The sequence below is a fragment of the Macaca fascicularis genome, chromosome 4 (genome assembly GCF_037993035.2).
Source record: "Macaca fascicularis isolate 582-1 chromosome 4, T2T-MFA8v1.1".
NCBI classification, from domain to species: domain Eukaryota; kingdom Metazoa; phylum Chordata; class Mammalia; order Primates; family Cercopithecidae; genus Macaca; species Macaca fascicularis.
The window spans coordinates 121,777,970-121,842,016 of record NC_088378.1 but is presented as its reverse complement, the minus strand read 5'-3'; the positions used below and the strand labels follow the sequence as shown (position 1 = coordinate 121,842,016).

The window sequence follows — 64,047 nt, the reverse complement described above, 5'->3', positions numbered from 1 at the left end:
CACTCCTGTAGTCCTAGCTACTCAGGAGGCTGAGGCAGGAGAAATACTGGAGCCCAGGAGTTCAAGGCTCTAGTGCACTATGATCGTGTCTGTAAGTAGTCGCTCCGGCCTGGGTAACATAGCAAGACCCTCACCTCTGAAAAATAGAGAAGGGGAGAGAGAGAGGATCATGCGTTATGCAAAACAGCTAAGATTTAAGACACGTACGTAGAAATAGCACAATGAATTTAAACAACACAGCAAGAAGGAGGGATAGCATTTCAAGAGATATACCTAATGTAAACGACAAGTTAACGGGTGCAGCACACTAACATGGCACATGTATACATATGTAACAAACCTGTACGTTGCGCACATGTACCCTAGAACTTAAAGTATAATAATAAAAAAAGAAAATAAACAAATAAATAAAAGAAAAAAAAGAAAATTGTTTAAAGTTTTCAGAAAGGAAAAATAAATCACATATAAGAGATGTCTAGTTTTCAAAATACTCCTGGGTATTTTAAACAACTTTGTCAAGTAATTACAGCCATTTTTTATATTTTGAACAACTGCAGTCATGACAGGCATATTATAACGGCTTCTTTATACACAATATATTTTACTTTTCATATTAGTTTAACAGTTCTTTTTATCAGGTTTAATAATTTCACTTCCATTCTTAATGTATTCTGAAATATCAAGAGATTAGTCAAATTTAAATTTATTAGCCACTATGAGTGAAGAACACGTTAAAACTCTATTAAACGTATATTTTTTTTTAATCTGGAAAAATAACTGACACACATGTTCATGGGTGAGATGATTTGGCAATGAAAGAAGAAAATTTTTCTCAAACAATCTATAAATTCATACAAAGACAATCATAATCCATAGGATTTTTAGAGGGTGGACAGATGAACATATCGTAAGTTTTAAATGGGAAAATAAGAACTTTTTTAATAGGGACATTTAAGAAAGATAATAATAGAGCCCCTCGCCCTATCAGATATTAAGACAAATATGAAGCTTAAACATTGAAATCACAGAGAAAAAGGCATAGAATGATTTAAATAGATCAATAGGATAAAAGAGAAAATTTAGGAATAGACCCTGTACATTCAGACACTACGTTCCATAGATGATTGGATAGAGAAAATGTGGTACATAAATACAATGGAGAACTATTCAGTCATAAAAAAGAATGAGATTCAGTCATTTGCAAAAACATGAATGGAACTAGAGATTATTATGTTAAGTGATATAACCCAGGCACAGAAAGACAAACATCACATGTTCTCACATTTGTGGGATCTAAAAATCATAATCGAACCCATGGACATAGAGAATAGAAGGATGGTTATCAGAAGCTGCATAGGGTAGTGAGGCGTTGCGGGGGAGGTGGGGGTGGTTAATGGGTACAAAAATATTTAGAAAGAATGAATAAGTCCTACTATTTGATAGCACAATAGAGTGACTATAGTCAATAATAACTGTACATTTTAAAATAATTTAAAAGACTGTAATTGGATTGTTTGTTACTCAAAGGATAAATGCTTGAGGAGATGGATACCCCATTCTCTATGATGTGATTATTTCACATTGCATGCCTGTATCAAAACATCTTGTGTACCCCATAAATATAGACACCTACTATGTATACACAAAACATAAAAATCAAATAAATAAATAAATGAAAATAGAAAATAGTTTATATGGTAAGTAATATTTGATAAATTGGCTTACTGACAGGGGAAAAATAGAAAAATAGATCCTCAGCTAACCTAAATTATTTTTTAAAATATTATAATACATGAAATACATTCGGAAAGAATTCAGGAACAAATAAAACTGCAGGTCCAGGAATTTCTGCAAGTACATACTCATGTAAAGGGGTTTATGGAAGAAAAGTAAAGACATTTTTCACAAATGGATGAAAACTACTAAAGGAGGTGAAAACCTGAGAGATGAATATTAATATATAGTTAACAGCAAATGGATAACTTATGACCATATTTTTTAAAAAGTCAAATTATTTGTTCAAAACAATATGGTTTGTGCATTAAACAGATGTTATTAGATATTGCTTGTTGAAAATATTACCATGGTTCAGATTATACTGGAGAAATCCTTTGTTGTTTCTTTGTGGCATCCTTTCATCTTGTAAGTTATCTTTTCCAATAGACTGTGTCCATATTTATATTAGTGGTACCATCAATAATTGCACTACCTTCAGTGTTTTAGAATTTTCTGAAGGCAATTGAAAAGCAGGAGATTGACTTGCCAATGATCACATACTGTAGGAGCTTCTTCTTCATATATTTGCAATTTTTATACAGTATCTATGCTGAGCTGTAACATTCCATATAAGTAGTTGGCAAACGCGCTTGACAGAAAAACAATTTTTTAAAGAAAATGACAAAGATTCATAATAAATAGAAATAGATAATACTAATAAAAGGATCCCTCAGACATTCAGCTCTTTATCGTTCAGTTGAGAGCAACTTCTTGCCAGAAATTTTTCTGTCGAGAGAGTTTACACGTACCGTATGCCATAATGATTTGTCACTTTACAAATACGTTTCATGGCCCTGAACCACAGTGGAGAAGTTCTTACTCAGATTTTAAAGCCCCACCAATTAGAAGAATTGCTTACTCTATATATTGCAGGTCAGGAAACCTCTGTTTTCTTGCATCTGTAGATAATTGACCCCCTACACAGCGACCTTAGGAAAAATCTTCATTCATGCAAAAAAATGCAAGTTCACTTAGTGATAGGGTATTGGCCAAGTTAGAGGAGCCACGTTCTCTCAGATCCTCCTTCTTAAAACTGAGAAACTTGAGCATACACAACAAACAAGTACAGGAAGACTCTAGAAGTGAAACTAAGAAAGCAAACTGCATAAGGACCTTGGACTTGAGTATCATCATAAAAATGACTTCTCTGAGTTTCCTTTTTGCTTCCCATGTATACTAGACAGAGCACTGCAGAAGTCTCAACCCCAGAACTAGTAACAGGATCTGGCAAAAATTAAAACAAACTAAAACAGAATAAGGAAAGCCTGCTCAACTCAGCCAAGGGATTAAGAAGGGTGAAATAATAAAGAAGGAAAAAGAAATTGGCAATAACTGTCTGACTCCAGACAGAAAATGTAAAAACTGTCCACAAAATGCTTGGAATGGCTTCAGTAGAACTCAGCACAGAGGCCATAACACCTTACAAACTTCTGAAAAATTAGAGCTAATGAAAAAATTTAATAGGCAGAGAGGAACAATGTATACCTATGGATGAATAACAATTTTAGTGACAGTAGATTTCTCATTTGAAACCACAAAGTTCAGAAGAGAGTGGCACACTTTACAAGTACTTGAAAAATAATGATTAACCCTGAATCCTATATCCAGTGAAGGTATACTTGAGGAATAAAGGGAACATAAAGGCATTCTCACATAAAGAAGGGTCAGATAATTGATTTGTAAGCCTACCCTTAAAGAATGGCTAAAGGATGTTTTCTAAAGAAAAATAAAAAGAAATGATAAGAGAAGTTTTAAAAATTCAGCAAAGAAAGAACGTCAGAATGGATAAAAATAAGGGTTAAATGCAAGAGACTTGTCTCTTCATGATTTTCTTAAAATATTTGTTGGTTGAAGCAAAAATTGTTACACCACACATGGAGATGTTTAGTATATGTAAAGTTAGCACTTAGCATAAATATATTATTAAAGTGGGAGGGAAAAGTACCTAAATAAAAGTGAGGTTTCTACCCTTCACTCTAAGTGACAAAATATCAATACAAGTAGACTGTGATAATTTAAGTAGATATATATATATATATTTTTTATATGTAGAGCAACCACTAGAAGAAGCTATACAAAGTGGTATACTCAAAAACAGTATAAATTTAAGATGGAAATATTAAAAATGTTCAAATAACTCACAGGAAGGCAAGCAAAGAGAAACAGAGGAATAACAAACAGAGAAACAAATAAAAATAAATAATACAAGGCCAACTTAAGCCCACATATACTAATAATTTTTAAAAGCACAAAGAAAGAAAATGGTGGAGAGAGTATCAAGAGGGATCATGACATAGTTCCGTAAACAATTGAATTCAAAGCTTGACCAAAATGAGAATTCTGCTATGACAACATCATTTAATACATTATATTTAGATATGTACGTGGATACAGTTTCAGTGATAGTCATCACAAGACCATCGGGCAAGGGAAATTTCAATGGTATTTGAGTCTTCCTGGATACCTCTGGGAGGCATGATGATGTGGTGGGAATGGTATTAGACTCAGTCCAAAGGAATGGTTAAAATGAGATAAGAACCCCATCGAAGCTCTCACATAGTTTCAGACACAAAGAGAGGTATCAGGGCTCCATACCAGGTCTGTTCTCTAAATTGAAACATGTCTCACTTAGAAGCTCATTCTCTATCATGGTTCTAACATTCTAATTATTATTTGACAGCTCTATGCAATGCTTAGTTTAACAAGTATTTAAAAATTCTGTTCATAAAATGGTTGGAATGGATGAGAAAGAAAAGAATTTCAAAACCTACGTTTCATGCGTATACTTTCCACATTAGAGTCTTCTAATAACTTCCTCTATACTATTTTATGACATCTAAATTTTAGAAGGAGCTATTTTTGTGTAGGATCTCTCTATTACTTTCGAGCTATTTAATAATGAAGTCATGTAAAATTTTGGAAGCTTAGTGTTTACATACATAAAATTGTAATAATAAATCCCACCACAAAAGGCTATATGTAGTTGAAGTGATACTGTATAACTGACACAGTGTAGTAATAAATTCAGCATAATTCTAAACACCTGAATATAGTTACTATTTGAAAAAATGATTTGACATTTACAACCTCAAGTCAGAAACCTAAATGCAGTTGAGATTTGCAGAAGCAAAATAATTATCATGCCTCTTCAGAGGTAATTTAGCTTTATTTTAAGAACATACATGTTTGATATGTCTTTTACTAAATAATATTCTCAAGTTTTTGTAATATGATTCATTTATCTGCCTAAAGAAGCTCCAATATTCACAAAATTTTACCAACAAATGTGAAGTTTTTCGTACACTAGAGATATCTACATAAATAATTCCTCGAAAGTGTTATAGGGTGTTGTACAGATTAAGTAAAAGACCGGACATGGTATTTATGGTCCTTTTGTGCCCAAATGTTCCCTTCCAAAAGGGTTGCTAAATGCAGTGTATATTGCTGTGAATGCCATAAATACCACCTCAAGGTCTTGTTTTGGAAGTACTTTTCTGGAAGGATTTGCATTTAAGTGGTAGTGAATTCTGAACTTTACATTCTGTGAAGCCGGATAAAAACATTTCTATTCCATTTTTACATGAGGCCATTGGTTTCACAATAGGAAATTTTCTATACTGCTTCATGATTTTTCTTCCCATAAAAACATGCAGTAACTACATGCTAATATACGTATAAGGAACATACCACATCCCTACTATGATACAATGGTTTGCCGTATATAATCCCAGAGCTATTCTGGTATCACCATTCCTTTAGCAGTGAGGGAATAGCAGTGCCCTTCCTTGTTAAGGAAAACATAGTGTTTACCATGATGTCCCAACTATTTAGGCTTTGAGCGCATTTCGAAAGTCCACTATTACCTTGCATGGCAATTATCAGTCTGGACACTTTGAAAGATTTTATTTTTGTCTCCATACACATCTATACAGAATATAGTATATATTGTAGTATTCTTATAATGAAGAGTCAAGAACGTGCTATCTTTGTTTGAGGCATCATTTAGGCTTTCTTTTCAAGTTACCCAGTAATCTAAATCTATTTTTTGCCACCCTGCCCTCCACTGCTACCTGACAACCTAATCAGATTTTTATTCGGAATGTTGACCTTTTCTACCTTTGCTTCACAGATCATCTTGACTTTCATTCATACATGTAAACACACACACACACACACACACACACACACACACACACACCCCCAAAGAGAGAGAGAGAGAGAGAGAGACAGAGAGAGAGAGATTCAGAGAGAGAGAGAAACACATACCTGTTTTGGGCTCCTGAGTCTCTGCCCCCGACAGTGACCTTGAAATATATCATGAGTTTTCATACTATGAGTAAGTGTGCTACTCTGTCCATAGACCCTGTTGATAAGCTATGGGCATGAGGGTGATGTTGAAGACCATTCTGAAAAATTACACCGTTGTTTGCCACACGTTTCCTTGGAGATAGCCTATGAAGCTATTTAAGTCACTTAGCCAATATTCTTCTTATAAGTAAGCATGGTTTCTACTCCCTCTTCCAAGTGATGTGACACATGGTGGATACCCAGGGAACTTTCTTTTGTATCAACTTTCAGGAGAAAACAGCGGATTTTTGGGAAAATAAAACACACTGAAACTAAAAACAAATACCAGGTATTGGGCTTTGCTTGTAGCTACACTATTGGCCATATTTCTTTAGTGTTCAAATTTACTAATGTTTATGTCCTCATTTGAAACAGGCAAAGATTTGCGCTTCTTGATCACTGAATATGTTAATATTTTACAACACTAAAGACTCATTGTTTAATATTTTGTTTTCACTTTAATTCCTCTACTTACTTAAAACGTGTGTCTAAAAAAGTTATCTGCATTTTTTCAAATTGTGTAATTTAATAAAATGAAATCAAAGGATTAGATATTTCAAATAACTCACAGCGGTATAAAGTGTTTCCAGTCATGATGTTAGAAATGTAAAAAATCAAAATGTTTGAGTGAAAGGAGGAATGAGAGCAACAGAGAAGTGGATGGGGGAGGGAAATACTAGATCATGTCATATGTATGTAGATTCTATAATTTTGACTTTTAGAAAACCGCATCTCTCATCACAAGAGTATAAAAACTTTAATCGTTTTTCTAACCACCTGCCTAGTATTTCGTATCATGGATCATTCCTAATTTACTTAGCTTTTTATTTCTGCACCTAGGTGTATTTTTATAGCATTTGGTTTTCCTTAATAATAAATAATGCTTAAGTAAAAATATTTTTATAGAGACATATTTTTGCATGTGAGCATTTCAGTATAATACATTCCTTCACGAGAAACTGACCAAAAAAAAGCATGTTTTTTTTAATTCACTTGGTATCTTTAAATAGGGGTCTTTCTACAAACTTAGTTCCTACTAATAATGTATAGAAATGGTTGCCTCTTCCACTTCTCTGATGGGTAGATTTTAGCATATAATTAATTTATTCTTAGCTGGACAGAAAGATAATCCTACCTATATTTGAAATACATTTTTGTATTATGAAAGAGATAACTTTTCTGTTTAATGGTATGTGTATTTCTGTATCTATTTAGTGGTTTTTCTCTCCTCTTTTTTTCTAATGTAACATTTTTCATTATTACTGATCTATAGATTCATTTTTTATATTTATGTAAACATACATAAGCCACACAAATCAACTATGTATTGACCTTTTAAACTAAAAGATTTGAAAATTAATCTTAACCTTTCACTTGCTCATTTTTAAAAAAGTTTTCCAGTGAAATTACTGTCTTCAAATAAACACTTTCAAGATTTCATGTCATGATTTTGTTCAAATTTCCTGCCCTAGTATTTTAATACTGTTTTCCAAACGTTATCTTTCTCATATGTAAATATCTTTATCAAAACATACATCTTTTAATTTAATTTTAATTTTGGTGATCTCTATCGAATAATTATTTTCTGAATGAATTTAGGATAAACTCTATAAAAGCTCCTCTTGCTATTTCCATTATGATTGTACGGTATTACTAAATAATGCAGTGAAATCAGATATTTCTGCTAAATTGAATGTTTTGTTTAATTAAAGGTAGTTTTATACTATAGATTTCTTGAAAATCCCTTTGTTGTATTAATAAATTACTCCATACTTGTTATGTTATTTGGGTTGGGGAAGAGATTGTTCATTTATTACCATAACACGTGTTCACTGCTGAGTTCACAAAAGGAAGAGTCCAGAGAGTGCCATCAACTATGTCTGAAGGGCAGAGCTCAGGGACTGGAGTTTGAAGAGAATGAATACTAATGCCGGCTAATAGTCATCGAGCACACTTTAAGCACCAGATACCTTTCTAAGGATTTTACATATGAACTCATTCAATCCTTAAAACAAACTTATGAAGTAGGTTCTGTCTCTTACTATAACTTATGGATGAGGACAAAGAAAAATAATCTTTTCCAAAGTCACAGAGCAAGCACATGTTGTGCCCTGAATTCAAACCAGCTGGGTGACATCTCTGCTCATGCTCTTAATCTTTGTATTATACACCTAGACCTTTTTTTTTTTTTTTTTTTTTTTTTTTTTTTTTTTTTTTTTTTTTACTGCTGTGAAAGTACAGACTGCCACTGGATATTGTTTCTGCTTCAAAATTATTTGTTATATTTATTCTATATTCAGTAACGTTTGGAAAGAGGTATAAGACTTTCTGTTTTTTAGAAAGCTGTTGCATAGTAAATAAGAATTCTTTCCACTGTCATCTAAAAATAGCTTTTTAAAATGATTTTCCAAACAATATGTGTGATTCTGAAAGCTTCTGAGATAATAGAAGAATGGTGTACATGAGGTCATCCCCCACCCCCAATCTTCTTCATTACGGGGTACTTTTCACATAGTCAATGTGCTCTGAGATATTTTGGGGGGAAATACTTTTCATATTTAACAAATATAATTTATTGCGAAATAAGCCAGCATATTATTTAAACTTGGGTAATGTAGACAAAGTCAAAGTTTTGTTACTTGCATATTTGATTTTCCTAAGACATAGACTTACCCTTCCTCCTCCTTCCCCAACCCTTGAGAAATATTTGAATATGCTTACTCTTATGCAAAGTGGGAAGATATGTAGTTGGAATGCAAATTTTGAGAAGTATCATGTTAACTTCTAGAGAGAGCATATTGTAGTGTAAGAACACGGTAACACTGCCTATAGTAGACTGCAGGATTAGTTGGTTATCTAGCATGCAAAATTCAGAACTCAGGGCTCTAATTTGATCACTCTAAAATCTAATGCTACCTTGGTGAGGTAAGAGAAATCATAATACCTGATAATGAAAAAATAAGTAAAGATTTTCTACAGCACATGCATTTAATTTTCTTAGGTAAATTATTATTACTTTGATTTTTGTAATGTATTAAGTATTTCAGCTATAAAGTACCATCCTACTTACAGTGTCACAGGATAAGTTACTGTTCTCCTGATGCTAATATGTCCATGATTATGCTAATGACAATTACTCAAAAGATAGATACAATCAGGTGGGTAGATCTAACGAATGTAGTTTAAATAAAAAGTGAGAAAGGGTCTGAAGGATTTACATGGGAGAAATGCCCATGGATCTAGATGGAAAGACATGGGTCATGTCAAGAGGGCATCATTCTCAAATTGTCCTCTTTTCTTGGAGCCACACAGAATTTTTGTATCTGTGACAAGAACCTCTGTATGATGCAGAATGGGTTTAAGGCATGGTTTTTTTACTTTTGGAAAGTGGGTGATGTCTTTTTTTTCTCCAAACACTTTATTAAAATGAGTAAAGAAATATACAAGTAGGTAGAGCTACTTTTTATTAAAATGAGTAAAGAAATATACAAGTAGGTAGAGCTACTTTTTATTAAAATGAGCAAAGAAATATACAAGTAGGGTATAACTTTGGTATAATGTTAAAATTTGACCAAATATTTCTAGCCTTCCCTTTTCTCATGTCAAGCCCTTCAATATTCCCTAATGCTTCAGTGCATTTTACGTTTGTTGGCCTTAACTGTGCTGTTCCATTGTGTTGAAATAATCATAACCTTTGCAATCCTGTTTACTCAGAAGATGTGTCATTCCACCCTTAAGGCTTTCCTGAATCTCCAAACAAAAGCTATTTATGCTCATCTGGCAATAATAATATGTGACCCGTATGTCTTTTGGGACTTATTTATTTCTCATATTATGCTATTTTTATATTTCTTTTATACTGCCTTTGAAATGAAATGAAACTGTATTCTTTCTGTATATATAAACATGCATCTTGCATGCAATCAGTACTGAATACATATTTTGTTAAATTAATGGCACATGAAGCTTTTTTTATTGTTTCTTGCTTCACAAATGTATATATAAATGTGACAATAAAACAATGAGACATTTAAACTACTTCCAATTAAGTGATATTTACCTTGCAAGATGAGACTGAACTCTGTTTGCTTTGTGGATTCCTTTAATTATTGATTTAAAGTAGAAGTAAAATTTTAAAAGTGAAGAATTATTACTGGATGTTAGTTGTGCAGGGAAGATAATCAGAGTGGCTGAAAATATGGGGAAAGCAGCGGTGGGAGTTCAACCACGTAAGACCTACTTTAGCCCAGGTTACTGTTGAGGGACTCAGTTATACCGTAAGTTGAATTATGCCAACTTAAGAACTATAAATTGCATGATTTAAATTTAAGGCAGGCGTTGGGCTTGGCCTTTTACTCCAGTAATAAGAAAATTGAAAACAGTGTTACTTCAGGATGTATCAGGACAGGAGTTAAGATCTCTAGCATGATTAAAATCAAATAAAATTTAGCAGAAGCTACTGAACTATAGCAAAAGACATGATCCAACAGACATCTCCTCCTCATCGTCACAGCACAGAACTGATGAAAATAACAAAGACCTATTTTATCTCAGTGTCACACAGACAAGTGGCTTTACAGAACATGCGAGGTGTCGAGTGGTTGCATCCAAGAAAACGGACTTCTAAGCTACAGTCGGTGTATTCATCATAGTAGATACAGGGGTTAGCTGAAAGAAAATAGTATGGTTTTACAACACAACCTTTTAAAAATCACATTTGCTGAGGAAAGAGACCATCTTATTAAAGACACAAAGAAATTTTTATTAACAATAGCTAACTCAATTTGATTAGCATAAGCTAACTTATGCTAATCCGAATGCAAAACAGGTGATAAGATCATGTTTGAAAGAAAAAGGTAAAATTTTTGTCTTTGTATAAAACAGGTTTTTTATCACAATTTTTTAAATCCAATATAAACAGATTGGAGAGGAATTATTTTTTAAATTACATTGTCATTTTGAAAGTATTAACTATGCCATTTCAATATAAAATAGTCACACTATTTTGTCTAATTATCTACTGCTGCATTGTTTATTGGTTAAAGGTTTGCTTTGGATTATTAAAAGTGATGTATAGCCAATGGAAAATGGAATTAAAAACCACATATAGGATGGCACCCACCCACCCAGAGGTTATCTCGATTAACATTCTAGTGATTTTTCTCACCTTGCTCTATCCCATGGATGTGCACGCACCTATATTCTGGTACATACAGAGGCAGAAATGCACACAAAATTCTCCAATCACAATGAAGATACCCAACATTTTAAATTTGTGGCAATAGCATCAAAAAGTTTACTAAAATAGTTTTTAACCTGAATTCTCTATCACAAATAACAAATGGATCTATTTGTCTCTCTATAAAGGCAAGAATAACAAGAATTTAATTCCCTCTCTCTTTTAAGATTTTCTGACCTTATCATGCAGTCCTGAATTTGAATCTTGATAATTTGGTGGTCAATTTAAATTTTTCCATTATATTTCTTCTCTTTCAATTATAAAGTTCGATCATTGCATGAAATTTGTAACAATCTTATAAATTTTAAATTTACATTTATGTCTTACTGTTTATTATTTTAGTCAATATCTTTCTACGCTGTATACATTTTCCCTTCCTAAATTATTAAACTGATTCACCTTTCAGGAACTTGGAGAATAACTACAGTAGATTTATCAAGGTGCAACAAGGAAATGAAATGTGGATGTTATATTACTCCTGAGCAATTGTATATTTGATAGTGTATCTCTGCTTCTTTTTCCTATAATCAGCAATTTGCCAAAGTCATTACTCCTTTTTGAAAAAAATCAATTACCTATCATTATCCTACTTTATTCTCTTATGTAGTATTCTGGTGAAATATGATTATCAATGGATTTGTTTTCTTTAGAGGTAACATATTTTTTCTTTGAATCTATAAAGTGTTGTAATCCATTGTTTTCTTTTATCTGTTGTTATTAATTTATATACTTTCCTAATATTATAAGTAAGAATTATTATTTTTATACATTTCATTCAAATTGCATTAAATGATTTACATCTGCATATTTAGGTCTTACATTTTTAGCACTGTTTGTGCCCAATATATTCAATTCTTAAGTTCATATATTTCTTTAATAGCTCTCACTTCCTCAAACACTTACAGGTAAAGAAAGGGCTTATGATATACATCGTCTATGTAATAGAATCAATCTTCTTGAGTAACATTTATCTTTCCTACTCTTCTTTTACTTCTATTAAATTATTATACCACTACAGACATTGTTTTTCTCACCTAGATTCTAAAAATCTACTAAATTGCCATCCTTTCTCCCCCTAAGGCATAGAAAATTGGTTGATTTTTATTTTTATTTTTATTTTTATTTTGATGAGGAGGAAACTCTCTCCAACTACATTTTTTTTCCAGAAACGGGGTATAAAAAGTGAAGTGGATACAGAGAAAGAGAGAGGGAGACAGACAGAGAAGTAAATAAATTAAGAGCAAAAGAGAAGAGAAATGAGAGAAAGGTAAAAGGAGGAAGAAGAATCCATTTTCTTTCTTACTGTAAAAGCAAATAGAGTAACCTGATTAGGTGAAGAAAAATAAGTGACCTTTCAAGTTGGAGGTCACAGGATATTTTTCTTAGGTTTATTTTTTCCTCCACAGACTTATTACTAATATAATTTATCTTAATCAATATTATTCCTAGGAATTAAGAAATTATGGTTGCAGGTAGGCTTTAAAAAGTGAAATTTGGCTATCTAAGTAAATAAACAGAAATGGCACCCATTTGGCTACAACTTCACCTTAGGTAAGATTTTTCAAGAAATTGAAAAAAAAAGAGGCTGTAAGGAATGTAAGAAATAATATGAGCATCAGCTAACTTTTTAGGTGGTTCACAGGAACAAAAGAAGAATAAGGATCACTCAGTAAAAATTTCATGCTATAATAGGTGGTCAGGCAACCTGAGTAGTCATGGAGTGGCAAGCAATTGGAGAACATCGGTAAACTGAAAGCAACGAGCCTAAATTATGGGCTGCAATAAGAGGGCCCAAGAACTTTTTAGAGAGCGGAGAAAAATCTACACTTACCTCAATATTTTATCTAGGTTGACCTTAAGTATTTTAATCTATAGGGTGGGAACTCGAGTTGTCAGACCTAGACTTTGTAATTTCCTTTGCCATAGGTTAAATCAACAGTCTTCAGTCACTCTGGCAATTGGGGAGGGGTAAGCAGAAATAATTTGTGTATTTTCTTTGGCATGAATGAGATGAAAGCTGTACAAAAGTGCAATGTTTTTCAATGCTTAATTTAAAGGATGTATCATTCCCAGACCAAGGGGTTAACTGTAAACAAACATAATGTAGAAAACTTACTGCAAAGTTTGTCTTCACAGTTATTTGGGCAGGCTTCACATGGGACACCCTTCTTATAAGGTTCATGCTTTGTTTCAGGATCATTTCCCCTTGAATAAAAAAAAGTGATTTCATAAAACTCATCTTTGAAAAATGCATATAAAATCTTACAGTGTACAGCCAACTTTAAAAACAAATTGTGCAAATATTCTTGTAAAGAAGAGTGATAATTTTTAAAATGGGTATAAGATTTCCTGTCTTATAGCTATAATTTTTTTTTTTTTTTTGCACATAGAACCAATAAATGTGAGTGACATGAAAATATTTTTCAGGCAATGTGCACATCTCGTTGGACAGTCAAGTCCTAACAGTACTTGGGAACTTTGGGTACCCTCGAGTACAAACAAGAGCACTCATAAGCAAGAGGGCTTTAGAGCCAATTACAACAGAACACTATTCTTCATTAATACCTATGAGGACTTGGTAAACCATCATTTAAAAGGGCATGATTCTTACCAATGTTAAGAAGAAAGTCTCAAGTGAGGCAAGTTAGAGAGGTTCTAACTCCATCTTGCACTATGTTATAAGAAATTTTTTACATGTTAATGTCTTTTGTTGAAACAGATGGTATATATAAAAGATGAAAGTACATCAGCATGGATAAAACTGAAGTGTTGGGGTGTGGGAAAGAAAGTAGATAAGAAGTTCTAGTTCTGGACTAACTTGAAACTTTTGAAAAGACAGGCAGGGCTCAATGACTTATCTCTGTAATCCCAGCACTTTGGGAGGGCAAGGTGGAAGGATTACTTGAGCCCAAAAGTTTGAGATAAGCCGGGGCAAAAAAAAAAAAAAAAAAAAAGCAGCTTCATATCTACCACCAAAAAAAAAAAAATTAGTCAGGCCTGGTGGCGCATGCCTGTAGTTTCAGGTACTTGGAAGACTGAGGTGGGAGGATAGCTGGAGCCCAGAAGGTCAATGCTGCACTGAGCTATGTTGACACCTCTGTACTCCAACCTGGGTGACAGAACAAGGCCCTGTCTCAAAAGGAAAAACAAAAAAGAAAAGACAATTCTTACCTGTGTATGTCTAAAAACATACATAGTGTCTAAAAACATAGATAATATCTGTTTCTAAAGTAATGCAACTTAAAAAAGTAAATGTTCTGGTTTTAAAAAACCTTTTTTAATCTGGTATTCGTTTATCTGAGCTGCTAAAATTTCACTTTGAAAAGAAGATTATTACTAAATTCAGTAAGAGATTTAGTCAGAGACTTGGACTAATCTTCAACCAAGAAAATTCCCCTATCATAGCTCTCCATGTTTTATACTTTTCTTTTTCGGAGCAGTTGAAGTTCACTGCAGACCACCAACCCTTGAAAATACGTATTGCAAACCATGTGTTGTAGGAGCAAAGAGATTTTATTGTCTTCAGCACAATTTATATATAACTCAGATAGAGTTATTATATGATGATATTACACTCTGAATCAATAGTGATAGTGGAGGCATCACTGCAAATGTGAAGTACGGCAGTGTATTTTCAAATCAGTCATGTTCAGTGATTCATATTGAACATCTAGTATTGTGCTACATACATGGGAGACAGTGGTTGAGCACAATGCATTGAGCTAACATTATGGAGGAAAGACTTATGTGTTAATCTAAGAAATACATGTAGCTGAAGGAAATGCATAATGGCGACACGTTTTATCAGCAGAAGTGATATTGAACTGGCATTTGTAGTCAAATATCAGGCAGTTCTATTCAACTCTGAACAATCTTCTCTTTTCTGATAACCATCACTGGAGCCACACAGATGGGCCCTGCAGTCATCTTTGTCTTACTTGATCTTGTGTCATAATCACAGTTGATAGGAGAAGAAGGTGCAGCAGACCCTTACTGAAACAATCGGATTAAGTTTTCTAGGAATTGCGACTAGTATCTGTGATAGAATCTATAACATGTGAATTTCATTTTTAAAGAGAAGACATACATCAACTTTTTGACTAGATAGCTAAGTACAGAGAAAGATACTTGGCTCTTTCCATTTGTTTCCTTGTTAAGACACCACTGCATGCCTGTCCTTTTGGTCTAACAATACTCTTGTTTTTTAGAAAAACAATGCCCTCATTTCTTTGCTTAACCAAATTTGTTTCTCTTATATAATAATTACCTGAAGAATCAATGACACATAGGAAGACTGCTAGTAAATTGCTCTGAAAATATATTGGAGTTTTTTTTTAAATAAGAGAAAATACAGTCAAAGGAATAAAATAATATGTAACTAAATATGTGTTTTCACATAAATAGGAAGTAGCCAAGACTCAAACTACAGATTGTATAACCATTCATCTTTGAAGGACACCTCGGTTATTTCTAGCTCTTGTCTATTATGAATACAGTTGCTATAAACATTTGTGCACACACAAAAAACAAAGTTCGAAAAACTAGATTAGGTTACTTTAGGGGGTTATATATTTTAAAAACTAATAATACATACTCATGACAATAGTGACAAACGTAGAAATATCGAGGTGATCCTCTGTGGCGGCATGGTGCAATGGCACAGCCAATCAGGTAAGATGTGGCCCAAACAATCTGCAATGATAAAGAGTTGTTTTACTGCAGATTAGATATTTTACTAAATGACTATAATATCAATATAGTCATCCATGATTAAAAGTTAACATGTTGCTTTTAGGTTTACTTTGGGTATGGCTTAACAAGAAGTCATAGAAACAAAAGGACTCCTACATGTCTAGATACCATACATGCATGTACACACACATACCTGCACACAATGCAAACCAGGTGGAGAAAATCAACTGACAGGGGAGGGTGACTTGATGGTTGGCATTGTCTCTATTTATTGTCAGTTTTTCTTTCTGAAAATAAGTGGGGCTTCTAGATGTAATTTCTAATTTTAAAGAATCCCAATGTTCATTTTCTCTGAGATAGGAGAGATGGGTAGAGAGAAGGTAAAGGTACAAAAGGTAGTGTTGATCATTTTGTTATGAACAGGCTGATGTTCAAAGGAGACTTGAGTGTTGCCTTTCTGGACATGGGCTGTACATGGCTGTGCATAGGACTAATTTCTCTGATCGTATCCAGTGTACTCACGGCTGTTCAAAACTCTGTGTCGACTCTCCATGACTCATTCTTATTGGAACGAAACATGAGAGGCTGTCTTCAATGCTGGCTCATTCTCCCCTTCTCATCAAACTTATGTGGATGAGATAACTTATCAGTTTACATAATGAAGGCTGCTTGGTGATTATATAAAAATCAAAGCTTGGAAGAAACTTTTCTTATCGGTCAGTGAACAGGCATACTGTAGAGTACTGAGTTTGTTTTTGAGGAATAGTGAGCCAGGTTTGAATTCCATCATTTACTTCTTGGGTAGGTTGTACTTAGAAGTTTGTTTTATGCCTCTGAGTTTCATTTTCTCAGCTGTAAAATGGGATACAACAATGTTGTCCTCTACACCATCAGTGAAAGGTAGGATTAAACATTCAAATATTTAATAATATTTAAGTGGTTCGAAAGGAGATGTTTTCAGTAAGTGCGATTGTTCCCACTTGCCACTGCCCCACATGAGCCTGGGTAGCTTTCTTACAGTCCTAGAGACTTTCCTCACATTTCTGTTCATGTTCTTGATTACAGAACATGTCTGCTATGACTCTTTTAGATAAAATATTGTTTTCTCTTTACGAAGAGAGTGATGCATGAGTGCCAATCTCTCCACACCATATGGCTTTTAATTTTCTGCTGCTAACCTAGGCTTTTACTAAAACTATTGCTCTACCTGGGCATAAAAATTTTTATAATGTAGATTCTTTGTTTGCAGGTTCTTGCTAACATTTTCTACCAATGAGTATTTTCCATAAGACACCCTGTTGAATTCAGACTCTAATGGAGCACATAACCTGAAACATGATTTTAATAAAAATGCAGCTGAACATCTATTTTGCTATGTTCCCTCTGTATGTTAATTGGTAATAAGATTATTGAACTTAATTTATTCATTTATTCCTTTAATTCATAGCAAAGAAAAATTGAAAATGAAACTTTTTTCATTAGGTCTTCAGACACAAATGACTTTAGGAAAAGAGCTTTTATTTTACAAAATTTTTCATGAACATACTAATGTATTTATACAAGGTTACAGAAAATGTCGGAAAATGTCTGGAAAAGACTTGTGGTATATTCCCCCACTGGGCCTGCTGTCATGGGCTTACTCACCTTCACATTAACATTCTTGTTGTTCAGTTGATTCTGCTTGGAACCCTATATTCTGCTCCTTGCCCTTCCCTGCCCTCAGCTGCTTCTGATTTTTAGAACATTAGGTGAAATGAAGTTCCCATCTCTCCAGTGCATATGAAAGATTAAGAGCTGTGTAAAGACCACTGGACTAGGATTCAGATCTGGGTTCTAGTCCTCACTCCTCCATTTGCTAGCCATGAAAAAAATCCATAACTGGTGGAATGTAAAATGTTTCTATATTCTACTGTATTAAATTTTAAGCAAATGAAAGCAAATTTCTTTGATTTCATTGTCTTCATTCCTTGGCAACAGGAAATGAGAGAAATCATTTTGATAAAACGTGTTCTATTTTGAAAGTGACAATGATTCACTTTGAAGGAGACAAATCAAGATTATCTGAAGGTGATGGAATTCAGTTAATATACCACAACGATGAGATAATGCTTTTGTGATAAAATTAGTGTGCTAGTTGACTTATATAGGAAATAGAAGGTTTGAATCAAGGCCACAAATTTGTAAGATTTTTAGCTTTCTAGATGTTCATTGTATTTTTATCCTCTAATCCTTTGATAAGGTAAATTATATGATTAAGTAGTTTAATGTTAAGATACTCCCAGATTCCTGCCACATACCCTTTGTGTCTAAGTGTATCAATCTTAAAAGAAAATGCTATTTACTAGTGTTTTATTTAGGATTTCTGCATTAATTTCTGTGATTATGCTTCTTTTTAAATATGCTGTATCTTCATTGACTTTTAACATCAAATTTAAGTAGGCTTTATTTCAAGTGGATTTTATTTTATGAAACTTACCAATGGGCACATGTGAGAATATAGTGAAAGGAAGCAATCTTTAAGCCAGAAGGAGAATCCTCTCAAGAAACTAACCATGCTGGCACTCTGATCTTGGACTTTCAGGCTTTGTGAATTCAAGAAAATAAATTTCTGTTGTTTAAGTCATTCAGCAATGTGATGTTTTGTTATGGTAGGCTGAGAACACTAAAACAGATTTTGGTATCAAGAACTGAGATGCTGGTTCAACAAATACCTAAAAATGTGGAAGCAGCCTTGGAATTGGGTAATGGGTAGAGACTGGAAGTTTTAAGTGCATGCTATAAAAAGTGTAGATTCCTTGGAAGGGACTGGTGATAGAAATAAGAGCATTAAAGTATATTTTGTTGTGGTCTCAGATATAAATAAGGGACATGTTCTTGGAAATTGGAAGAAAGGTAATCTTTATTATAAAGTAGCAAACAAAATGGCTGCTGCCTTGTCTTCCAGTGTTTGTGGAAGGCAAAAGTTGTGAACAACAAACATGGAAATTTAGCTGAGGAGATTTCAGAGCAAAGGGTTGAAGGAGTGGTTTGGTTTCTCCTCACCACTTACAGTAAACTACAAGAGGAGAGAAAGAAATTGAAGAAATATTTATGCAAGGACAAACCAGAACTTGAAGATTTACACGATCATTAGCCCATCTATATTACAGAAAATGAGAAAGTATTTTCCAAAGAGAACCCTAATGTCACTGAACAACCATTAGATAAAGATACCATGGATATGATTTATGGATTCAATCATACATCTCAGCAGAAATAGACGTGTGATTATACAGTGGAGGTACTGCCAGTTTGAACTAAAGTGGACAGAGAAAACAGACCCAAGTGATGGAAGGCTGTCAGACTTCTTAGACTCTTCAGAAAGACATGATGGAGATATTTCATTGTAAACATGCATTATCCTTCAAGAAAAGGGAAGAATGACTCCCCAAATGTTTCACAGATCATGATGGCTGCCATTCCCATTACAGGTCCATGGTGCAAGGCTGCTTCCTGCATAGCTTCAAAGAGTATTGTCCCTTCAGGTGATCTCTGAAAGCAGCCATGTTAGCAGGGCCTCTTCAGAGAGTCATTTGATGAGGCTGCCTCACTGAGCTAAAGGGAAAAGGCTGCCCACAGAGCCATGGGTGATGCTGCCTCCAAGTTGGCCAAGAGTGCGGAGCATCAAACCAAAGAGAATTATTCTCAAGCCTTACTATCACATGAAATTTCTTTTGCAAGGTTTTGGATTTGCCTAGGACCCATTACTGCTTCCTTTTCTATTTCTTTTTTGAAATGAGAATATCTATCTTATGCCTGTGTGTCTATTGTACTATGGAAGCATATAACTTTTCTTGTTTCATGGGTTCACTGCTGGCGAGAAATGTTACCTCTGGATGAATCACACCTTGAATCTCATGCATTTAGATAATATTCAGATAATATTTAGATGAGACTTTGGGCCTTAGATTTTAGAGTTGATGCTGGAATAAATTAAAAATTTGAGGGCTCTTGGGATAGAATGAATCTATTTTGCATGTGAGGAGAAAATAAATTTGTTGGGGAGGGGCAATGGTACAATGTTATGAGCTGAGTTGGTCCCCCAAAATTCATATTCTGTACCCCTAACTTCCATCCAGTGTAGCTGTATTTGAAAATAGAGATTCTAAGGAAATAATTAAGATTAAATAAAGTCATATGACTTGGGCCCTGTTCCAGTAGGATGTGTCCTTATACGAACAGATGCTAGACAGCTTGCTCTTATGGTCTCTCTTGTCTCTGTCTCTATCCTTGATTCTCTCTGGCTCCACTTTTGCACTGGGAAAAAGCCGTGTTAGGACATTATGACAAGGTGTCAGGCAGAAAGCTTTCACTAGAAACTGACTATGCTCTATTAAGATCATAGATTCTAGGATCCAGAATATGGGAAAATAAATTTCTGTTGTTTAATCCACCTAGCTGTGGTATTTTGTTATGGCATCCTAAGCAGACTGATAGAGCAAAGATGTGAAGAAATTGCAAATTTTGTAAATTGCTGGTGGGAATATAAAATGGTGCAGCTGCAACAGAAAATATAATAGTACTCCAGTTTTTCAAATAATAAACATAATATTCACATATGATCCAGTAATTCCTCTCCTTGGCATATGCCCAAAACAATTGAAAGCAAGCACTCAAACAGATATTTTCACACCAACGTTTAAAGCAGTACTATTCACAATAGCCAAAAAAATGGAAACAACTCAAATGCCCATCAGAACAGACAAGCAAAAGGTGATATACACATACAGTGAAATACTATTTAGCCTTTAAAAAAAGAATACAATTCTGACACACGCTACAACATGGATGAGCATAGATTTAATATATTATGCTAAGTGAAATAAAGCAGACACAAAAGGACAAATATCATATAATTCCAAAGTTATGAGGTACTTTGAGTAGTGAAATTGTTCACAGAGACAGAAAGTAGAGTGGTGGTTGCCAGAGGTTTGGGGGAGGAATGGAAGGTACTGTTTAATGAGTACAGAGTTTCGGTTTGGGAAAATGACAAGATTCTGATGATGGGGTTGCACAACCATCTGAGTGGACTTATTGCCACTGAACATTCATGCCACATTAATGCTGAACATGAAACCGTTTAAAATGGTTAAAATGATAATTTTTAAAATGTATTTTTTACCACAATAAAACTAAAGTTAGAAATCAGGGGTTTCCCTGTATTTTAAGATACCATTATTTTCACTTTTACAAATACTACCAATATCAAATTAGATTGACATCTCATGATTTTGTGAGTTTCTGGAAAATCTAGTGAGTAAAGAAGGAAACTGAGAAGTTAGGCATCTTCTCTAAGCCATATTTTGAACAGAACAATTCCTTCTATTCCAAATTATAAGAGGAACTCAGTAAATTCAGTAAAGATTGCCATAAGAAGGTAGAATTATTTTCGGTTGTTTCTCACCTACGTTTCCACACACATGCTTATCTCTTAAACAATGTGCATGTTTGCCAGCACACAGGTTACCTGAGTGTACCGGTCAGTACTTATGTCATCATCCGTTGATGGCCATAGTCCATATCTGAAATATTTAGACTCACTGTACCAGACTCCAATTACACTGGACCATGATACAGGATAAGATGTCATATTCCTATTTTCTCCGCAAAAGGTATCTGAAATGAGAAAACGGCCTGGGTCATACTCTGAACAAATGGGAAATAGTATACAAGGAGACTTTCCTCATTTTTATTTTGTGAATGGTTCACTAATCATCTTGACAACATCTTCTGAGAGGAAGTAAAATCTGTTGTATCCCTGCTGAAAGCCTTCTTTCTCATTGATGAATGAGCATGTGGTACTCAAGTTTAGTGAAAAGTTGATAGTAGGTGATGAACACATTTTGAAATCAAATCAATCAACATTTCAGTCTCTGCTGCTTCCAGGCTGCTTTAGATAGGTGAAACCAAATCAGAGAAACCTAAGAGTTTTAACAGGGTCTATGGCTTAAAAGAAGCTACACACAGGTGTTCACAATACAAAGATGTTGAATAATCATTTGTATATTTAGCCATTCATGTATGTTGTGGGCTTTTGGTTGAACATGGTATTCAGGAGTATCTGCCTTTTCTTAAGGCAGTCAGGAACCACTTTGCTATTTCACTGCTCAAAAGCATTGGACTAAGATTCCAAATATTCTGTAGATATAAATGTGAGTTAGCATTTTTAAAACATCTTAATTTTAAAAAGATTCTCATGTTAAAATATAATGTGTATTCCTGAGTGAAGGTGATATAGTTTGGATGTCCCCTCCAAATCTCATGTTGAGATGTAATCCCAGTGTTGAAGGTGGGGCCTGGCTGGAGATGTTTACCTCATGGTAGCGGATTCCTCAAATAACTCAGTGCTGTCTTCATAATGGCGAGTGGGTTCTCAAGAGATCTGGTTGTTTAAAAGTGCGTGGCACCCCCCAACTCTCTCTCTCTCGCTCCCTCTCTCACCATGTAAGACACTTGCTCGCCGTTCACCTTCTGCCATGATTGTAAGCTTCCTAAGGTCTCACCAAAAGCCAGGTAGATGTGGGTGCCATGCTTCCTGTACAGCCCACAGAGTTATGAGCTAATTAAATCTCTTTTTAATAAATTACCCAGGCTCAGGTATTTCTTTATAGCAACACAAAAATAGTGTAACACAGAAGTAATAATTTTTTTTAAATTTATTTCCTGGAAACTAGCAGTAAGTTACCTAATCTATATGCTTTAAGATGGGCTCGGGAGGGCGGAGCAAGATGGCCGAAGAGGAACAGCTCCAGTCTTCAGCTCCCAGTGTGAGCGACACAGAAGATGGGTGATTTCTGCATTTTCAACTGAGGTACCAGGTTCATCTCACTGGGGAGTGCCAGACAATCAGTGCTGGTCAGCTGAAGCAGACCGACCAGCCAGAGCTGAAGCAGGGCAAGGCATCACCTCACCTGGGAAGTGCAAAGGGGAAGGAAATCCCTTTTCCTAGCCAAGGGAAACTGAGACACATAATACGTGGAAAATAGGGTAACTCCCACCCTAATACTGCGCTTTACCAAGGGTCTTAGCAAACGGCACACCAGGAGATTTTATCCCACACCTGGCCGGGAGGGTCCCATGCCCAGGGAGCCTCCTTCATTGCTAGCACAGCAGTCTGAGATCTAACTGCATGGAAGCAGTGAGACTGGGGGAGGGGCGCCCGCCATTGCTGAGGCTTAAGTAGGTAAATGAAGCCGAAGCCGCTGGGAAGCTCGAACTGGGTGGAGCCCACAGCAGCTCAAGGAGGCCTGCCTGTCTCTGTAGACTCCACCTCTGGGGACAGGGCACAGCTGAAAAAAAGAAGCAGAAACCTGTGCAGATGTAAATGATCCTGTCTGACAGCTTTGAAGAGAGCAGTGGATCTCACAACACGGTGGTTGAGATCTGAGAAAGGACAGACTGCCTGCTCAAGTGGGTCCCTGACCCCTGAGTAGCCTAATTGGGAGACATCCCCCACAAGGTGCAGACCGACACCCCACACCTCGCACGACGGGGTACACCCCTGAGATGAAGCTTCCAGGGCAAGAATCAGACAGGAACACTCGCTGTTCAGCAACATTCTATCTTCTGCAGCCTCCGCTGCTGACACCTAGGCAAACAGGGTCTGGAGTGGACCTCAAGCAATCTCCAACAGACCTACAGCTGAGGGTCCTGACTGTTAGGAGGAAAACTAACAAACAGAAAGGACACCCACACCAAAACCCCATCAGCACGTCACCAACATCAAAGACCAAAGGCAGATAAAACCACAAATATGGGGAAAAAGCAGGGCAGAAAAGCTGGAAATTCAAAAAATAAGAGCGCATCTTCCCCTCCAAAGGAATGCAGTTCATCACCAGCAACGGATCAAAGCTGGGTGGAGAATGACTTTGTCAAGTTGAGAGAAGAAGGCTTCAGTCGACAAACTTCTCAGAGCTAAAGGAGGAACTACATAACCAGCGCAAAGAAACTAAAAATCTTGAAAAAAGAATGGAAGAATGGATAACTAGAATAATCAATGCAGGGAAGGCCATAAACGAACTGACAGAGATAAAAACCAGGACATGAGAAATACATGACAAACGCACAAGCTTCAGTAACTGACTTGATCAACTGGAAGAAAGTGTATCAACGATTGAAGATCAAATGAATGAAATGAACTGAGAAAAGAAGTCTAGAGAAAAAAGGAAAAAGAAATGAACAAAGCCTTCAAGAAGTATGGAATTATGTGAAAATACCAAATCTACGTCTGATTGGGGTGCCTGAAAGTGAGGGGGAAAATGGAACCAAGTTGGAAAACACTCTTCAGGATATCATCCAGGAGAACTTCCCCAACCTAGTAAGGCAGGCCAACATTCAAATTCAGGAACTACGGAGAGCACCACAAAGATACCCCTCGAGAAGAGCAACTCCAAGACACATAATTGTCAGATTCACCAAAGTTGAAATGAAGGAAAAAATGTTAAGGACAGCCAGAGAGAAAGGTCGGGTTACCCACAAAGGGAAGCCCATCAAACTAACAGCAGATCTCTCAGTAGAAACTCTCCAAGCCAGAAGAGAGTGGAGGCCAATATTCAACATTCTTAAAGAAAAGAATTTTCAACCCAGAATTTCATATTCAGCCAAACTAAGTTTCATAAGTGAAGGAGAAATAAAATCCTTTACAGACAAGCAAATGCTTAGAGATTTTGTCACCACCAGGCCAACCCTACAAGAGATCCTGAAGGAAGCACTAAACATGGAAAGGAGCAATCAGTACCAGCCATTGCAAAAACATGCCAAAATGTAAAGACCATCGATGCTAGGAAGAAACTGCATCAACTAACGAGCAAAATAACCAGCTAACTTCATAATGACAGGATCAAATTCACACATAACAATATTAACCTTAAACATAAATGGGCTAAATGGTCCAATTAAAAGACACAGACTGGAAAATTGGATAAAGAGTCAAGACCCATCAGTTTGCTGCACTCAGGAGACACATCTCACATGCAGAGACACACATAGGCTCCAAATAAAGGGATGGAGGAACATCTACCAAGCAAATGGAAAACAAAAAAAAGCAGGGGTTGCAATACTAGTCTCTGATAAAACAGACTTTAAACCAAAAAAGATCAAAAGAGACAAAGAAGGCCATTACATAATGGTAAAGGGATCAATTCAACAGGAAGAGCTAACTACCCTAACTATATATGCACCCAATACAGGAGCACCCAGATTCATAAAGCAAGTCCTTAGAGACTTACAAAGAGACTTAGATTCCCATACAATAATAATGGGAGACTTCAACACCCCACTGTCAACATTAGACAGATCAATGAGACAGAAAGTTAACAAGGATATCCAGGAATTGAACTCATCTCTGCACCAAGTCGACCTAATAGACATCAACAGAACTCTCCACCCCAAATCAACAGAGTATACATTCGTCTCAGCACCACATCACACTTATTCCAAAACTGACCACATAGTTGGAAGTAAAGCACTCCTCAGCAAATGTAAAAGAACAGAAATCATAACAAATTGTCTCTCAGACCACAGTGCAATCAAACTAGAACTCAGGATTAAGAAACTCAGCCAAAACCACTCAACTACATGGAAACTGAACAACCTGTTCCTGAATGACTACTGGGTACATAATGAAATGAAGGCAGAAATAAAGATGTTCTTTGAAACCAATGAGAACAAAGATACAACATACCAGAATCTCTGGAACACATTTGAAGCAGTGTGTAGAGGGAAATTGATAGCACTAAATGCCCACAAGAGAAAGCTGGAAAGATTTAAAATTGACACTCCAGCATCACAATTAAAAGAACTAGAGAAGCAAGAGCAAACACATTCAAAAGCTAGCAGAAGGGAAGAAATAACAAGAAATAACTAAGATCAGAGCAGAACTGAAGGAGATAGAGACACAAAAAACCCTCCAAAAAATCAATGAATCCAGGAGCTGGTTTTTTGAAAGATCAACAAAATTGACAGACCGCTAGCAAGACTAACAAAGAAGAAAAGAGAGAAGAAACAAATAGACGCAATAAAAAATGATAAAGGGGATATCACCTCCGACCCCACAGAAATACAAACTACCATCAGAGAATACTATAAACACCTCTACGCAAATGAACTAGAAAACCTAGAAGAAATTGATAATTTCCTGGACACTTACACTCTCCCAAGACTAAACCAGGAAGAAGTTGAATCCCTGAATAGACCAATAGCAGGCTCTGAAATTGAGGCAATAATTAATAGCCTACCAACCAAAAAAAGTCCAGGACCAGATGGATTCACAGCCAAATTCGACCACAGGTACAAGGAGGAGCTGGTACCATTCCTTCTGAAACTATTCCAATCAATAGAAAAAGAGGGAATCCTCCCTAACTCATTTTATGAGGCCAACATCATCCTGATACCAAAGCCTGGCAGAGACACAACAAAAAAAGGGAATTTTAGACCAATATCCCTGATGAACATCGATGCAAAAATCCTCAATAAAATACTGGCAAACCAAATCCAGCAGCACATCAAAAAGCTTATCCACCATGATCAAGTGGGCTTCATCCCTGGGATGCAAGGCTGGTTCAACATACACAAATCAATAAATGTAACCCATCACATAAACAGAAGCAAAGACAAAAACCACATGATTATCTCAATAGATGCAGAAAAGGCCTTTGACAACATTCAACAGCCCTTCATACTAAAAACTCTCAATAAATTTGGTATTGATGGAACATATCTCAAAATAATAAGAGCTATTTATGACAGACCCACAGCCAATATCATACTGAATGGGCAAAAACTGGAAGCATTCCCTTTGAAAACTGGCACAAGACAGGGATGCCCTCTCTCACCACTCCTATTCCACATAGTGTTGGAAGTTCTGGCTAGGGCAATAGGCAAGAGAAAGAAATAAAGGGTATTCAGTTAGGAAAAGAAGAAGTAAAATTGTCCCTCTTTGAGATGACATGATTGTATATTTAGAAAACCCCATTGTCTCAGACCAAAATCTCCTTAAGCTGATAAACAACTTCAGCAAAGTCTCAGGATACAAAATTAAGGTGCAAAAATCACAAGCAATCTTATACAGCAGTAACAGACAAACAGAGAGTCAAATCATGAATGAACTTCCATTCACAATTGCTTCAAAGAGAATAAAATACCTAGGAATCCAACTTACAAGGGATGTAAAGGACCTCTTCAAGGAGAACTACAAACCACTGCTCAGTGAAATCAAAGAGGACACAAACAAATGGAAGAACATAACATGCTCATAGATAGGAAGAATCAATATCGTGAAAATGGCCATACTGCCCAAGGTAATTTATAGATTCAATGCCATACCCATCAAGCTACCAATGAGTTTCTTCACAGAATTGGAAAAAAACTGCTTTAAAGTTTGTATGGAACCAAAACAGAGCTCACATTGCCAAGACAATCCTAAGCGAAAAGAACAAAGCTGGAGGCATCACACTACCTGACTTCAAACTATACTACAAGGCTACAGTAACCAAAACAGCATGGTACTGGTACCAAAACAGAGATATAGACCAATGGAACAGAACAGAGTCCTCAGAAATAATACCACACATCTACAGCCATCTGATCTTTGACAAACCTGAGAGAAACAAGAAATGGGGAAAGGATTCCCTATTTAATAAATGGTGCTGGGAAAATTGGCTAGCCATAAGTAGAAAGCTGAAACTGGATCCTTTCCTTACTCCTTATACGAAAATTGATTCAAGATGGATTAGAGACTTAAATGTTAGACTTAAAACCATAAAAACTCTAGAAGAAAACTTAGGTAATACCATTCAGGACATAGGCATGGGCAAAGACTTCATGTCTAAAACACCAAAAGCAACGGCAACAGAAGCCAAAATTGACAAATGGGATCTAATTAAACTAAAGAGCTTCTGCACAGCAAAAGAAACTACCATCAGAGTGAACAGGCAACCTACAGAATGGGAGAAAATTTTTGCAATCTACTCATCTGACAAAGGGCTAATATCCAGAACCTACAAAGAACTCAAACAAATTTACAAGAAAAAATCAAACAACCCCATCACAAAGTGGGCAAAGGATATGAACAGATATTCCTCAAAAGAAGACATTCATATAGCCAACAGACACATGAAAAAATACTCATCATCACTGGCCATCAGAGAAATGCAAATCAAAACAACAATGAGATATCATCTCATACCAGTTAGAATGGCAATCATTCAAAAATCAGGAAACAACAGGTGCTGGAGAGGCCATGGAGAAATAGGAACACTTTTACACTGTTGGTGGGATTGTAAACTAGTTCAACCATTGTGGAAAACAGTATGGCGATTCCTCAAGGACCTAGAACTAGAAATACCATATGACCCAGCCATCCTATTACTGGGTATATACCCAAAGGATTATAAATCATGCTGCTATGAAGACACATGCACACGTATGTTTATTGCAGCACTATTCACAATAGCAAAGACTTGGAATCAACCCAAATGTCCATCAGTGACAGACTGGATTAAGGAAATGTGGCACATATACACCATGGAATACTATGCAGCCATAAAAAAGGACGAGTTTGTGTCCTTTGTAGGGACATAGATGCAGCTGGAAACCATCATTCTCAGCAAACTATTGCAAGAACAGAAAACCAAACACCGCATGTTCTCACTCATAGGTGGGAATTGAACAATGAGATCACTTGGACTTGGGTAGGGGACCATCACACACCGGGACCTATTATGGGGAGGAGGGAGGGGAGAGGGATGGCATTGGGAGTTGTACCTGATGTAAATGGCAAGTTGATGGGTGCTGACAAGTTGATGGGTGCAGCACACCAACATGGCACAAGGATACATATGTTATAAGCCTGCACGTTGTGTGCATGTACCCTAGAACTTAAAGTATTAAAAAAAAAAAAAAAAAAAAGATGGGCTCATTTTTGAGCACCTAAAATTATCTTATGGGCAGCTGTGCAGGGCTGCATATAACTTATTTCTCAACTGCATTACCGTTCCAAAGCTAAGAAGATCCCCTGGTGTTATTGTTCAGTAGCTAAAGTAACTACACAGAATGGAGACCTAGGTCTGTAGCTGCTCACTCCACTCTTCTGCAGTACTGAGAGTTTTGATTCATTTCTCCTGATGGTCAGAGCTTGGAATCTGAAAACTTCAGAACTTGGAATCTGAAAACTTAAAGATATAAACCTTAAAAATTAATGAGTTAAAAACAGTGTAATAGTCCACAACTCACTGCCATGTATGACCCAGTGCAAACAAGGAAATCTAGATGACTTAATTTACTTTCATCAGGGTACATAACAATGCCTGTTTTACTATTGTTTTTTTTTTTTCTTTTTAGTCCAAAGGCGGGTCATAGAGACACACACTTACTTGGAAGTCTCCTCTCAAGGGGGTTGCTCTCTGTCATATCACAATAGCGTGAAAAAATTTTGGCATTTTGTGCAGCCTCTTCACTCCAACTCTGTAGTGGAAAGAAAAAAAAAAAAAAAAAGCACATGGTCCAATTAATATTTTCATAAGATTCTAATTTATTGTTTCTAATAATCCATGAGATATAATATCTTCCATTGTGTCAACTAGAAATACAAATAAGGAGATTACTATTAAACGTTCTAGTAGAAAGAGAAAGACAACAATTTCAATGTATTATGTTGGCCCTTGAATTCACAAATTCAAAATTTGGTAATTACATTCAGAGATAGATTCTCTCACAGATGTAGTAGAGAATTTAAGTAAATGCTTCCAGGGAAACAGACCAGAGTTCCCTAGTAATTTATTTGTAGTTTAAACTCAGACATGTTATTTTATCTCTTGGAATCTCAGTTTATCCGTCTGGAAACTGTTAGCTGTAATTTATGCCCAAAGGTTTGTTCAAATGTGATAATCCAAGGAATACAACTAAGATGTGATAAATCTTATGTATTGAATAAATGATGGCTGTGATTAGAAGCAAGGACACAGTCACATTTATATCTAAAATTATGAATGACAAAAATGGAAGCTAACTCCACATGGTAGAATCTGTCACCAATTTTGTGTGTATCTTCTCTCACTTTAACCTCAGAGCAAGTCTACAAAAGAGATAATATTATATCCATTTGTAAATAAGATAACTAAGGCACAGAGATGTTAAGTAACTTTTAGGGGGTCACACTACAAATAATTGACAAAATAAGAATTTGAATCCACTTAGGATGGCTTTAGAGTATGTGTTCTTGAATCTCAGTGTGCATCAACTATGCCGAGTTGAAGCATTTGGTCAGGTATGAGTAAGTAACAGCTATTCTCCCAATGCAGAAAAGGAGAAATTCTGCATCTGTAAGCATGACACTCCGCGGTAAACGATCTCCCTAATATTCTTCTATCATTGTGGTGTATATGAAACTGCCCAATTTTTACAAAGAACTGAGCCTATGAACATTTGTCTTATCTGAGTTCCTTTGTCAGGAAACCCATCATCAGGCCCCTCAGGTGGTAGCAGGGAACTGAGGCTTTCCTGATCACCACACCTGGGCAAGGAGACACAGCTACTACCTGTCGACCAGCTCCTCTTTCTTGTCCCTCCTGTTTTCCGTCCCTCCTATATAAACCTGTAACTTTGGTTGGTTAGGGAGAGGGAAGGATTTGACAGGCTGACATCACCCACAACAAAGTCTTTCTTCTCAGGCAATGGACAATACTCATCTAGTGACTGGCTTTCTGTGCTGCAAGCAACTATACCTTGGCTGAACGCCTGGTGTTCAGCAGCATATACATCCATTTAAAAGAATATCCTTATATGTGCATATAACACATTGCCAACAGAAGGTGTAGAGTTTGTTTTTACTATAAGTTTTTATGTAAATCATTCAGCTACTCTTTAGACTGTTTGGAGGACATTCATTTTCAGTATCGTCCTGAGCATGTAAAGTTTAATTATTATATGTATTTGCTGCCATCTTGTGGTCAACTTTTTGAATTACCTTTGGGGTTGAATGAGACGAATTAAATAACTCATTAGCTTAGCACTGGGTAAAACCATGGTTTTGCAGGTTTTGATCGTTTCAAGAAAAAAAATTATTTTAGTTATGGCTATGTCTAACTTTTGAGCAGAAATGACACAACACATCTACCAGTGTATAGGCTGTCTGGGCTGGGGGAATACCATGGCATTCACTAGCAAAGAAAACTTATGGGAACTGGAACTTATCTGGTTAAAATATAGCAGGACGTTTGCACTTTGAAAAAGCTGTATAGGACATTACCTCTGATTAATGTTGGTGAGATACTCCTTTTCTGAGACGTATTCACAATTAAAATTGAAGTTTGTACTATGATCATACCAAAGCTCGGAATTTCAGCTTTAACGAGTGACTCTGCTTTGGTTCTAATACTGTGTTCAGAAACTATTTTTTTTAACAAAATCTCTGCCTGGTAATTGCGGTTAACTCTTCAGTCCTATTGTTCCTTAAATTTGCTGTTGCTACTTCTAATCCTATATATGTCCTATGCATTGTTTGTGGAGCAGCTGAACCCTCCTATTTCTTTTGAAATATTTCTCCGTTTTACTGGTACACTTACTTTTATCATCTTGTTGACATTTCATACCTTTGTGCCTTAGCGCTTGAATATATGCATTCTTATATTGTTTCCAGTTTTTCTTCTGTATTTGCCTTTCATCTCCAATCTCAAATCAGAGGCTATATTTTTCACATTTCTTTAACCTTGTTTGTACCTCCTAGGTAAACTTATTTGCTCATCTGGCAACCAAGAAATTTGGACTCTACTTCTCCAGCTCCTTGGATCTGGCCCACTTGCATTTTAAGCTGGGCCCCAGTTCTTAAGATTTTGAATAAGCTCCTCAATTTTCCTTAGGTTCAGTGTCATAATATGTAAAATGAAGAAAATTGTATTGGAAGAATGCAATGAGCTAATGTAACAAGGTATTTGAAAAATGCCTGTAAATAATAAACACAACATGTATGTTTGCTACAACACCATGTAGGAATGCCTCTGAAAGTTATTGATTTTTATCTTTAGTTCAAATACCTCTTTGGATTTTAAAGCGATTAAGAGATAAATCTCAAAATCATTTATCTATTTCCTTGTTTCATCCTCTTCATCATTTGTAAGAGAAAGGTGTTCCTTAGAATCACCCTCCACAGCCTGCACTGTTTCTAACCCTTGTTGCTATAGGCTGGTCCAGGGTTCAAGGAAGCAGGCTGAGGGTGCTCATGAAACTGAGTGATACTGCTGGATAACAAATGTGAGAGTAATCACCTAAACACCTGAGACTTCCCTAAATTTTTCTTGTAGCAGAGAATAGCAGGTTTATAATGAAAGAATTTCTCTTCCTCTTTATGGGATGCAATGTTGGTGAGATACCAACATTGGTATGCAATGTTGCAATGAAAGTGGGGGATAAATTTATGGGTGCAATGAAACTGGGGGATAAATTTGCCAATATTTATTTACCTGGCCACATCAACTAACTAGATATCTGGACATTTTAACTCTAGGAAGAGTGTCTTAGCCTCTGGACTACTGCCCAATGAAGACAGCTATGAAATGCATGGATAACTTGTTGATCAATATTTGTCGTATATACTGGCAGCATCAGCATCAGCTGGGAGCTTGTGGCGGTCTCCAGGTCAGACCTCCTGAATCAGGATATCAGACACCAAGAAAGTGTGCTTTACTAAGTTCTTCAGGTAATTCTTGAGTACATGAAAGGCTGAGAAGCACTGTCTTAGAGTATTGAGGAATGAAGCTAGGCTGGCTGAGCTCTGTCCTTGACTAACCATACAATCATCAGAAAGTTACTTACCTTCTCTGGGTCTCTCTTTCTTCTGCTACGTAAAATATTTGTTGTGAAGATAAAACTTTTAGCACTTTGAAAGTGCGTAGAACTTAATAAAAACTCAGTAAACACCACTACGATTATTGCCATCATGGTTGTTGCTATTGTTCGATCTTACCATCTTCAGCATGTTGCTGGCTGGTGGAACTACTCCTCTTCTGAGAGTGTTGTGTATATTAACGATCTCTTGTTGTACATTTGGCAAGTCAGTGACGAGCTTATTAAATAGTTTTTTAGCTGATTTCCTCTGTTACCAGAAAAATATTAATTAGTGTTACTTCTTTTAAGTGGAATTTGTCATATATATTTTGCAGACCTATAGGCAATGCAAATTAAGTTTATATTAAACAGTGATTTATAGCATTTTCAAATTTATAGTGTCTCATTATATTGGATTCCGTTTCTCTAGTACTAGTTTTGAGGATTTCTGAACATCAGGATGACATTACATTAGTCTTCGGAATAATGCACTGGTTATCCTGTGATTAGGATTTTTCTAGGTTCATACTTTGGACCATGATGAAGCACTTTTTATTGGGCAATAAGATCCACAAAGGAAGATATCTTCAAAGCACGCCTGTTACTTACTTCTCTGGCTTATTCTCCACACACCTCCCACCCTGCAACAATTGTACTCTCTGCTTCCCAAATAAACTACTTCCACTTGAACCCTTGTCTAGTGGTGTGTGTCTGGGAGAACCCAAACTAAGAAATTCATTACTGAGGACAAAGCCACAAGTGCTATCAACACAAATTCTGTGTCTTCTTTCTGTTCGTATGAGAAAACATCAATACTCTCAAGTGTATGTGTGAGAGAGTATAACATAGAATTCAAATTCAGCCTACAATCTTGAATTCGTGACTGTTCTTTTCATTTATTTATTTTTTATTCTGAAACTCACTAAGAAGAAAAATACATGACCAAAGTATTTAGTTTAGCATTAATCGCTATAAAGAGCATTATTGTGTGTGTGTGTGTGTGTGTGTGTGTGAGATATCACATGTACTTCATACCTTTTTTTAAAAATGTAGCAGAACTAATGTACTATAATGTGAGGGGTGTCTGTTGCTTCCTTAATACCACAAGACCATCAGCACAATTTATGAATGCATAAGATCTAGCACCATAACTTACACAAATACAGAAGTATTCACTGTCATTTATATCAACAGTTCAGGGTATGGGGAGAAAACTTAAATATGGAATTCAGAAGACTCCTCTAGAGACTGTCTCTATGGACATACTCACATGGTGTTATTTTTTTCTCACATTGCAAGTCACTCTGATTTGGACTAGAGGAAAGGCTGAGGACCTACATGATTCCACATACCATTTCCAGATTACAACTCTCCTTGCTCCTCTGAAAACCTTTGCCGTATGGAAACTCATGACATTTTCCTCTCACACCTCATTCTTGAACATTTATTTAACATCTTATCATGGTTTTTTTCCTACTTCCTCTCTTTCCTGGAAATTGTGTTTCCTGAAACGAATTCATCTTTTCCACTCAGATTTCTGAAGTCAACTCAAAGGACTTTAATATCCACATGGATGAATCCAACCCTTTGATGTCTCAGGCCCTTAAAATCTTCCTCCTCTAGACTTCTCCTTCAATCATCTTTATCCTCACTTTAATGGTCACCAACTGTATCTCACTACATCCCAAAACATCATACCTCTCAAATCACCTGGTCAAGCATTTCCCTGCCTGATCAGAATTTCCTGTTCTTCCAAGTTGCCATGATCAGACATTCTGACTGTTCTTCAATATAATTGAGCCTGCTAACTCATTCTTCGTTTTCTCTACTAGCCCTCTCTTGTCTTTCCTTTCATCTCTATCTGTGTTCTCTAATTTCACAACTTTCATTTTGCAATATTTAATCTTTTGTCTGCACACCATCATCTAGAAATGCCTAACTAAAACACCCCAACTTTGGATGAGACTGACAATTCTCCTGCCTGTTCTATCAGCTGAGCATTGCCAGAAAAAATGTCTCAAAAAACAACACAACACATATCTGCATGACCCCAAATCAGTAAGATTGACCTCAAATAGTTCCTTAATTCTGCTAATCAATTCTAATGAATTGTTTGGTTAACTCACTCTGTCACTCTCCACTTTACTGTAGAACTTTTGCACTCTCCTCTATTCACAACTACCTTCTCTCAACAGATTGTGAAACATCCTTCTTCCCTCAGTAAAGAGAAGCAATCAGAGGGCAGCTGCTTCAACTGTCTTACCCAGTCTGTCAATCTACCTGTATCTGTCCCCTTTCTTTCCTCTTCTTCTGTGGTACAAGTGAATGGGTCATTCTTTCTAATCTTTCTAAGGCTCAACTCTCCAACAGTGTTATTTAGTCCATTCTCTTCTACCTTTTCCCCAAATCTTACATTATTTTTCATTTTGTTTGCTGTCAGCCACTTTTTTTTTTTTTTTTTTTTTGCCCTTCCCAGTCCTGTTTACTTATGATTATGCAGCTTATATCTTTTTTTGAGAAGAAGTCCTGCTCTGTTGCTTGGAGTGGAGTGCAGTAGCATGATCTTGGTTCACTGCAGCCTCTACCTCCCAGGCTCAAGTGATTCTCCTGCCTCAACCTCCCAAGTAGCTAGGATTATAGGCATGCACCACCATGCCTGGCTGCATGCTGCTTATATCTTAAAACAAATAAACAAGCAAACATCTCTTCGTTTACCTCACTTTCCCATTCAACTATTGTTCTCTGTCTCTGCTCTCTTTCCCTATCTATATTCTGGAAAATATTGCCAACTCTGGCTGTGTACAATTGCCCAAGTAATAGAGCCTTGCATTTACCTTCCCCCGTTTTTTCAATAATATGTTCTCTATCCTAGGCGATCCACCTCCCCTGCTGCTTAGGCATTAGGCAATGTCTGGAGAAATTTGAAGTTGTCATGATGGGCATGATAGGGGGAGATAAGATTGCCATCTTAGAATAGAGAGCAAGGATGCTGCTGCTAAATTCCTGCAAGGCCCAGGACAACTCTCCCTGAAACAAATAATTATCTCATACAAAATGGCAATGAGGTTTAAGTTGAGAAATGCCTCCATTAAAAATATTCCTATTAAGGTCTCTGACAAGCTCAATTTGCATATGCAATATTGTTTTAATGACTTTATTCTACTTCGTTTATTGGCAGCTGACTCCTCTCACTAAGCTTTCAGTGTAGAAATAGTCTTTCTTTTGGTGTGAGGAACAAAACACTCTCTTTATTTTTCTCTTTCCTTTCAGACTTCTCTGTTTCTTTCACCTGGACTGATTGTGGCTACTGTCTAGCTTTCCACTGGCCTTCCTGAATCCACTAATGCTTTACTACATCTACATTCTCTGTCCCACTCCTTGATCCATCATTCTTCCATAATCCAGTCTCCAGTCGTCATTCAGAGCAAAAATTTTAAAACATAGACACAATGGAGTCACTTTACTGTTAAAAGTCTTCACCAGTTTACCATTCATAGAAAGAGAAACTCAAATCTTTAACAAGGCCTTTGAATATTCTGTTTATTCTCAGCCTCTATCTAGGATATGTGCCCTTATCTCTGCTGTAGTCACATTAATTTTTTTTTTTTTTTTTTTTTAGTTATCTGAATGTGCCAGTTTCCTTCCTGCCATAGAATATTTGCCCATGCCTGTATCTTTGATGGTACATCTTGTTAGTTTGCAAGGCCAACTTATTCTTCAGATCCCAGGTATACCATGTGCTCAGAGAAGTCTCTCATTAACTCAGAGAAGATTCAGCCTGCCTGTTATCTGATCATAACTCTCTATAGTTTTCCTTAAGAAAACTATTTGTGTAACATCTACCAGATTGTCGTGGAAAACTACCTATATAAAAAGTAAAAACAATTTCTGTTAAATTAGATGCTTAATATCCCAGCAAACACTGCCACTTGTGGAAGTTTAAAATACAATTCAGGTCTGGTGGTTAGTCCATTTGATTTCTACCTGGAATCTGAAAAAAATAAAGCATAATACTATTTTTGTTGGCAAATTGGAGCACATTATTTACTTTAACTGAGACTCATGTTTAAAGTTTATGTAATAAATTTGTGTTGGGGGCTTAATTTATCTTCTTGTTTAAATGTAAAATTCTTAAGCCTTTATTTTATGACCAAACTGTCTACAAAATTGTATGAAAATATTCTAATAGATCTCTGTTATAAAGCATAAACATATTGTTTTATCAATGCCTTCTACTTTTTCTTTTGTATTCTTGGTCAAAAGCGGATTGGGTATGGTTTCCCATTGGGTGGAGTTCTACTTATCTACTCTTTGCTCTGGACTTTTAACTAGCGATGCTAATTTCATCTTTCACATGACAATCTGGGTTAGGCTGTTTCCCAGAATTTGGCCTAAGTGGTCTAGACAGCCTAGTACTAGGTCTTGATGGCAAACATAGGTTTCTGACTGTTTGCCCTTTTCCCATGCCTCTGGAATGGTGGCTACACTTCAGATTAGCTTTTTCCTTATTATGAAGCATGAAGATCACTCTTCCACACTGGGGAAGTAAAATGGTCAGAGAATCAGAGGGAAGGAAGAAGTCTTATTCAGGACTCTAATTCAGGACACTAATTCCAACTTACTGGAGGATTACTGGGCATTAAACAGGAGCTCCACCTAGTCTCTCTTTGGGGAAGAGGAGTGAGTAATAGGATTCAAATACCAAACCAACACCCTAATAGCCTACTGCATATGGATTTTCTTTCCACAATAAAACTAAGTGCCTTTTATTTCTTACTTCTCTACCTGGCCTATGAAAATATTTTCTATACCAAGGTTTTCTATACCATGGTTTTTTCTATACCACTCATTTTCTATACCAAGGTTATTTACTTCAGTTTGTCATAAAATTTTGGGTAAATTAAAATATATATTATTTTCTTTATATCATTGAAGTTATTTAAAGGTGAATATTATTGGCTGATCATAGAATATTATGTCATTGTGTGTTCTACTTCTGTTTTGTGACTGTTGAAGTTGTTGTTTTTAATTATTAGTGAGATTAAGGTAGCCTATGGAATTCAAACTGCTAATCAGCTCCTCATGTCGCTCTTTGTGCTATTGGCACCTTTCCATTTTATATTTAATTTTGATGCTTTAAATTATTATTATAGTAAAAAATTATATAGCTCATCTGCATTCTCAGCTTTTTTCCTGTATTATCCAGAGGGGCCACAATGAAATAGATATGGACCCATGGAGCTAACTGATTAAGTATAATTTCAGGCCCTGCCATGTCTTATTCCTCAGATATTGGCCATATGACTCAACTTTCCTATTCTTTGGTTCTCTTTTATAAAATGGTATTAAGATGAGTACTTGCCTCACAGGGCTATTGTGAAAACAAAGTGAGTAATGGGTGTAGCAGTCTCACAACAGTGCCTCTGACGTGAATTCTATTAAAGTGTTAGCTCTTATCTTTATTTAGAAAGTAATTATGAAACCCAACCCTCACATACTTTCATGGACAACACAGGCAGTAAGCAAGCAGCAGCAACCAAAAACAAGAGGTGTTTAATTTCCATCCCTGAAAAGAAAAATAACATAATTTTAGATTATTCTCAATTCATGGGATAACATCTTGTAATAAACTTTATTTAAACCACTTTTACATGTGTTTGCAATATTTTCCCTAAAAGAAACCTTTAGGATCCAACCAAGACTTAATGTATTAGTCATTAGGACCCAGATAGGAAGGCAGGACTGTTGTTTGAAGGATAGTAGACTCTCAAAAATATAAATTGTTTTAAACCCTGGACCTTTGAATATGTTATATTGTGTGGCATAAGGGAATTAAGGTGGCAGATGGAATTCAAACTGCTAAATAGCTAACATTAAAGTAGGGAGATTTTCCTGGAATATCTGGGTGGACCCAATGTAATCACAAGCGTATTTAATGTTGAAGAGGAAGTCAAAAGAGTTAGTGTCAGTGATGAGCATGAGACAGACTTGACCAGTCATGCTGAATTTGAAGACAGAGGAAGATACTGCAAGCTAAAGAATATGGATAGCCTCTGGAAGCAGGAAAAGGTAAGGAAACAGATTCTCCCCATAAAGTTTCCCTATTGACATCCTGATTTTAGCCCAGGAAGACCTATCTGAATTTCTGACCTCCAGAACAGTAGGATAATAAACCTATATTTATTTTAGAACATTCAATTTATGATAACTTGTTATAGTAGCAAGCGGAAAGTAATATAAGAAACGGAAAGATTATATTTAAACTCTCCATAGCTACAAAGAAGAGGAGTAATTTGGTACTACTAATTTATGTAAGTGACTTAGAGATATTCCATAATATCTGATCACCTTGCTAAGCATGGTTGTCATTGAGTCAAACAAATCAGAGCTAATGTACCCTCTCCTTTCTTTTTAGTTAATATAAATAGTTAACTCTAGGATATTAATAAGTATAGATTATTGAATTTGGTTGGCACCTTCTTTTCACCATCTGCGAAGTTTATTTCTGAATTAATCCTGCTGTGTGAGAAGTAAAAAAGGCTAACAGTTTGGTTCTCATTTTACAAAAGCAAGCACTTTTAAAGAACAAGTTACCAGATTTGTGCAGAATAATACAGGGCAGACAATTACTCGTGCTTTTCCCCCCAATGATGTAGTTTACCACTGCTCTCACGCTTCCCATGCTGACTGCCAGACATGCTCAATATGAGAGAGAACTCTCTAAATCAATTCTTTCAGAGAATACACACATGTAAACAATCTCACCTTTATTATTCTTTTTTATCTATTTCCTTGCCTTTCTCTCTCCCTCCAAATGTTCACATAGCCTCACATTTCAAGATTTATCGTAATGTGGTGACACAGATGATGAAATATCCCTTTTTCTTACTAATCCTAAAAAAATCTAGTAAAGCAGACAATATTAACCCTGAGGTAACTGAAAAAAAAGTAAAATAAAAGGGAGATTCTGAGGGGAGGGGCTTCAGGAGAGATAGCTGACTAAGCATCTGGCACTTGCCTTCTCCACAAAGAAGAACCAAAATAAGGAGTAGATAATTAAACTCCAAATAGACCATCTAGTATTCAACAGATAAGTGACATGAAGCACCTAAAGCAAGGAAGGAGAGAAAAACAAGGCAGTCTGCTCAGTTGAGATTGGCTGGGAGCCTGGAAAGACTCCTTAATGTATGGAAAGGGTAAGAGAGTGACCCTCACTAATGCATATTTTCATCATGGACTTCTGCATCCTAGCCATTGGGATGCCTCTAGACCCTCACAGACCACCAGCCCCCATCCCCCTGAGGCTACCAAAGAGTTGCCTGGAGACTGCCCAAAGGCACAGTTCTAGAGGAGAGTTCATGGTGGGTCCCACGGGTTTCACACACCCTTGAGTGCTAGGCAGCTACAGAAGGGTCCTTTATTGAGACCCTATTCCCAACCAGGCTGCATTCTGCACAGGGTCCCAATAGCCCTTGCATATCCACATCTCTGGAGCCACATTGACATTTCCCACCTGAAGCGTCTGCTGCACCTAGCTGCTGCTGCCAGAGACGATATATTTAACAAGTGCTGAAAGAAAAAAAAAAAAAAAAAAAAGAAACTTCCACCTATGGATACTATAACCAAGAAAGTTATCCTTCATAAATGAAAGATTTTAAAAACGTATATTCCAGACAAGCAAAAGCTAAGGGAATTTGCTACCATTAGACTGGCCCTACTGGTAATGCTTAAAGGAGTCCTACACATGGAAGTGAAAAGATATCTACCATCATGAAAACACACAAAAGTATTAAACCCACTGGTAGAGCAAACACAAATAAGGAAGAGAGAAAACTCAAATGTTATGACTATGTAAAACCAGCTGACCACAATGATAAACAATAAGAGAAAAAGGAAACAAAAAATATACAAAACAACCAGAAATTAACTAACAAAATGACATATCAATGATAACATTGAACATAAATGGATTAAATTTTACACTTAAAAAATATAGAGTGGCTAAGTGGATTAAAATATAACCCAACTATATTCTATCTTTAAGAAACTCATCTCACCTATAAAGACAGATATAGAATGAAAGTAAAGGGATATCAAAAGATATTCCATGCAAATGGAAACCAAAACCAAGCAGAAATAGCTACAGTTATGTAAGATAAAACAGACTTTAAGTTCAAAATAGCAAAAGCAGACAAAGAATGTCATTACATAATGAAAAAAGGAATCAATTCAGCAAGAGAAAGTAACAATTCTAAATGTATACACCCAACAATGGAGCACCCAGATATATAAAGCAAATATTATTATATCTAAAGGGAGAGATAAACTCCAATACGATAATAGTGGGGAGTCCAACACCCTACTCTCAGCATTAGACAGCTCATATAGATAGAAATTAACAAATAAACATTGGATTTAAATTGTATATTAAACCAAAGGAACCTAACAGACATTTATATAACATTTTATACAACAGCTACAAAGTGCACATTCCTCTCATCAGCACATGAAACATTCTCTAGCATGGACCATATGTTAGAAAACAAAACAAGTCTCAATGAATTTTTAAACATTGAAATGATGTCAAGTATCTTCTCTTACTACAATGAAATAAAACTAGAAATCAATAACAAGAGGAACTTTGGAAACTGTAAAAAATGTGGAAATTAAACAGCAGACTCCTGAATGACCATTGGGTCAAGGAAGGAATTAAGGAGTAAATCAAACATTTTTTTAAACAAATAAAAATGGAAATACAGCATACCAAAACCTATGGGGATACAGCAAAAGCAGTGCTAAAAGGCAAATTTATAGTGACAAACAACTACCTCAAACAAAAGAAAGATTTTAAATAAACAATCTAACAATGCATCTCAAGAATGAAAAAAAAAATAAGGGCAAATCAAACCCAAACCTGGTAGAAGAAATCACAACGTTCAGAGCAGAACTGGACAAAATAGAGACTTTAAAAAACAATACAAAGGATTAAAAAAGTTGAACTTTTGAAAATATAAACAAGACTGATAAACCAGTAGGCCAAGTAACCAAGATAAAAAAGAGGAGACCCAAATAAATAAAATCAGAAAAAAAGAAGATATTACAAATGTCACTAGAGAAATACAGAAGACCACAAGACAATCATGGATAACTGTATCCTAACAACTGAAAATTGTAGAGAAAATAAATGAACTCCTGGAGACATACAGCCTACCAAGATTGAACCAGAAAGAAATAGAAACCAGAGCTGACCAATAATGAGTAATGACATTGAATTGTAATAAAAACTCTACCAATAAGAAAAGTCCAGGATCAGATGATTTCACTGCTGAATTCTACCGAGTTTTCAAAGATGAACTAACATCTATTCTTCTCAAACTATTCCAAAATATTACAAGAAAAGTAAAGTTGCCCTAATTCATTCTAAGAGGCTGGCATTACTCTGATACCAAAACCAGACAAGGATGCAACAAAGAAGAAATCTATAGGCCAATATCCCTGATGAACATAGATTCAAAGTTCCTTAACAAAATACTAACAAACCAAATCCAACAGCACATGTAAAATGTAATGGACAATGATCACGTGGGATTTATAGCAGGGATGCAAGGATGGTTCGACATATGCAAATCAATAAATGTGACATATCACATTAACAAAATAAGGGAAAAGAACCATATGGTAATCTCAATAGACTCCTTAAAAGCATTTGATAAAATTTAACATCTCCTCCTAACAAAAAACTCTCAACAAACTAAGCATTGAAAGAATCTAACTTGGCCAGGCACAGTAGCTCACACCTGTAATTCCAGCCCTTTGGGAGGCTGAGGTGGGCAGATCACTTGAGGTCATGAGTTTAAGACCAGCCTGGGCAACACGGTGACACCTCGTCTCTACTAAAAATACAAAACATCAGCAAGGCATGGTGGCACGTACCTGTAGTCCTAGCTACTCAGGAGGCTGAGGTGGGAGAATTAGTTGAACCTAGGAGGTGGAGGTTGCAGTTAGCCAAGATCATGCCATTGCACTCCAGCCTGGGCGACAGAGAAAGACTCCATAAAAAAAAAAAAAAAAAAAAAAAAAAAAAAAAAAAAAAGAACATAACGCAACATAATAATGGCCATATATGACAAATCCACATCTAGCATCACACTAAATGGGCAAAAGCTGAATGTCTTTCCTCTAAGACCCAAAACAAGACAACATTGCCCATGTTCAGCACTCTTATTTAATATAGTGCTGGGAAGTTCTAGCAAGAGAAATCATGCAAGAGGAAGAAATAAAAGGCGTTCAAATTGGGAGAGAGAAAGTCAAATTGTCACTCTTTGCAGATGATATGATATTATATCTAGAAAACCTAAAGACTCCACCAAATTCTTAGATCTGATAAGTAAGTTAAATAACTTTGCAAGATACAAAATCAGCATGCAAAAATCAGTAGAGTTTCAAATAAAATACCTAAAGATAAATTTTACCAAAGAGGCGAAAAAATTCTACAAGGAAAATTGCAAAAGTCTTATGAAAGAAATTGAAAAGGACACAAATAACTAAAAGTAATCCCATGCTCATGAATTAGAAAAATTAATTTTGTTAATGTAACCATAATGTCTAAAGCGATCTACAGATTCACACAATTCTCATCAAAATACCAGTGTCATTTTCCATAGAAATAGAAAAAAAGTCCTACAATTAAATGGAACCAAATATAGCTTAGATAGCCAAAGCCATTCTGAGCAAATAGAATAAAACCAGAGTCATGATACTACCTGAGTTCAAAGTATATTACAAGTCTCCAGTAAATAAAAATCGAGGTATTGCTATAAAAATAGATACATAGAAGAGAGAACCAATAAAATGGAAGAGAGAACCAAGAAATAAACCCACATACATACAGCCAACTGACTTTTGATAAAGACACCAAGAGCATTCATTAGGAAAAGGATATCCTCTTCATTAATGGTGCTAAAAAATTGGATGCTCATATGCATAAGAATGAAAGTGAACCCTTATTTTTCACCAAATGTAAAAATAAACTTAAAATAGATTAAAGACTTAAACACAAACCTTGGAACTATAAGATTATTAGAAAAAATCATAGGAAAACTTCAGGACATTGATCTAGACAAAGCTTTTATTATTGAGACCTCAAAAGCACAGACAACAAGAACAAGAATAGGCAAATGGGACTGTTAAACTAAAAACTTCTTCACAGCAAAGAAAACAATCAACAGAGTGAATGGCAATGTGTTTAATGGAAGTAAATATTTGCAAATATTCTTGACTAATATCCAGAATATGTAAGAAACTCAAACAACTCAACAGTGAAAAAACAAATAATCCTATTAAAAAGTGTGAAAGGACTTTGGATGAATAGATATTTCACAAAAGAGGACATAAGAATGGCCAAAGAATATATGAAAAAATATTCAACATCACTAATCATCAGGGAAATGCAAATTAAAACAACAATGAGATATTATCTTGCTCCAGTTAGAATGACTATTATTAAAAGACAAACAATTACAGATGCTAGTTATGGATGCTAGTGAAAAAAGAGCTCTTATATGCTGTTGGTGAGAGTATAAATTAGTATAGCCACTACTGAAAACATTATGGAGATTGAAAACATGTAAGTAGAAGTACCATTCAATCTAGTAATTCTACTGAGTATTTATCCAAAAGAAAATAAATGAGTATATCAGAGGAATACCCATACTCCCATGTTTATTTCAGCACTATTTGCAATAATCAAGATAAGGAATTAATCTAAGTGCTCATTAATGGATGAGTGGATTAAGAAAATGTGGCATATATACACAACAGAATGCTATCAGCCATAAAGAGTAATGAAATTATGCATTTGCAGCAACATGGATAGAACTGGAGGTCCTTAGATTAGGTGAATATGCTAGGCACAGGAAGACAAATATTGTATGTTGTCACTCATATACAGAAGCTGAAAAAAAGTTGATCTCATGGAGACAGAGAGTAGAATGATAGATATTGGATACTGGGAAGGGTGTGTGTGTAGGTTGAGGCACGTGGGAGTGGATAAAGAGAGGTTGGTTAATGGGTGCAAACATACAGCTAGATAGAAGGAATAAATTCCAATGCTTAATAGCACAGTAGGTTGACTATAGTTAACAACAACTTATTGTATATTTCCAAATAGTTAGCAGAGAGGACTTGAAATGTTCTCAAAACATGGAAATGATACTCCAGGTGAGGGATGACCCAAATAGTCAGGCTTGAATATTACACAGTCTTTGGATGTAACAAAATATCACATGTGCCCCATTAATACATACACATACTATGTTTCAATAGAAAAGGAGGTTCTGACACAAAGTAGATTAACGTATAGTCACACATTTATATATATACTATACACACACAAGTATATATATACTTTACAAATTTATCTCTACATTATATATATTGCATACATGTGTAAACACATATATATACAGAAAACATATATATATACCTATACTCTGACATTTTATTATTCATATTAGTCCTCATTATGAGGCTATCTATACTGCTGTTTTTACATTTTCTGAGGGACACTTTTTTGGGGTGATGTGTGCTTATTATCTTGATTGTTATGATGCTTTCGTGATTGTACACTTACATGTACCTTAACTGTACCTCAAAAAAGCTGTTATGAAAAGCTCAAGAACTACCCTCCCAAATGTATTTGTTTTCCACCAGATAAAAATTGGTACTGATAATTTAGATTTTGTCTTTCAAGTCTTCTTTTTTCTTATATACAAATCCAGTACTTAGTAGAATTTACACGTAAAAACATAATTTATGTAAAATATTATCTTGCTTTTCTCAGAATTTCCATTTTATTTTGAAAATATGATTAATTTGTAATTTACCTGTGATTTTGATATAACACTAAATCTAGGTAAATTAATCCCAGAACTTATTTTCTGTGCAAGTACTAAAAGCATCCAGAAGAAAACTCATTATGATCTCTTGAGAATGATAATGGGATAATCGGTGTCACCTGGGATTATGGTTACTTTGCATGTTGGCATATCCAATGAATTCTGATTGATCAAAGTTTAGGGCAACTATGCTAAGGGAAACTGCTAAGAAAGGACCTTAGATTTTTCAGCCCATGTTTTGGCTTGAGGGCAATGAATAGGTGAAACGCATATACTCGAAGTTACACCTTGTCAGAGAAAAGAGGCTGCAAACAAACAAACAAACAAACAAAACAAAACAAAAAAACAGGAGGGCCATTATTTTTGTTTGCTTGAGGTCTAAATAGTGGGTGACTGAGTCACAATATGAAGGTAAAAGTTAATAATTCAACATCAGCAGTAAATTAAGCATTTTAGAATAAGGATTGAATACAGGAAATTATGAAGGTATCTCTGTTGCCCAAGAATTATAATAGTACAGATTTTGGGCCCTGGGATAATTCCTGGAGGTATGGATCGAAATTGGGTAGGGCTGAAGGGATGGAAAACTGCAGGAAATAGAGCATTTGGCAAATAGCAAATCTTGCTGATGTAAGAAAGATGTAGACATAAAGATTAGAATTGTAGAGCATAGCTCAGAGCTGGAACAGAGGTTGTGAGGGTGGAAATATAAATGGGTCCAGGATAAAAGACCCTGTAGATCCAGACTGAGATACTAAGCCCTAGTCCAACCTCTGGGACTTATCTTATCTCAGTGTTCCAATGGAATAAATTATTCTCTACTGCCTGGAGGATTGCAAATCTAGGAACTAAGTAGGCCATTTCAGCCAAGGAATTACATAGCTGCTTGAACTCAGGTAAAGGTAGCTCTTCTGAACAGAAGTATTACAGAAGAAGAAGCATTACTTCATTGGCTTTAGCATAATTCCTTCTTAAGACAATTATTTTATACACAAATGGCAATCTTAAGCCAATACTCTTAAAATATTTTTAGATAATAATACCAGCAACTTGATACATTATTTAAATGTATTTCTTTACCCTTTAGTTTCAGGTTGTGTTTCTTGTTGACAAATTTGTAGATCATAAACAACTGAAAGTTAATATTTTGTGAGAGGAAAGATCCAAGATGAGAGAAAAGGCTGAGGACAGCTGGGTACTGCCCTATGGCATGCCCTGGGGAATGCACTCTCATAGATTCAATTGTTAGACCATGACCTTCTCAGCACTTACATGAAGAACAGTCCCTTCCTTGCCTTAACCAAAGAAAATACATCTTCTTTTTAATTTTCCCCACCTCAGTGAATCTGTTATTTGTTTAAAAAAGTTACTGAGGTGTAACTTACATATAACAGCATGCAAGTCTTAAGTGTATAGTTTGATTCGTTTACAACTATGTATATACTAGTGTAACTACAACCAAAATCAATATATAGATGATTTCCAATACCCAAGAAGGTCCCGTGCACCCCTTTCAGTCTGAAGACCCCAAAAGTAAAACCTATCTTGATATAACTAGGATTAGTTTCATCAGTTTTTAAACTTTGAATAAGTGAAATATATATTTTCAATATCTAACCTCTTTCACCACTCATTATTATGCTTATGAGATTCATCCATGTTGCATGTGAAGAAGTTTGTATTTGTTAATAACTGCAGAGTATTCTACTGTATACACACAGTATAATTAATTTAATCATTCTATTCATTACAAGAATTTTGATTATTTTCAGTTTGGAACCATTATAAGTAAAACTATGAACATTTTCTCTGTACCTCTTTTAGTAAACACTGTTGTTATTCACTCTCTCTGTGTGTGTGTGTGTGTGTGTGTGTGTGTGTGTTTGGATATATACCCCAGAGTGGGATTATTGGGCTGTATGGTACACACATGTTTTCCTTTAGTAGATATTGTCCAATAATTTTCCAAATGAGTTTTATCAAATCATACTCCCGTCAGCTTCATATCCTCACCTATTATTTGTATTCTTAATTTTTTTTTCAATTTTATCTATTATGTTTGTGTAATGATATTTCATTGCAGTTTTTAATTTATATTTGTTTAATAACAAGATATTGAGCTTATTTGCACGTGTTTATCAGCCACTTTGATCCAATCTTTTGCATAATCTCCATCGAATGTTTTTTCCATTGTTGTAATTAGGTTGACTGTTTTTTTCCTTTTTCGCTTATATGAATTCTCTACATCTTCTTGATAAGGCAATTGTCAAATGCTTTACAAATATCTTCCCTTAGTCTGTGGCTTATGATTTGAACTATCTTAGTTGTAGCTTTTGTTAAACAAAAGTTTCTAATTCAAATAAATCTAACTAATCTTTATTTTCTTATGTTAGTGCTTATGCATGTGTTGGTGTGTGTGTGTTCTATTTAAGAAATTTTGGCCCAAAGTTAATGAGTCATAAAGACATTTAGCATTGAAAAATATTGGAGAACAAAGCTGTAGGATTTACAGTACCAAGTATTAAAACTCACTATAATGCTGAAGTCATTAAGACAGCGTACTAGTAACACGAGTACAGATACATGGACCAATGGCAAATTATGTAATTCAGAAACAAGTTCACATACATAGTCACTTGATTTATGACAGTCTCAAATGCAATTGAATGGGGAAAGGTTGATCATTTTTATAAAAGACAGGAGGTCAATGGAATATCTAATAGAGAAAAGATAAGTATTCTGATCACCACCTTCCACGAAAAACAAAAATTATTTTCCCTTGAGTTATAGATTTAAATGTGGGTACCATCTTATTTTTACAAATCTAAATGTGCAAACTATTGTATCTGTAAGACATAAATTCCAGCTATTTGATAATTATCTGATATTATTTGAAGTGTGCAGTCACATTTCTTCCAAATTCTCTTGTCTAGTGATTTTCTCTCATTATAGTCAATTTGATCCATTGCATTACATGTAAAAGGTCTTCGTGAAAACAAAAGGAAGGCACTTAGTGGAGGCTTTGGAATATATTACTAAACGTAAGATTTCCGTAAGCGGTTTTGGGGAGAATAATTCAGAGAGCACAAAGCATTAATGGGATTGAGATAGAAACTGGAAAGGGAGTGAGGGAGCAGGAAGGGCACAAAGGGAAGTTGTTGAGAAAGGCCGAGGTCAGGCGGGGCACAAAAGTTGTGTAATTTATGAATCCAAGACCTAGCATGAAGACCCTGGAGACTTGAAGCAAGAGTGGAGACTGGCAGATGGAAACACTGCAGAAAGGAGTTTGGACAGCTTAAAATCCTGCCCGCTGGGGCCCACCACTGAATTCTCAATTTCTCCTTCATGCTGTCTTGGTTCTGATAGAGGCTGCCTTACAGTCTTTGTAAAACAAATCTTTTATCGCCATTATCCACTAAATGTCTAGCAACTCTCCAAAATAAAATGTCAAGTTATAAAAGAAACAGAGGAACACTAGCTGTTTGACTATGGCCCCTTAATACTGGCTAACTCTTTTGGCAGCATTTTCAATATTTCATGAAACAAAAGATGCCTACCTTGTCATTTTCAGATCTATATAACCACATGGTAATTGTCCCTACATGAAAAAATGTTTCTTCTAAGTCCTCCCCAAGAAGTTCATGAGAATGAACTCAACATGTAATATTACTTTGCATTTATATAGTATATTTTAGCTTGTAAACTCCTTTATTAAAAGCATGGAGATAACTAAACATTTACTTTTAGATCACAATAGTATTAGAATAAAACATTGCATGTAATCTCATTTAACATTATAGCAGTGCTATTTGGTAGTCACTTATGAATCTTATTTTCAAATAAAGAAACTGACAAAGATATAATATAACTTACCTAAGTCCACACAGCTTGTAAATTTGTGTCCTAATAAGAACCCAGCCTTTCACTATGTAGGGTACTCGGGCTTTTAAATGACAGTACACGGGGGAGATTTGTTCAATGAGGCAGTCAGTACAAGGTACGTGCCTCTAACAGATCAAGGGATTTACAGTGGACACTGGACATGAATACATGATAATCAGAACAAATCTAGAGTCTGTGAAGATTACAAATCATGATTGTGAGGACATTTCTAGTTTGTAACCCAGGCAACATCATCAATGAACCTCACCAATTTTAAACTTTTACCTTGGGAACAAACTGCAAAGATTAGTTGCATGATTCGGCAGAGCCACAATCAGATAACAAAGGTCACTGTAAGGGAAAATGACTTGCTGGTCCAGAAAAGGGTAACAACTTCTCAGCTTTATTAAATTCATTCAGTAATTATTTTTTGAGGTCTTAAGATGATTTATGCTCTCTTCTAGATGCTGAAGATACGTAGAATAACCAAACATATAAACTACACAATCTTACGGAGTTTGGTAACTGTTCTATAATGTGTCACATACTTGGAGAGGTTCTGGGAATGAAAAGATACTCAATTTTCCTAAGAACTTCCTGGTTAAAAGGAAAACTACCTGCAGTTTGGGAGAATTCTAATAGATATTTGTCCAGAAACAATGTGGAAGCAACTAACTACGTTGAAAGGTATAGAAATACTGAACACTAAATTGTAAAACACTAAAAATTCCAGATATCGTTTGAGTCACATGATGAGAAATAAACAGGACATTTAGAACAAAGAAAGAAATATCACACAGACAGAAATCACATATGAGAATAGAAAATTTACTCTGAAACTAGGTGTAATCAGATGTTGTTGAATTGTCTTATTATTCTGAAAACTTGGGAAATATTTGTATATGTGAGTGCATGGCCATTTATATTGAAGTCTCTACATAGCTTGTTGGCATCTTTTTAAAATTATGAATTAAGTTTTCGTTCTTTGTAAGGAAGAATATATTATAATTTAATAAAAAATATTTTTCTTATGTCTTGCTTAAGAAAGGGCAATTGAATATCTAAAAGGAAAGAGTAAAAATAAGGAAAGAAGTATATAGTCATAAGTTATTTTGTGTTAGTTCTGGGGTGATGATTAGGAAATAAAAATTAAAAGAAAGATCAGAGGCTCTTAAGATAGAACTTTCTGGTCTTGCTAAAGTATATAATGAATGTCCAGAAAACTATCTGCAGGAAAGGAGAACTAAACATCACTAAAAATTGCTCACCTACAGCCAGAAGAATTTTTTTTTTTTTGGTTGAGGCAGATGGTGTTAATTTAAAAACATACCAAAGCTTATCTGTAAAGTCTTTCATGGATAAGATGAATTATCTTTAGCTTAACTTTAATTGACTTTAAATAATTTTACATGATCTTGAAATCAACACTTACAAATTATTGAGCAACTTTCTCCAACAAACTACATTGTAAAAAGAAAGCTGGAAAAGAATGCTGTTACTTCACCACACCAGCATGGTGTATATACTGGAAATGTATAATTGTCATTTATTTCTTGCTAAACTGCTGTTTATAAAGGAGAGTGTTGATTCAACATCAAGTGAAGTGTTTATGGAAACTTAATTGCTTTGGTTTTATCTGTTGGTCCTGTCAATTCCTGGCATTGCTCTACCCAACACAATGCTGTCTGTATTTATAGCACTGATGTCTTCATATAGAGTTGTTATCCAGCTTCAAATATGGTTTTAAAAGAATTTAGGAAGTGTTGGAAAGCAAAGAATAACTTGATTTGCATGTGAGTCCCAAACATGGGTGCCAGTTGGCTGTTTCTCTTCATAAATTTCCTATTTTCATAGATTGTTCTCTTTCTGTTTAAGCTTTTTAGCATAGTAGGAAATTATCTACAGTAACTTTTTTTCCCCTAAAACAAAAATTTGACACATTTATCTAGCATATAACAACATGATAGAATATTTCTACTTGAATTATCCCAGAACACTCTTGAGAGATAAAGGCTAATTTGCTTACAATCACATCTTGTTTGTCTGAATATATCCATTTTAAAAAGAACCTTTACATCAATCATTTATTCAGAGATTGGCTAACAAAAATTTTAGAAACCACATATAAATAATACATATTGAAGGAAGCATTCATGTGTTAAATGTGATTTTAAAATCGTATTTGTAAAATAATTGTTGCATATATTCTAGCTATGGCTTTATTCTAATTATCCACTGGACACAGACATCCTCTCCCTTCACTTTCTCCATGACTGAACTCTTACCTACAACAATCTCATTTGTGTCTGATTGCTTCTTCACGCCACTCAGTAAAATTGTGCTTATGCTTCAAAGTCCTCTATGTTGCAAGAGCTCAATGACTCCAGACTTGCTCAGAATCTCAGGCCAAAAAGTACTCTAGACTTTAACAAATTCAAACTTACATTGCACATAAAATAAAGCCAAAGTCAGTTTTTGAATTTGAATTTTAAGAACCCTGGGAGATTAGTGGCCCTTTGAAAATTTCCTCCTCTTATTCTACAATTTGCAGCCTCTCCTGTGTTCTTGTATCATTTGCTCAGGAGTAGATAACTGCCAAGTTATAAAGATAATCAGAAGCCCTGTGGAAAGGCCAATCTGGAGAGCAACTAGGGCCTCCCACCAACCAACAGTACCAACTTGCGAGTCACATAAGTAAATCAATTTGGAAGCAGGAAAGTCATCAGAGACATAAATGTCTGCAGTCTCAACTGACAACTGATTGCAATCAATGAGGCACCATAAACTAAATGTTTTCAGTCAAGCCATCCTTGAATTACTGGTTCCCAGTCCAAGAGACAACATTTGTTAATTTAAATCATTGAGCCTTGGGATTATTTATTATGAGAAGTAGATAGGTAAAACAAAGTTGAATAGAAAGATAAATGTATATTGACTTTCATTCTGATTATGAAAGCTATAAATTGCAGAGTCATTGAGCCCTTGCAACATAGAGGACTTTGAAGCATAAGCAGATCTCAGGATATATTGCTTAATTTTAAAAAATAAATGCAATTTAATTTGATTAATGATCAAATACTATGAATCAATATTTAGTCTTCATAAATTTTTAGTTTACACTTTGGCAGTCAGTCCCTGACATAAAGCAACCAACCTAAAATTACCTTATGTGTCCTCATGTTAGGCTATTTTTCCTACCTAGAGAATATAACACTTGAAATAGTTTCTCACTATGCACACTCAAACTTAATTTTGATAATTAAGAATGAAGTTTTCATTATTCATCAACAAAATGGAGCCAAAGGAACAGAGTTCTTTATAGAACTGGTCATATTAAATGTGAAAGAATGTTATTTCTTTCAAGATTATGTATTGCTTATATTACTGGTGGCAACAGTTCTACCTTTAGTGAAATTATTAGCAGTAGGAGATAAAATATTTAAAGTTGTTTTTAAAGCTCAGTACCTACACTTAACAAAAATATAAACTTGACAACCCATTTGACCTCCAGATTTTATTTCCTAGTTTCATTTCAGTGAATCAGAACCATAAAGGTTAGCTACTAATATATTTTAAGGAGTGTTAAACTGATAGACACAAGCAAATATCTGTGTATAACTGAAAATTCCTAATTAGTTGATTGGTTTAAATACATTCTTCAACCCACAGATATTTCAATTTTCTTATTTTAAAATATAGAAATTAGGATATATGCTCTCCAAGTATTCCTCCTGAATTAATATACCATGTTGAACTTTAGTTTTCTCTGTTCTTCCAAAGTTAGAAAAAATAAATAAACAAATGAGGAGGGAGACATTTTCAGTCAATAAGAGAACCTTAGCAAGCCCGAAACCTAATGTAGTTATTACTATTAATGATAGATCATCCTTCAGTAGTTATTGAATAATAAACATGGTAATTCTGAATAATATTAGAACTAAAACAGTTATATAGTTTCTTAAGGCAAGTACTGACACCTAATGCTATAAAACATTTAGAAAAATAGACCCAATTGATTTCAGATAACTAAAAACACTCAGAAAAATTGTGATGTTTTCCCTTCATGTTCTTCCAGAGTAGTTCAAATCATAACTGATAATGTGCAAAGAGTAATGACATTTGATTTTGAATGTAAATGTTAGAAATAACTTTCTTCTTGGGGTAGGGAAAACCACCATTTTTAAGGGTTGGTTAACTCAGCCCTTTCAGCCTGCCTTCAGGATATTATTTTATGAGGCCAGCATCATCCTGATACCAAAACTTGGTAGAGATACAACAACAACAACAACAAAAACTTCGGGCCAATATCCTTGATGAACATTAATTCAAAAATCCTCAATAAAATACTGGCAAACCAAATCCAGCAGTGCAGCAAAAAACTTATCCACCATGATCAAGTTGCCTTCATCTCCAGGATGCAAGGTTGGTCCAACATACACAAATCAATAAATGTGATTCATCACATAAGCAGAACTAAAAACAAAAACCACATGACTATCTCAATAGAATGCAGGAAAGGCCTTTGTTAAAAAACCACATCCCATTCATGTTAAAAACTCTCAATAAATTAGGTATTGAAGAAACATAACTCAAAATAATAAGAGCCATGTATAACAAACCCACAGCAAACATAATACCAAATGGGCAAAAGCTGGAAGCATTTTCCTTGAAAACCAACACAAGACGAGGATGCCCTTTCTCAACACTCCTATTCAACATATTATTGGAAATTATGGCCTGGGCAATCAGGCAAGAGAAGAAAATAAAGGGTATTCAAATAGGAAGAGAGGAAGTCAAACTCTCTTTGTTTGTAGATGACATGATCCTACATACAGAAAACCCCATTGTCTCAGCCCAGAAGCTTCTTAAGCTAATAAACAACTTCAGCTTCAGCAAAGTCTCAGAATACAAAATCAGTGTGCAAAAATCTATAACATTCCTATGCACCAACAAGAGGCAAGCAGAAGGCCAAATCATGAGTGAACTCCTAATTAGGTTCACAATTGCTTCCTAGGAGTATAGCTAATAAGGGAAGTGAAGGACTTCATCTAGGAGAGCTACAAACTACTGCTCAAACAAATCAAAGAGGACACAAACAAATGGAAAAATATTCCATGCTCATGGATTGGAAGAATCAATATCGTGAAAATGGCCATACTGCCCAAAGTAATTTATAGATTCAATGCTATTCCCATTGAACTATCACTGGCATTCTTCACAGAATTAGAAAATTTTATTTTAAAATTTATGTAGAACCAAAGAAGACCCCAAATAGCCAAGAAAATTCTGAGCATAAAGAACAAAACTGGAGGCATCACTCTACCAAACTTCAAACTATACTACAAGGCTACAGTTATCAAAACAGCATGGTACTGGTATAGGAAAAGACACATAGACCAGTGGAACAGAATAGAACACTCAGAAATAAGACTGCTCACCTACAACCATCTGATCTTCGACAAGCCTGACAAAAACAAGCAATGGGTAAGGATTCCTATTGAATAAATGGTGCTGGGAGAGCTGGCTAGCCATACACAGGAAAATGAACTGAATCTTTTCCTTACACCTTATACAAAAATTAACTCAAGATAGATTAAAGACTTAAATGTAAAACCCCAAACTACAAAAACCCGTAAAAAATCTAGGCAATACCATTCTAGACATAGGCATGGGCAGAGATGTCAAGATGAAAATGCCAAAAGCAATTTCAACAAAGCAAAAATTGACAATGGGATCTAATTAAAGAGCTTCTGCACAGCAAAAGAAACTATCATCAGAGTGAACAGAGAACCTACAGAATGGGAGGAAATTTTTAGTCATTCACCTGACAAAGGTCTAATATCCAGAGAGTACAAGGAACTTAAACAAATTCACAAGAAAAAACAAACAACACCATTAAAAGATGGGCAAAGGACACGAACAGATACTTCTCAAAAGAAGGCATTCATGCAGCCAACAACATATGAAAAGAAGCTGAACATCACTGATCATTAGAGAAATGCAAATCAAAACCACAATGAGACACTATCTCACTCCAGTCAGAATGGTTACTATTAAAAGTCAAAAGGAACAGATGCTGATGAGGTTGCAGAGAAAAAGGAATGCTTTTACACTGTTGGTGGGAGTGTAAATTAGTTCAACCATTGTGGAAGACAGTGTGAAAATTCCTCAAAGACCTAAAGGCAGAAATACTACTTGATCCAACAATTTCATTACTGGGCATATACTCAAAGGAATATAAATATTCTATTATAAAGATACATGCACATGTGTGTTCACTGCAGCACTATTCTTAAAAGCAAAGACATAAAATCAACCTAAATGCCCATGAATTATAGGCTGGATAAAGAAAATGTGATATGTATACACCATGGAACACTATGCAGCCATAAAAAGGAACACAGTTATGTCCTTTGCAGTGACATGGAAGGGGTTGGAAACCATTATCCTTAACATACTAACAGGAACAGAAAACCAAAAACTATATAGTCTCACTTATAAGTGGGTGCTGAATGATGAGAACACACAGACACATGATGGGGAACAACACCCACTAGGGCCTGTCAGAAGGGAAGATACGGGGAGGGAGAGTATCAGTAAGAATAGCTAATGGATGCTGGGCTTAATACCTAGGTTATGCAATGATCTGTGCAGCAAACCACCATGGCACATATTCACCTATGTAACTTATCTGCACATGTACCACTGAACTTAGAAGTTGAAGAAAAAAAGTATTATCTCACCAAGCTCTGTCCAGGTGGCTGCAAAGAAACTGCACTATGAATGCATAAAGCTCACACACACAGACACACACACACACACAGTATAATTTTCCAATTAATTTTTTTTGTACTTTAAGGAAATTTGAGCCCTTTAAAGCTTAGCTCTTGCCTTTAGGCTTTCACAGATTTAAGATAAAGTTAATATAGTCCTACTCTCATGGTATGAACATGATAACCTACTACAGGCAATATGTTCAATGATTCTTTCTGGTCCAGAAATTTCAAGCAGGTCAGAAAGAGAGGGAGCAAATGGGTAGGAGTGAATCACGACATTGGATTTATAGTAGTACCACAAATTACTCTCACAAAGTACTCTTTCTATTAGAATGGAATGTTTATTGACAATATAGATGAAAAGTCGTGGCCTTATATAAATTTGGGAGCCATTTTTTAAAATTCAGACCACCAGTGGAAAGACAATGTTTCATGTGATATTACTTTAAAATCACTTCCATCAGCATGACCTGGGGAAAACCTCAACAGTCAAACCAATAGTCAAAAATCTCTGATCTAGTAATCACATTGCACAAATAAATAAAATGATACATATAACCATCTACCAGAGTATGCTGTATATTATCCAAGTATTTTTCAAAAACAAGCGAAAACAAGGATGCTACCTCAGCCTCTCACAAAGGCATATGTTTAATTGTACCTATTCTATGTTCTGCTCCTTTACCTCTCACTTTGTCTGCTAAGGGGATGTTTTTCTCCACTAATATAAGAAGAGGAAGAATTTTCTTAATCCATTTACAATTCTTCCTTAATGCAGTTAGGAAAATGACAATATTCTTGTGTAATAGAAGATATTATCATTGCTGTCTTATGTATGAATGGAGTATGGTTCTGAGAAGCAACTTAAAATCTCAGAACTATGAGAATCCAGGCCCTATAGCTTTGAGTCTAGATTTTTAAATAATACTCTCTTCTGCTTCACATCATTTTAAAACAGATAAGTTAAATGAAACAAAATTAAAAATGCCCTTTCTCTCTTGCATAGTTTTAATGAGGGTGATATTTCTACTAATTCATAAATTGGTCACCAAGAACAAACAATGGGGTCAATCTTCAGCAAACTAGGAAGACAATTTGCACAGAGATATAATTTTGTGGTGAAAACTCAGATGAAATAATCTGAACACAATTCAGTGTTCAGTGTGTTTGATGTGGACATGTTAATGAAATATAGGTTGAATATCTCTTATCCAAAATGCTTGGGACCAGAAACGTTTGGGATTTCAATTTTTTAAAATATTTGCATATACATAATGAGATATCCTGGGGATGGGCCCAAGTCTAAACACAAACTTATTCACATTTCATATATACTTTACACACAGCCTGAAGGTAATTTTATACAATATTTTAAAATAATTTTGTGCATGAACCAAGGTTTGTGTACATTGAACCATCAGAAAGCAAAGGTGTTACTATCTCAGCCACCCACTTAGACAATCTGTGGTTGCTTGGCATTGCCATTATTCCTGACTCTAAATACATATGCAATCTATAAACAATCATTTTCTTACACTTATTCACACATAAGTACTTAACAGAAAACAATTATGATATACCATTAATATAGTGAAAAATCATGTGTTTTTAGGCTAACTAAGCAATAGAGTAGCATCACCAGAATACCTGTATCTGCTGTTAAACAGCAACAACAAACAATAGCAAGTTTTTAGTCTCCACTTATAATGTGGTGTTTTGATTAAAAGTTTACTACACACTCTATTTTTGTAACTTCTTCTGTGTTTTCTTCCTCCCATGTTTTTTATCCTTTTCTTTACTTTTATTTTTGTTTTTTTTTGGTACAGAGTGAGCATATATATTTATGGGGTACATGAGATATTTTGATACAGGCATACAGTGCATAATAATCACATCAAGGCAAATGAAGTATCCATTAGCCCAATTATTTATCATTTGTTTGTGTTAAAAAATCGAATTCTTTTATTTTAGTAATTTTTAAACATGTGATAAACTAATGTTGACTATCATCACCCTGTTGTGCTATCAAATACTAGATCTTATTTATTCTATCTAAGTATATTTTCTCTATCCCTTAACCAACCCCACTTCCCAACCTGCCCCACCCAACAACCTTTTCCAGCCTTTGGTAACCATCATTCTACTCTCTATCTCCATGGGTTCATTTATTCTAATTTTCAGATTCCACAAATGAATGAGAATACGCAAAGTTTGTCTTTCTGTGCCTGGCTTATTTCACTTAACAAAATGTCCTACAGTTCCATCCATCTTGTTGCAAATGACAGTATCTCATTCTTTTTTATAGCTGCATAGGACTCCATTGTATACATATGGAGTATATACCACAGTTTCTTTATTTATTTGTCTATTGATAGGCACTTAGGTTGCTTCCAAATCATGACTACCATGAATAGTGTTGCAATAAACAAGAGAGTGGAGGTATTTCTTTGATATGCTGATTTCCTTTCTTTTGGCTATATACTTAGCAATGGAATTGCTAGGATCATATAATAGTTCTATTTTTAGTTTTTTGAGAAACCTCCAAACTGTTTTCCATAGTGGTTGTACTAATTTACATTCCCACTAACAGTGTATGAGGGTTCTCTTTTCTTCACATTCTCGCCAGCATTTATTATTGCCTGTCTTCTGGTAAAAGTCATTTTAACTGGGCTAGGATAATATGTCATTGTAGTTTTGATTTGCACTTCTCTGGTCAATGGTGTTGAGCACCTTTTGGTATACTCACTTGCCATTTGTTTGTCTTCTATTGAGAAATGTGTATTCAGATTTTTGCCTACTTAAAAATCAGATTATTAGAATTTTTTCTTTACAGTTGTTTCACCTACTTACATATTCTGGTTATTAAACTTCTGTCAGAAAGATAGTTTGCACATCTTTTCTCCTATTATTTAGTTTATGTTGTCACTTCATTGATTGTTTCCTTTATGGTGCAGAAGCTTTTAACTTGATATGATCCTAGTTGTCAATTTTTGCTTTGGTTTCCTGTACTTGTGGGGTACTATTCAAAAAATCTTTGGCCAGTCCAATGTCCTGGAGAATTTCCCCAATGTTTTCTGACAGTATTTTCATAGTTGGAGGTCTTTGATTTAAGTCTTCAATCCATTTTGATTCGATTTTTGTATATGGCAAGACATAGGGTCTAGTTTCATTCTTCTGAATATAGATATCCAGTTTTCCCAGCATCATTTATTGAAGAGAGTGTCCTTTCCTCAATGTATGTTATTGATGCCTCTGTTGTAAATAAATTCACTGTAGATGTATCCATTTGTTTCTAGGTTCTGCATTCTGTTCCATTGGTCTATGAGTCTGTTTTTATGCTAATACCAGGCAGTTTCGGTTACTATAGCTCTGTAGTATAATTTGAAGTCAGGTAATGTGATTACTCCAGTTTTATTCTTTTTGCTCAGAATAGTTTTTGCTATTCTAGGTATTTTGTGGTTTCATATAAATTTCAGGACTATTTTTTCTGTTTATGTGAAGAATGTCATTATATTTTGATGGTGATTGCATTAAATCTGTAGATTCCTTTGGGAAGTATGTACATTTTAATACTATTGATTCTTCCAATCCATGAACTATGGAATTTTTTTCCATTTTTGTGTGTGTGTATGTGTGTGTGTGTGTTCTCTTCAGTTTCCTTCCTCAGTGTTTTATGGTTTTCATTATGAAAATCTTTCACTTTTTCTGGTTAAGTTAAATTTTATGTGTGGCTATTGTAAATGGGATAACTATTTAAATTTCTTTTTCACATTGTTCACTGTTGGCATGTAGAAATTCTACTAATTTTGTATATTGATTTTTGTGTCCTGTAACTTTACTGATTTTTTTTTATCAGTTCTAATAGTTTTTTTCTGTGTGTGTGTGTAGAGTCCTTAGGTTTTTCCAAATATAAGATCATATTATCTGCAAATAAGGATAATTTGACTCTTCCTTTCTAATTTGGATACCTTTTATTTCTTTCTCTTGTCTGATTTCTCTATCTAGAACTGCCAGCATTATGTTAAATAGCAGTGGTAAAAGCTGGCATTCTTGTTATTATCTGGATCTTAGAGGAAAGGCTTTCAATTTTTCGCCATTCAGTATGATATTAGCTGTGTGTGTGTTATATATGGCTTTTATTGTATTGAGGTATATTTCTTCTATTACTAGTTTTTTTTAGGGCTTTTATTATGAAGAGATGTTGAATTTTATTGAATGCTTTTTCAGCATCAATTGAAATGATCATATAGTTTTGTCTTTCATTCTGTTGTTACAATGTATCACATTGATTTGCTTAGGTTGAGCCATCCTTATATCCTGCAATAAATCCCACTTGGTCATGATGAATAGTATTTTTAATGTTTTGTTGGATTCATTTTGCTAATAGTTTGTTGAGGATTTTTGCATTAATGTTTATCAAGGATATTGGCCTGTAGTTTTCTTTTTTTGATGTGTCTTTTTCTGGTTTTGATATCAGGTTAATTCTGGCCTCGAGGAATGAGCTTGGATGCATCCATTCTTCCTTTACTTTTTGTAATAGTTTGAGTAACATTAGTTCTTTAAATGTTTGGTAAAATTCAGCAGTGGACATTGGGTCCTAGGCGTACCTGTTACTGGTCAGGTTTTCCGTTTTTTTATGGTTCTATCCTGGTAGGTTGTATGTGTCTAGGAATTTATTCATTTCTTCTAGGTTTTCCAATTTATTGGCATATAGTTGCTCAGACTAGCCACCAATGAACCTTTGAATCTCTGTGGTATTGGCTGTAATATCTTTTTCATCTCTGAGTTTATTTGAGTATTCCCTTTTTTATAGTCAGGCTAAAGGTTTGCCAATTTTGTTTACCTTTTCTAAAAACAAGCTTTTTATTTCATTCATCTTTTATGTTGTTTTCTTTGTTTTAATTTCATTTATTTCTTCTCTGATCATATTTCTTTTCTTCTACTAATTTTGAGTTTGGTTTGCTTTTTCTTTTCTAGTTCTTTAAGATGCATTGTTAGGATGCTTATTTGAAGTTTTTCTACTTTTGTGATGTAGGCACTTATGGCTATAAATTTTCCTTTTAGTACTGTTTTCACTGTATCCCGTATGTTTTGGTATATTGTGTTTTCACTTTATTTTGTTTCTAAAAATTTCAGAATTTTTTTCTTAATTTCTTCATTGACCCACTGGCCATTCAAGAGCATATTGCTTAATCTCTGTGTGTTTGTAAAGTTTCCATAATTCCTGTGGTTATTGATTTCTTTATTTTTTAACTTTTACTTTAAGTCCGGGGCACATGTGCAAGTTTGTTATATTAGTAAGCTTGTGTTACAGAGGTTTGTTGAACTGATTATTTCATCACTCAGGTATCAAGCCCAGTACCCAATAGTCATTTTTACTGATCCTCTTCCTCCTCCCACCTTCCACCAACCAGTCAGCCTCCGTGTCTGTTGTTCCCCTCTATGTGTCCATATGTTCTCATTATTTAGCTCCTACTTATAAGTGAGAACATGCAATATTTGTTTTTGTTTTTGTTTTTTTTTTTTTGTTCCTGTGTTAGTTTGCTAAGGACAATGGCCTTTAACTGCCATCCATGTCCCTGTAAAGAACATGATATTTTTCTTTTTTATGGCTGCATGGTATTCCGTGGTGTATATGTACCACATTTTCTTTCTAGTTTTATTCCATTGTGGTCAGATTAGATACTTGATATTATTTTAGATTTTGTTAAATTTTTGGCTTGTTTTGTGAGTTAATGTATAGTTTATGCTTGAGAATGACCCATTCACTGAGGAGGAGAATGCCTATTCTGTAGCCATATGATGAAATGTTATCTTAACATCTATTAAGTCCATTTGGTCTATAGTGCAGAATAAGGTCAATGTTTCTTTGTTGATTTTCTGTTTGGATGATATGTCGTATGCTGAAAGTAGAGTGTTGAAGTCTCCAGCTATTATTATATTGGTGCCTATTCTCTCTTTATCTCTAATAATATTTGCTTTATATATCTGTGTCCTCCAGTGTTGAGTGCATATATACTTACAATTGTATCCTCTTGCTCTATTTACCCTTTGTCATTACATAAGAACTTCTTGTCTCTCTTTATAGTTTTTGTCTTGAAATCTATTTTATTTGATGTAAGTATAGCTACCCCTGCTTTTTTTGGGTTTCCATTTCCATTACATATACTTTTCTACCCCTTCATTTTTAGTCTGTGTGTGTGTCTATATCGGTGAAGTATGTTTCTTGTAGGTAACAAATCATTGGTTGCGTTTTTTTCTTTTTATTTTTTGTCTATTCAGCCACTATACATCTTTTGATTGGAGAGTTTAATTTATTTATATTAATGTTACTAATGATAAGTAAGAACTTAATCCTACCATATTGTTACTTGTTTTGTGGTTGTTTTGTTGTCTTTTCTTTCCTCTTTCCCTCCCTCTGGTCTTCCTTTTGTTGAAGGTGACTTTTGCTGGTGATAAGTTTTACTTTTTTGCTTTTTCTTTGTACCTGTTATAGATTGTTTGATTTGAGGTTACTATAAGGCTTGCAAATAATACCTTATAATCTATGAATTTAAGCTGATGACAACTTAGCACTGATTGCAGAAATAAGCACCCAAAGAGAAAACTAATAAAAACTATACACTTTAACTTCATTCCCCCATTTTTAGCTTCTTATTGTTTCTAATTATATCTCATTATATAATGTATAATAAGATGTCTATGTCTTGAAAATTTGTTATAGTTTTTATTTTTGATGAGTTCATCTTTTAGTCTTTCTATCCAAGTTATGAGTAGTTTACATACCACAACTACAGTGTTATAATATTGTGTATTTTTCTGTGTACTGTTATAAATGAGGTTTGTTCCTTCAGATAATTTATATTTACCATTAACCTCCTTTTAATCCAGATTGAAGAACTCCCCTTAGCGTTTTTTTTTTGTTTTTCTTTCTTTCTTTCTTTTTTTTTTTTTTTTGACAGAGGCTTGCTCTGTTGCCCAGGCTAGAGTACAGCGGTGCGATCTCGGCTCACTGCAAACTCTGCCTCCGAGGTTCACGCCATTCTTCTGCCTCAGCCTCCCAAGTAGCTGAGACTACAGGTGCCCGCCACCACACCTAGCTAATTTTTTGTTATTTTTAGTAGAGACAGGGTTTCACCGTGTTAGCCAGGATGGTCTCAATCTCCTGACCTCATGATCCACCCACCTCGTCCTCCCAAAGTCCCCTTAGAATTTCTTGTACTAGTCTTGTGTTGATGAAATACTTCACTTTTTGTTAGTCTGAAAAGTCTTTATTTCTCCTTCATGTTTAAAGGATATTTTCCCTTGATATGCTATTCTAGGAAAAGAGTTGTTTTTCTTCAGTACTTTAAACATATCATGCAGTTCTCTCTTGGCCTGCAAGGAGAAGTCTCCTCTGAGGTTTCCACTGAGAAGGCTAATGCCAGATATATTGAAGCTCCTTTGTATATTATTTGTTTGTTTTCTCTTGCTGCTTTTAGGATTCTTTCTTTATCCTTGGCCTTTGAGAGTCTGATTGTTAAATGCCTTGGTGTAGGTATATTTGGGTTATATCTGCTTGGTGTTCTATAATCTTCTTGTT

The 64,047-nt window shown here is 35.2% G+C and overlaps 1 protein-coding gene across 1 annotated transcript; it reads right to left on the bottom strand.

Annotated features, from left to right (window-relative positions):
* Positions 1-10,088: 10,088 nt before the first annotated feature.
* Positions 10,089-38,475, bottom strand: CRISP1 (cysteine rich secretory protein 1). Its single transcript, XM_005552765.3, has 7 exons — positions 38,410-38,475; positions 33,051-33,179; positions 29,464-29,554; positions 21,561-21,709; positions 15,957-16,054; positions 13,479-13,567; positions 10,089-10,791 (listed from the first exon to the last, which is right to left on the bottom strand). Exons 1-7 carry the CDS (start codon positions 38,473-38,475, stop codon positions 10,664-10,666), a joined length of 750 nt encoding a protein of 249 aa, XP_005552822.3. The 3' UTR covers positions 10,089-10,663.
* Positions 38,476-64,047: the final 25,572 nt, after the last annotated feature.

Excerpts from the sequence above, each read along its gene's own strand:
- CRISP1 (XM_005552765.3), bottom strand. The coding sequence starts at position 38,475 with ATGGAAATTAAACACCTCTTGTTTTTGGTTGCTGCTGCTTGCTTACTG. Across the intron at positions 33,180-38,409 it reads TGCCTGTGTTGTCCATGAAA|AGGAAATCAGCTAAAAAACT; the intron begins GTATGTGAGGGT and ends TTCTGGTAACAG. Across the intron at positions 16,055-21,560 it reads GTACTGACCGGTACACTCAG|ATTGTTTGGGCCACATCTTA; the intron begins GTAACCTGTGTG and ends TTATCATTGCAG.